At 34.1% G+C, this 72,089-nt stretch overlaps 2 protein-coding genes and 1 non-coding gene across 7 annotated transcripts; all 3 read right to left on the bottom strand.

Moving 5' to 3' along the window:
* Positions 1 to 27,640: 27,640 nt before the first annotated feature.
* LOC120075145 (increased DNA methylation 3) lies at positions 27,641 to 31,239 on the bottom strand. 5 transcript variants are annotated; one of them, XM_039028322.1, is made up of 5 exons: positions 31,136 to 31,239; positions 30,788 to 30,887; positions 29,391 to 29,438; positions 28,297 to 28,582; positions 27,641 to 28,147 (listed from the first exon to the last, which is right to left on the bottom strand). In XM_039028322.1, the coding sequence occupies exons 4-5, from the start codon at positions 28,457 to 28,459 to the stop codon at positions 27,876 to 27,878; spliced, it is 435 nt and encodes a 144-aa protein (XP_038884250.1). In that variant the 5' UTR covers positions 28,460 to 28,582; positions 29,391 to 29,438; positions 30,788 to 30,887; positions 31,136 to 31,239; the 3' UTR covers positions 27,641 to 27,875. The 5 variants fall into 5 exon arrangements, with proteins under 5 accessions (XP_038884250.1, XP_038884247.1, XP_038884248.1 ...); XM_039028319.1 differs by having other exon boundaries at positions 28,297 to 28,508; XM_039028320.1 differs by having other exon boundaries at positions 28,297 to 28,508; positions 31,006 to 31,147.
* A 12,743-nt stretch (positions 31,240 to 43,982) lies between these two features.
* TRNAM-CAU lies at positions 43,983 to 44,067 on the bottom strand. The gene is given in 2 exon segments: positions 43,983 to 44,018; positions 44,030 to 44,067. It is a non-coding gene; the product is annotated as a tRNA-Met (tRNA).
* Positions 44,068 to 55,821: 11,754 nt separating this feature from the next.
* On the bottom strand, positions 55,822 to 60,092 carry LOC120075059 (AT-hook motif nuclear-localized protein 10-like). Its single transcript, XM_039028212.1, has 6 exons — positions 59,876 to 60,092; positions 58,701 to 59,243; positions 57,841 to 57,893; positions 57,061 to 57,192; positions 56,478 to 56,639; positions 55,822 to 56,273 (listed from the first exon to the last, which is right to left on the bottom strand). Exons 2-6 carry the CDS (start codon positions 59,188 to 59,190, stop codon positions 56,022 to 56,024), a joined length of 1,089 nt encoding a protein of 362 aa, XP_038884140.1. The 5' UTR covers positions 59,191 to 59,243; positions 59,876 to 60,092; the 3' UTR covers positions 55,822 to 56,021.
* Between the last annotated feature and the right edge of the window lie 11,997 nt (positions 60,093 to 72,089).

The following is a 72,089-nucleotide window of genomic DNA, read 5'->3' as shown; positions in this document are numbered from 1 at the left end:
GTGGCCAGATTGTCAACTCAAACCTACCACTTTGAGGATTCGTCTGATTTGGGAGCTGGGAACTAAGCTACCAAGATGGAATTCACTCCTTCCTTGAAGCAGAGGTAAATAGATAGATTGCTCCCTTAAGGGTTGATTTCGGAGCTTGAACGATGTGCCACCACACACCTTCTCATGGCTCGAGAGGTTTCCACACATAGTAGAACTATGTTGTATTGTTCATTAGAGGGATCAGTGGTACTTAAGGAGTTAGACGTAACTACAGAGGCAAAACGGTAAATTGGCCCAACTGTATTTATGAGCATCTGTGAAGAGTTATCGTATTGTTGATTGGTTATATCTGATGGACACAGAAATATATCTGTGGTGAAAGAGTGCAACTCTCGGTCTTTAGTAGAATGTCTGGTAGTTAACGGATGGTGGATCTCGTGGCTAAAGATTTTAGTCAGCTATTCACATACCGTTTGAGCTTCAAGCCACATGTTCATAAGTCCCCTTGGTAGCTCAATGGATTCAAGTTGAGAAACAGTTTTTGGGTTAGTTTGAAGTGTTCAAATTGATAAAAGGGAGTTTGATTATATATGATATGATTAAACTGGTCAATTATATATGATATAGTTGACATGATGTATGAGATACATTAATTGGAGGAAAAGGATATAAATATAATATGATTATATGTACTTTAATTAAAATTGTTGGTGGTTTTTCTCCATAACCGAATGAGATAGTGGGAGGTTACATTCAGTTTTCGTAACTTAAGGATAAAATGAAAATGGTTTTCATTTTGCAAAGAGATCGGACAATCGCTTCACGATTAGTACACTACCCATCATCTAGTAAACGAGAGCATACACAATAGCTCAAGTTGTCCTAAACGATCGTGTATACGCGCAACTTTCCTAAACGATCGCATAGTCTTTTCTAAATGATCGTGCATGCGAGCGATTTACCTATATGATCGTCTAAACGATCAGCCCCATTTTACTAAACGATCAAGCACCCGTCTGCACGATAGACACCAAATCCTCCCACTTGCTTGGTCGTTGTAAACAATCGAAGTTTCCTCCTTCCCTCTACCAAATCCAACAGAGCCCACATCTCCTGGATTCTCACTCCGAGAATACCAAGGTTACTAAGTGGTGGTGTCTTTGAAGGAATGATATATCAAGCAACGGAAGACTACAAAATTAATAAGCACTTAAACTACATTTAATTTGAGTTTTAAGCATGTTGTACATATAATATTCAAAAGAGGATTTGAAACACATATTACCTTTGAAGATATCCTTCAAAAAATTGACTGAGATCCACCAAGAAAGAGCTTGAAACAGCGAGAGGACTACCATCGAGATCTTCTCTACTATGCTCAAGCTAGAATGTGAGATGGAAACACTTGAACTAGTTGAATTGATGAAGAACGAGAGCAAGGTCTTTGGGTTATCAAATCAGAAAGTATATTTTTCCATTCCTCTTGATCTTCATACATGGAGCTTCAATATATAGGTAAAAAACATGCAAATGTATAGGGTTGCATGTTGGGTAGCTTCAGCTTGAAGATCATCAACAAGAACAATTGAAATTTGATGATATTCCATCAAACATGTTGGTGGATTTTTCCTAAAATTGGAAAAAAAAACCCATTAACCTAAAATGATTTCAAAAAATCATTTTATTTAAATTAATTTTATAAAATTTCAAAATAATTAACTTAAATAAAATAATTTTAATTGATTTTTTTAATAATATTAATTTAATATCTAAATATTAAATTAATTAATAAAATATTAATATCACCAATGAATCAATGTTATATTTAAACCATAATTTAAATATTAATTGATTTTCTAATTTCCTTTAATTTCAATTAAATTAAACAGTTATGATTGTATCATATACAATCAATCGAAAACCCTAAAACTTGAATTTGAACATTTCAAATTCATAACCCTAATTTTATACATCAATACTCAATTTGTTATTCCAATTTAAAGAGCTAGTAGAAGGATCTAATGACCTACAGATCATGAGCTCCAATGATCTGTAATTAATTCGTTAAAACTCTTTAATCGAATTAATTACTATTCGTTAACTATCAAGACACACCACTATAGCTCGATAGTTGTACTCTTCTCACTGTAGATATATTTTTGTCCATATAAACCATAATCAGTAAGTTGATCCTTCATAGATCGTTCGTAATTACAACTGGGTCAAAATTATCATTTTACCCCTGTAAATACATCTTGTTCCTAAAGTTTTCACTGACCCTCTAATGAACAATTCAATTCATAATACTACTTATGAATCATGTCCTTCTCTATCATGAGAAGGCAGGGTCCCGATTGTTCAAGACCTGGAATCAGTACTTAAGAGAACAACCTATCTGCTAACCCTAAAATGGGTAGGAGTGAATCCCATCTTGCAGGGCTATGTCCCCAACTATTCATCCGGTCTTATCCCCAAAATAGAAGGCTTATTGAGCAGTGCTGTTGAACTACTCTCACCCATGCAGATCAAAGGATAATCCCAAATAAACAGGAGTTCATAACTGGCTCAGGATTAAGATCGAGTTATCCTAGGTTATTTCGTTATAAAGAAAAGTGACTATTTTGTGGTCTAGTCTATATGCAAACTCATTACATAGGATACCTCCAGTCATATGTCTCTACATGAATGATCTGTGGATCACATCATTTGTATTACCTATACAAAATGGGCCGCATCCAATAGTGTTACCAAGATAAGATATCCAATTTCATCCATATACTTATAGACCATTTAGACTATATACTATTAACTTGATCATGTTTATATCACCACATAAAGTTAAAGTATTCATACTATAGCCATGGATATGTTTATTGGATTTTCATAATAGAATGCAAAATCAACGATTTTATTGAATAAAATACTCAATAATATGTTATTGATAAAAAGAATGTTTAACACAAAATTTACGAACTGTGAGTTCTAGAATATTCCCAACAGTCCTCCTTGCTGCCTTGTTCGTGTAGAAGACAATTCGGTGGTAAGCGACAACGAGATTTGGTGGGCGATAGACTTGGCAATCACAGCAACTGCGTGAGTTGCTATTCCTGATGAGAGCGAGAGTTCAAGGGAAGAAAAGTTCTTCAAGAGGTATGTCTCTCGTTCATTTGTTTTTTAAGTTTGAAAAGCATGTCGTAATTGTTTGTAGATGCATAATTTGTTGTTTGATTGTGAATGCGGTATTTCTGTCACAATGAATTTGGAACAATCTTGCTTTCGCTCATAAGTACTCTTTGATAAGAGTTCCTTCAAAATCTATAAGTTAAATTAATATGAATAAGATTCATATTCAAACTATAAGATATCAAAGAGATGTGCATTTTAATATGATTCAAATATAGTTTTAAATTAAATATATGATATTGAAAAGCATCTGAAATGTGCTTTTCTTGCTTTTAAATTTGGGGTTATTGTTGTTAGTTAATGTAATTTGATGTGGTTTATTTAGTTAATTTCAGGAAACCAAGTTACAGGAGCAGTTCGTATTGAAATAAGCAAAATTTGGTGTAAAAATCCAAATTTAAAGATTATAGGGCCAACCAAGCAAAGAGCATGAGAAAATAAGGTAAAAAATGAAGAGAAAAAGAAGCTAGAGAGTGCAACGGCATTGCGCAATACGCTACAAACCTGAAAGCTACAATTTGGAGTGGATTAAGAATGATAGGAAAACGTTAGAGGCTAAGAATGAAGAGGCTTAATGCTATGTCTTTAATTTCAAAAGCATGAAAATAAAATTGACTTTTAAACATTAGAAAGGGGTTGAGTATGTAAGAGAAAACCCGAACCATAGATCTTCTAGGCCTAAATTGATACATTGATTTAATTGAAAGAAAATATTTTGAGTCCATAACAATATTGGATGAGATCAATACCCTAGGACATCTTAGTCAAGTGATTCCCTAGTTTCAACATTTATTTGTTTTCTTTGGTTTTATGTTTACACAACCATCTTGTTTCAATTCCCTAAACAAAGTTAAGATGATTGCTTGATAGCTAGTCAAATCTAATATCTAATTCCCTAAGGACGATACCCAATTTATTGACATTTTAATACTTTGACGTGTACACTTGTGAGTGTTAGATATTTAATTAAAATTAATTCGTTATTGATATATTGATATATTGATATATTGATATATTGATATATTGATATATTTATATTTATATATATTTAACTATTTATTTTAATTTAATTTAACTAAATTAAATTTAACTCCCCTACGGTTATAGGGATGCAGAGGAGTGAAGAATGATACGTAGTGAGGAGTTACTCTCCCCTCTCCTTTAAGTTGTAGAAGTTCTGCAGTTTGAAGGGGTTCTTTTTTTACGTGAAGAAATCTTTCCCAAAAGAAAAAACACATAAAAGAAGTTCTCTACCAAAACCATATAATTTTCTTCTTTAAAAAAGATTCCCACAAAATGATTCTTGCCAGAGATATAGTAGAAAAGTCTTATTAGTGGTGTCTTGAACGAAAACAACGGTTTGTGCTGTTTTTTTAAGAATTAGAGAAGATTTGAAGAGGTATCTTTCAAATGTAATCTTCTTCTTCCTTGCATTTCTACATGCTTAATCTTCTGTATTTTATTTCTGTATTTTTAATTCATGAAATTAAATTGAAGCAAAGTGACCACATGCTTCCACTCGGGACTCTATCACTTCATATCTATGGTTAGCTGGATCTTAAATTCATTCACATGTAGTTTCTTTATTCTATAGTCCCTTATTTCTAAGGTTATGTAGCAGTCCTATATCTCTCTATGACATCAGCTTATATCCTAATATTCTCAATATTAAAACTCCACTAGATTGCTAAATTAAATGGACAGTTTAACTTAACAATTTTTATCTTTAAGATCAATAAATGAAATGCATAAGACAAAGCGATATGAAGCATAAGCATTACTCATGCCATAAAACTCTAAGGTATCCACATTGTTGAACCCGTTAGAGAATTTAGCTATGATTAAGAACAAATGAATGGATATCATTGGATCAATAATCATGATTACAAGATGAATGTTCACCAAATGAAAAGAAATGTAAGATAAAACCGTGCAAAAAATAATTAAAGTAATGTTGGAAATACAATACAATCTGATAATGCCTTGAGGCGATCTCTCACTCTCCAATTCTTTCCCTAGGGTGATTCTCCTCTTTCAAGGATGAATCCTATCACTCCACACGTTTTCACGGGGTAGGGATAACCTAATACTCTCAAGCTTCAAAGGATCTTTCATTCTCTAAGTTTCCTAGCTGGGAAGATGAGATTTCATTCATAGCTAAATTTCATAGATGGATCATTGAAGCTTGAAAAAGTAGGCTTACATCCTTTTATAGCCCAAATTGGTTGCAGGAGAACCAGAATAGGTGTTTTGGAGGTTTACCAGGCGATTCTAGCATTTATACATAGTTATGGACCATGAGAATAGCACCTATGAATGATTGGTCAAAATTTTGAAAAATAGGGTTTTAAAGTGACCGCGGTGATTTCATGTGATGCAAGCACATTGACATAATTGCTTCAAATCAGTCAAAATTTCATGCAAAAATATTTATAAAGTCTACCAAAATCAATATAAATTAACTTTTGAGACCAAAATGACTTTCATAAGACCATTTTATCCATTTAAGATCATTTGTGGGTGTAAAACACATGTAAGTGCCTATTTTTACTAAGTAAAAATATATAAATATTATCCTAAAACATGCATTTCATAACATGTGCATAAGATATATTATGACATATGTCTCATCTTCAATAGGACAATTGGAAGAACTGGTTGGATGTATGATAGCCCACAAAATGAGTTATTCCTAGGCTTAAGTTATTGTTAGCTTTGGGATTAAATTTGGTGCTTTAACGAGTTTATTTGATTACATTATAAGATTTGAGTAATTAAGGAGAACCATAATGATTTAGACATGAAATAGTAGCAAATGGAGCTTCGAAGAAGAGTGTTTTTTATCACTAAAATTGTAATTAGAGTATTGTAGCCAGACCTTTCGATAGAACAATGTCTCTATGGCCATTCAGAGTATTTTTGAAAAGAAGATGAGCTAAACTTTAGCTCTGAATAACTCAAAATCCAGCTAAAAATTTCCTCTTCCAGCTCACCTCTCACAAGAAACAGAAACAACTGTTAGAAAAGTAAACTGAAACAAACTAACAACGATAGAAAACTAACTCTCTGCTTATAAAATCAGTGAACTATTGAATCAATAATGTATGCTGAAAATACGACAGAGAATCGGTGAGAAAGAGATCTGTAATATACACATTGAAAGCTTAAATAAAGAGATCTTAATACCTTTGTAGAGTGGACATAGGTCTTTAAGACCAAACCACTATATTATTTGTGTTCCTCTTCCTCTTCTCTTTACATTTCTTGTATTGCATGTTAAAGATCTTCAATCCCTTCTTCGATTTCTTCAGAAAACCTCAAGAATGTATAGAGAGAAAGAAGAACAAGAGAGTTAGATCCTAGAAAGAGAGAGAAAAAAAAGGATAAAATGATAAGTTCAACTGAAGTAAGTGTGATTTTACTAAAGTAAGTGTGATTTTACCCTTCAAATTGCATCAGTTACGTGGCTTATTTTCTTTCACACAAATCACCTACCACTGGATTGTTTTTGTTTGGGCTACATTGGTTGTTGTATATTAAAGTGGGCCTAAGCTTTGAAGTTTAGTTTAATATATATATATATATATATATATAAGTCCATCTTCTTTAACAACTGGTAGCAGAGCTAAAATTCCAAGAAAGCTCCAAGAATCTATCAAAGAACACCAAGAAATTCAGAGATGGTAGTAGTTCGATATGAGGTGGAGAAATTCATAAGAAATGGTGATTTTCAACTGTGGATGAAAATAATTCAAATAGTGTTGGCCTCTCATAAAGCTTTGAGAGCAATTGAGGACTCTAAAAGCCTTCCTTCGATTGTCACTGATGAAGAAAAATAGACCATGAAAGAAATAGCTTATGGGGCACTAATCTTGAACATTTCAACTAGTATTCTCAAGCAAGTTATTCATGAAAATACAACTTATAATGTTTGGGAGAAGCTAAAGAAACTCTACTTGAGGAAGGATGTGCCTAACAAGCTTTATATAAGAAAGGGACTGTTTCATTCAAGATGAATGCTTCAAGAACTATGGATGCGAATCTTGATGAGTTCAAGAAACTCACTATTGAATTTGCTCAGACAGGGGACAAGTTAGGGGAGGACAATAAGGCTGTTATCTTTTCTCTCCATGAGAGCTATAAAGATATGAAGGCAACTTTAAAGTATGGTAGGGATTCTATTTCAGTTGACAATATGATCAATGCACTAAAGAGTAAAGAATTTAAGCTGAAGAGTTATTCTAAGGGCAATGAGGATTTTGAGTCCTTATTTACAAAAGGAAAACCATTTTCAAAGAAAATAAAATCAGGTTTTTAGAAAAACTTAATGCGTTATTTTATGATGTGAAATTATAAAATGAAATGCGGTGATGGAAATGCGTTGAGCAACAAGTTTTCTCAGTGAAATTCAACCCACTAAGTTTCCTGGTAACTCCAGTGTCGAACTCAAGGACTAGGGAAAACGGTATGCGGTGATAATTTTCCAAAAGACTTTGCGGTAACCGGTAAATCAAATAGTTGTTTGGTGTTGTTGTTTACAGTGTAAAATGAATAAATGCAGTGGAGTTTCGAAAAGAGTTGATAATACGAAAAATGCGATGAGTATGCAGTGAATGGGTTGAGAAGAGGTTCGGCTAATACTTCCTAGGATACGTTCATGTTATGCGATCATGTAACACACGTAAAATAGCAAACCATCTCTCGACGCAAATGCTATGGCTTCTAATACTAGAACATATGCGATATATGCAATAAGTCTATAGAACCTACACATAAGTCTCTATTCTTATTTATGCGATGACAAAAGGGCACACACACAAATAAGGCGACCACATAATATCATTCATATCTCTAGGGTGCATGCGATGCAGGTTGGCAAACAGAGCTTATCTCTAAGTCCCTATCTCTTGCTTATGCAGATATAATCTTGCTCTCTCGAGTCTAGATTCTAACCTAGCTCTCTCGAGTCTTTAGGTTCTTTCTTTAGACTCTCTCTCGAGTAGCTCTAAAGGGGTGTTGGGCACAACATAAAACAAGATAATCGCATACAATGAAGGTCCTAGGTCATGTTAGCTTAGTTCTTCTCAACCCATTCGATAAGTTTAGCTACTCATGCATGCTTTCAAGAGAGTGAACAGATGTAGATAAAGAGATTCCATTGTATAGATATAGAGTTGAAATAAAAAATAACAATGCAAGATGAGAATAAAGAGTCTAGTAGCAATCTCTTGCTTCCCAAGGCTTTTACATTGTCTTTTCTACTCTGTTCAAAAGATAGTCCCGCTCCCGCGAGAGTCGGCCCGCTCTCTGCTTTCCACGCCTCCGGGTTCTCTCTTGAGTTACCCTGAATGATCATCCGACATCTCTTCCCTTCTCTCGCTCCGCCTTAAAATAAAAGAAAAACAAAGAACAAGTCTATTCTATCTAAAGGAAAAATTCTCTAAGTGTTCGAACTCGCTGAACTAGCTGAACTCCTTTGCTGAAGGCTGCCGTTGGTATTTATAGAGCTTCAGGGTGAAAGGCGGCTTTTCTCTTATGATTATACAGATGGGGTGGTTTTAATTCTCTTACTGATGCGCCGAATATTTTTCACTGAAAAGCTTAGTGTACTTGCTACAGTAGACCGTTAGCGGCTTGTAAACTTAATTTGAACTCGATAGTCATCAACTTTCTGTCCCATCGTGATTAATTATGCTTTTCACCCAAATGCGCCCACCAAGTTGCGGCGGCTCTATGCGGAAATTCTTCTTGAGCAGATGTTTGCAAGCACAAATCACCGCAAAGCCTTGCGGTAATGCTGTGGTCGACCGTTGATTTCTTGTGATCGCGCTTTTCGTCTTGCGTCAATGCATATTCTGCATAAAAATACCAAAGTTAACTGTTTTTATGCGATGAACGTATGCAACTGCAATGTCATGAACTTAATACTTTTTGGACGCAATCTTATATATTTTATCAATGTAAAACTTCATTGTTTAATAATTTAGCATTGTAATAATGTGCATTTCTGCCTGTTATCACACCCCCAAATTTAAACAATGCTTGTCCTCAAGCATAAGCTAAAGATTTTCTTTAGAAAGTCGACCGCAATCTCTTTTCCTAGAGTTCTCAAGGATACTTCATTTAAATCCTATACACCAAAATTTCCTTAATTCTTATTCAAGTCTCTTCTTAAAATATTTCTAAGACGTAGGTATCGCAAGTTTAACCTTCAAGAAGGACTTTACTAGATTCCAGGACATCGCATGATTTATTTCAAAAAAAAAAAACTTTTTCACTGGGGTGTTAATTGATTTTTATCCTTGCATAATTTTGACATTATTATTTTTCTCTGACCCTGCACTAATCCAAGTGTCTCGCTTTCATTTTGGCTTGCCCTCACATGTGTCATGCGGACATCCAACTACAAGCAAGACACTCTTTCTCAGTCTAAACTCATACCTTCTTCGCAGCGGAGTTGCAGTCATTTATTTATGCGTTAATCCTGGCGACTTACTTTCGTTTTGGCTTGCCCCCACGTGTGTCATGCGAACATCCAACTACGGGTAAGTGCCCTTCACAACTTAACTCTTATCACCATAGGTTTCCCCATTGCGTTGACAGTTGAATTGTTATTCTCAAATTTTTTTTATTATCTTTTTTTTAGAGAACTAAAAATAGCAAGGTCGAAAATAAATACCTCACCCCCAAATTTAAAATGTGACAATGTCCTCATTGCCAATATATTGAAAGAAGTCATGCAATGTTCTTAGGAAGCTACATAAAGAGTCAGTTTGAAAGAAAACTAGCAGACCACTAACTTCTAGAAATATTTCATGAGGTGACTGTCCTAAAATTAAGTTGACTCTAGTATATACGAAAAAAAAAATAGAAGCATGTATTTCATCATTGAAATCATAATTGGCAAAGAGGCAGCATGCAGCGACTTACTAAATTTCAATGTTAAATGATTGCGGTAATCAAAGAGGATGCAGTGATAAAACTTTCAAAATTAAAACGCGGTGCAATAATGCAAAATTTGGAATAAAGTCAAGGAAGATTACAACCTCCAAATTTGCGCTATCACCCGCATTGTTTGTTGATGCATCCTGCTTTGCGGCGATCTTCTTCTTTTGGATTGCGGTGACAGAATAAAGTCGTCGTGTCTTCGTGTAATGCCTCCACAATCGTTCGCCTCGATCGTTGCAAGAAAAACATCGAGAGGGTCAAATAATTAAAAAAAAAAAGTTAACAAAATCGCTTCACCACAATCGTTTAGTACGATTGTTTTTGTTTTTTTTAAGATAAAGAATAAACAGGATAGTGAAATGCAAATATTAAGGAGTAGAGATAAGTTGAAGAGTTCAATATTTCAATGGAAGCTTCACAAAACTTGCGTCCCTGATGAATTTAGATCACTTGATAGTGCAGGGACCACCCACTTCTCTCTCAATCAGGATTTTTCAAGTCCATGGAGTCAACTTGGCGATGCCAGTCTTCTCCGTGATACACCTTTACTCGTTGCCCATTAACTTTGAATATGTTGGTTCTATCATCATTAGATAACTCGACCGCACCATGCGGGAATACCTCTCTGACAATGAATGGTCCAGACCAACGTGAATTTAATTTCCCAGGAAAGAGCCATAGTCGTGAGTTGAATAGTAATACCCTTTGCCCGACTTAGAGGTTCTTGCCGCATATGTGTTTGTCGTGCCAGCGCTTTACGCACTCCTTGTAGATCTTTGCATTCTCATATGCATTGATTCTTCATTCCTCCAGCTCGACCAATTGAAGTTTTCTCGCTTCTCCTGCTATCTTCAAGTCAAAGTTTAGCTTCTTCACTACCTACAGCGCTTTATATTCCAGCTCCAATGGAAAATGACATGCTTTACTAAATACCAACGCATACGGGGACATACCTATGGGTTTCTTATAGGCAGTTCGGTATGCCCACAATGCATCGTCAAACTTTGTTGCCCAATCCTTTCACGAAGGCTTTACCACCTTCTCTAGTATCAGTTTGATCTCTCGATTGGACACCTCGACTTAACCATTCGTCTGCGGATGGTATCCAGTGGCCACTTTATGGAGGATGTTATATTTGCGCAGCAATTCTTTGACAGTATGATTGACAAAGTGGGTCCCTTCATCACTTATTATGGCACGTGGAATGCCAAAACGAGTGAAAATATTTTTCTTCAGGAATTTAGAGACTATCGCCACATCACTTGCGGCGCATGCCACTGCTTTTACCCACTTGGACACGTAGTCGACTACTAACAAAATCTAATTTTTACCATTCGATGGTGGGAATGGTCCCGTGAAATCAATGCCTCAGACGTCGAACAATTCAAGTTCCAAAATGGTGTTCATAGGCATCGAATGTTTCCATGAAATGTTACCTGTGCGTTGGCATCGATCACACTTCATCACATAGTCAGCTGCATCCTTAAACAGTGTCGGCCAATAGAATCCACTTTGCAATACCTTAGTTGCAGTGCGTTGTCCTCCAAAGTGCCCACAGTAAGGTGAATCATGAAATTGCGATAATATGCGTTGTTGAGCAGCATTCGGTACACATAATCGCATAATTTGGTCTGCCCCCTTCTTATACAGATTTGGCTCATCCCAAAAATATGATCTGCAATCGTGTTTGAGCCTTCTCCTTTGGTGATCGGCATACTCTTTAAGGAATTTCTCGCAAACCAGGTAGTTGACTATATCGGCGTACCATGGCAATTCTTCAATATGAAATAGCTGCTCATCTGGGAACATCGCACTCACCTTTGACTCATTGCAGTCAACCTCAAGATTTTCCAGTCTGGATAAGTGCTCCGCAACTTGGTTCTCCATCCCCTTGCGATCAATTATTTCTATGTCAAATTCATGGAGGAGGAGAACCCATCTGATCAACCTCGTCTTTGCATCCTTCTTTGTCATTAAATACTTTATCGCCGAGTGATCAGTGTGGCTGAGTACTTTTGTTCCCAGCAAATACGCTCTAAATTTTTCCAACGCAAAAATTACCGCAAATAGCTCTTTTTCGGTGATGGTGTAGTTAGTCTGAGCAGGATTCAAAGTCTTACTCGCATATGCGATGGGATGTAATATTGTTTTTCTCTTTTGTGCCAGAGCTGCTCCCATCACATGCCCACTTGAATCGCTCATTACTTCAAAGGGAAGTGTCCAATCTTGTGCGATAACACGGGCACGATCATCAATGCATACTTCAAAATTCTGAATGCGTTGAGGCAATTGTCGTCAAAGTCAAATTTTCTGTCAGCCTCTATCAACACACTCAGCGGTCGTGCTATTTTCGAAAAGTCCTTGACAAAACGTCTGTAAAATCCAACATGCCCCAAGAAACTTCTTATAGCCTTTACGCTTGTTAGAGGTGGAAGTTTTTCAATTGCGTCTATTTTTGCTTTGTCCACCTCCAACCCATCCGGAGATACCCTGTGCCTCAACTGTAAACCTCGAACTTAGGTTCCTTAGATAAGCATGTTTAGCTAAAGGAATGTTATATTATATATTTATTAAATAGAAGTTCATGTTGTTTATAGGGATTATGAAGGAAGGAAAGGAAAATATATCAAATGAAGAAACTCAATCATTAGTCTGGCTGGAGGCACTAAGTGTGGGGTGACATGGCAATTTATTCTTTGAACTCAGGAAGCGATAGAAAGATTAAAAAGGGGAGTGAAACTTCAAAAGCAAGGTTTTGGCAATTGAAAGAGCAAATTTAGCGAATTCGGTGCCATTTGAAAGCTGGAAGAATCTAGTTTTCAAGGTTGTTCTGCTGGAGAAAGATTGCAAAAGAAGAAGAACAAAAGTAGAGAATTTGCAGAAAAGGAAGAACCATGGATTAATCAGGGCCTGAGGTGAAGTTTGGAAGTTCTAAGCCAAACTATAAGGAAATCTGGGCTAAAAGTTTAAGATAAGGAAGTAAACTTAAATCTAAACAAGTTTGTAGAAGGAAATTTCTTGAAAAGAGCTCTGAAGTTATGAATTTTTGAAGTTATAATAGAGAATTGGTGCATAAGCAGACAGCTGCTTGTGAGGAACAAGCATGCAGTTCATCATGGAGAATTATAGCATGATTTGGGCATAAGGATCCCATTTATAAAGGAAATCTCACTTATTTTGTAAGGAGGATCTCTATCTAGGGGAAATCTCACTTATTGAGGTGAGTATCGCTAAGAATTTCACAGGAAAAGCTTGATCTCGCTCTAAAGGATCTCGCTGGTATCGCTCTAAAGGATCTCGCTGACATCGCTCTAGAGGATCTCGCTAGCATCGCTCTAGAGGATCTCACTGACCTCGCTCAGGGGGATCTTGCCAGTAAATCTGTCTGTATTGATGGAAGTTCCTTTAATAAATGAATTATTTGAGATATTTTACTAGGAATTCTAAGTAGTTTAATCGGGAATTATATCTTTTCAGGCCAAGAAAAGATAGGGAAGCGTATAAACCAATAAGAGCCTGACGAATGGTGAGTGACTCAGTAAACTTAAGGTTTCCAATACTCATGCATATATGATCAAGTTAAACACAGTGACATTAATGATGTATTTATACTTCCTCAAGTAACATATGGTTGGAGAATAACTTAATGCATGTTTCCCAACTTGTATGTGTGTAACACAGGCCAAGGTATGTTGTGTAACCTTTACAAAAGCTATGTTTCTGATTTTGATATATGCTTCCTAGAGGAAAGCTATGAGAGAATGAGTTCCTGTATAAATGAGTGGCAATGGAACAGCCCTTGTGTAAATACTAGGAAATGGAACTTAATTTGATGTTACAAAATACACATTTGATACTGAAGGACATTGAGAAGGTATCTAACCAATTAGGTACCGAAGGACATTTGAGAAGGTACCTAGCCAATTTGATACCGAAGGACATTTGAGAAGGTATCTGGCCAATTTGATACTGAAGGACATATGATAAGCTATCATAGTAGCTCGATACTGAAGGACAAATTTAAGAAGGTATCTAAGCGGAAATACCTAAAATATGATGGTACTTAGTGTGGCCACGTGCACGTAGGCAGTTATGAATAAGAGTCCGAAGTATGGGTCTCTTGGTCGGTAATAAACGTTTGGGAGCTAGAACGTTTAGGCTCGTTCTCAACTAAGGAATATTAATGTTTAATGATGTCTGAGAGTGGTTTACAGTTACATATAGAGACAATTGCTTGAGTTTACTCGTTGGTATATTTACGTGTTTATAGTGATGCTACGTTTGTTGCTTTACGATTCTATAGTCACTCACTGAGCTTTTAGCTCACATAATTTCTGTGTTTTCCCTTTTCAGGTAGCGGTCAGTTTCCTCAAGGTTGATCCTGCTGCTGCTTGCCACCGAAAGACTCGGCTTATTAAAAGGCTTAGGTTGATAATCTGTTTATGTACACATGTTTTGTGAGGGACTAGGGTTTCTGTAGGAATGTTTGGGCCACCTGTGAATATTTTTCTATAAAAGTAATGCCTTGGTTGTATGCTTGTAATTATGTAATCTTCATAAGAACTTAAGGGAGGTTAGCTATTTGCATATATTACTAATAAAGATGAACAGGTTGGTATCTAGATTAGAAGGCTTGAGTGGTGAGTGTTGGCAGTAGAGCTAGTAGCTATCACGGTCATATCCTCTTCTAGAATAAAAGGGTAATCTAGGAGGGGGTGTGACACCAACACAATGCCCTCCTTCACCATAAAATGGCATTTTTCCTAGTTAAGTACGAGATTTGTCTCCTCGCATCTTTTCAATATCTTCTCCAGGTTGGCAAGACAGACTTCGTATGTGTGCCCATAGACAGAGAAATCGTCCATGAATATTTCAACAGAGTCCTCAAGATATTCTGAAAAGATGTCCATCATGCACCTTTGGAACGTGCTCGGCGCATTGCAGAGGCCGAACGACATGTGACGAAAAGAAAAAGTTCCATATGGATAGGTGAATGTGGTCTTGTCCTGATCCTCTGGAGCAATCATAATCTGGTTATACCCGGCATACCCATCCAAAAAGCAGTAGAAGTCATTTCCGGCCAGACGGTCTAGCATTTGGTCAAAGAAAGGTCAAGGGAAATGATCTTTCTTCGTTGCCACATTCAGCTTGCGGTAGTCCATGCAAATACGCCACCTGATGATGGTCCGTTGCGGTATCAGCTCATTATTTGCGTTGGGGACTACCGTCATCCTACCCTTTCTCGACATGCACTACACGAGGCTGTCCCACGTGCTGTCTGCTATCGGATAAATAATGCCAGCATCTAACCACCTGATGATCTTCTTTTTAACGACCTCTTTCATCGCAGGGTTGAGTCTGTGCTGATGTTCGATCGATTCCTTGTGGTTTTCTTCGAGACGAATTTGGTGCAAACAGTATGCGGGGCTAATTCTTCGAATGTCTGCAAGTGTCCAGCCAATCGCTCGCACATGTTTTCTCAGAATGCGCATCAACACATTCTCCTGGTCTTCATTAAGTTCCGAGGAAATAATTACTGGCAACTTTTCGTTCTACCCCAAAAATGCATACTTTAGGTGATTCGGCAGGGTCTTCAGCTCTATTATTGGTGGTTCTTTCAAGGACCGTTGCGTTGTTTTTCTTTCTTCATTTTCTGTTGGCTCTTCTTCTTGGGTTGCGATCATCTCAACTTCCTTGTTTGTTTTTTCTATGATCGTATTACATGCAACAATGGATGCACTTGCATCCTCTTCTTCATTTTCTTCGTCAGGCTTTTCTTCTTCAGTCAAATTCTGGTCGTCATCAGATTCATGCAGGTCTTCCTCATCAAGAAACTTCATGGCACGGATGATGTTGAACTTGAGCTTCTATCCATTCACACTCAAGGTGATCTCTCCTTTGTGCACATCAATCTGGACACGACCTGTTGATAAAAATGGTCGCCCCAGTATGATGGGCACATCTTTGTCGGCTTCGTAATCTAAGACGATGAAGTCGGCTGGTAATATAAATTTGTCGATGGTAACTAGCATGTCCTTCACCTTCCCCTCTGGATGCACCAGAGATTTATCTACTAGTTGGAGAGTCACGGTCGTGGGCGCAAGTTGCCCCACTTTCAGCTGCTTAAAAGTTGACAGAGGCATCAAGTTGATGCTGGCTCCCATGTCATACAATGCTTGCCCGATGTACAATCCTCCAACAGAGCAAGGTATAGTAAAACTCTCAGGATCGCTCATCTTCGGTGGGATTATTGATTTCGAGCTCTGCGTCAAAGCCACCATGGCAAACTTACCAGTGCCTCTCTTCTTGGTTACCATATCCTTCATTTCGAATCGGGATCCATCAAAGGTAGGCCTCATGATTTCTGGAGAGAAATCGTAGAGGTTTAGCGATGCATAGTCCTGAATGGGCCTATTGCGATCATTTTCCAGTAGGATTGGATTCGCCATGACGTTGTTTTCGTTTGGTGCTTCGTTTCCAGGCTACTCCGCCATATCGTCTTTATCTGGTTGTTGTTATTAGCGGCTGTCTCTTAATCTCCTTCTGAATGTCCTCTCAATCTCTGGGTCATACTTCGCCAGAGATTGAGAGCTGCAAAGAAATCAGAAAAATTACCGTTAGCACACTGATTTGCTAAAATCCCCGGCAACGGTGCCAAAAACTTGATGCGTTATTTTATGATTGAAATTATGGAATGAAATGCGTTGATGGAAATGCGTTGAGCAACAGGTTTTCTCAGTGGAATCCAAGTATAAACCTCACTGAGTTTCCTGGTAAGTCCAGACTCGAATTCAGGGATTAGGGAAAACGGTATGCAATGATAATTTTCCAAAAGACTTTGTGGTAACCGGTAAATCAAATAGTTGTTTGGTGTTATTGTTTGCGGTGTAAAATAAATAAATGCAGTGGAGTTTTGAAAAGAGTCCATAATACAAAAAATGTGATGAGTATACGGTGAACGGGTTGAGAAGGGGTTTGGTTAACACTTCCTAGGATGCATTCATGTTATGCGATCATGCAACACACATACAATAACAAATCATCTCTCGACGCAAATGCCACGGCTTCTAATACTAGAACGCATGCGATATATGCAATAAGTCTATAGGACCTACACATAAGCCTCTATTCTTATTTATGCAATGACAAAAGGACACACATACAAATAAGGCGACCACATAATATCATACCTATCTCTAGGGTGCATGCGATGCGGTTGGCAAACATAGCTTATCTCTAAGTCCCTATCTCTTGCTTATGCAGATCTAATCTTGCTCTCTCGAGTCTAGATTCTAACTTAGCTCTCTCGAGTCTTTAGGCTCTTTTTTTAGACTCTCTCTCGAGTAGCTCTAAAGGGGTGTTGGACACAGCATAAAACAAGATAATCGTATGCAATGAAGGTCCTAGGTCATGTTAGCTTAGTTCTTTTCAACCCATTCGATAAGTTTAGCTACTCATGCATGCTTTCAAGAGAGTAAACAGATGTAGATAAAGAAATTTCATTGTATAGATATAGAGTTGAAATACAAAATAACAATGCAAGATGAGAATAAAAAGCCTGGTAGCAATCTCTTGCTTCCCAAGGCTTTGACATTGTCTTTTCTACTCTGTTCAAAAGATAGTCTCGCTCTCGCGAGAGTCGACCCGCTTTCTGCTTTCCACGCCTCCGGGTTCTCTCTCGTGTTACCCTGAGCGATCATCCAACGTCTCTTCTCTTCTCTCGCTCCGCCTTAAAATAAAAGAAAAACTAAGAACAAGGCTATTTTATCTAAGGGAAAAATTCTCTAAGTGCTCGAACTCACTGAACTAGCTGAACTCCTTTGCTGAAGGCAACCGTTGGTATTTATAGAGCTTCAGGGTTAAAGGCGGCTTCTCTCTTATGATTGCAAAGATGGGATGGCTTTAATTCTCTGACTGATGTGCCGAATATTTGTCACCGAAAATCTGAGTGTACTTGCTACAATAGACTGTTAGCGGCTTGTCAACTTAATTCGGACTCGACCGTCATCAGCTTTCTGTCTCATCGTGATTGATTATGCTTTTCACCCAGATGCCCCCACCAAGTTGCGGCAATCCTTCTTGAACAGGTGTTTGCGAGCACAAATCACCGCAAAGCCTTACAGTAATGCTGCACTCGACTGTTGATTTCTTGTTAGCACGCTTTCCGCCTTTCGTCAACGCATATTTTGCATAAAAATACTAAAGTTAACTGTTTTTATGCGATAAACGCATGCAACCGCAATGTCATGGACTTAATGCTTTTTGGACACAATCTTATATATTTTATCAACGCAAACTTTCATTGTTTAATAACTTAGCACTGTAATAACGTGCATTTTTGCCCATTATCAAAGGGACATAGGTCTCAAAAGGATAAATTTATTCTAAAATTATTCTTTTGCCATAAAGAATGACAGTTTAAGAGAAACTGCCCTGAGAGAGAAAAATCCCTATAGAAAAGACTTCAGAAAGCTTAAGGAACATGGAAGGGGAGATGTCTCTGATGGGGAGGATGGATTTAGCTTTACAGAAATCCTAGTTACCACTGAGAAAAAAGCAAAAGATCATGAAGGAAAGAAGGATTGGGTGTTGGAAGGCTGCATCTATCATATGACATCATCAAAAGCATAGTTTATTTCCTACAAACCATGGGATGGTGGTTTTGTATTCATGGGAGACAATCATGGTTGTAAAGTGATTGGAATAGACTCGGTGATACTCAAACTCCAAAACAACAGAGGTATACTTCTTCAGGAAGTAAGGCATGTTCCACAACTGAGAAGGAACCTAATCTCAATAGGAATACTTGATGACCTAGGTTGTTCTTTTGTTGGGAAGAATGGAAGCCTAGAGATCATGAAGGAAGGAAGGGTTTTCTTTACTGGAATGAAGTCTAATGGACTTTATTTTGTGAAAAATGTTAATTTATCAGCTCAATCTTGTGTTGATCAGAAGGATAAAGTGGATGAGAATGATTTGTGGCATAGAAGAGTTTCACACATAAGTGAAAAAGGAATTTTAGAACTATAGAGACAGGGGCTGATCAATACTAGAGGCACTAAAAGATTGAATTTTTGTGAACATTATGTCTTTGAGAAGTCAAAAAGGCAGAAATTTATGAAAGGAACTCATTCTACCTCAGAAGCTCTTAGCTACATTCATGTTGACCTATGGGGACCCACAGGAACTCCTTCATGGAGTGGCTCAAGGTATTTTCTTTCTTTAATAGATGATTACTCAAGGAATGTTTTGGTATTTTTGCTAAAATCCAAAGACCAAACATTTGACAAATTTAAGATTTAGAAATCTATTGTTGAGAATCAATCTAATAAGAAAATAAAATACCTGAGAATAGACAATGGACTAGAGTTCTTAGGCAATAATTTTAATGATTTTTGTGCTGAGAAAGGAATAAATAAACACAAATTAGTAGCATATACTCCACAGTAGAATAGAGTGGTTGAGAGGATGAACAGAACTGTCTTAGAAAGGGTCAGATGCATGATTTCAGAAGCTAAAGTGGAAGAGTCCTTTTAGTAGTAGCTACAACTTATTTTATTATCAATAAGAGACCTTGCACAGCTACTGATCTTAAAACAACTGAGGAAATTTGATCAAGGCGTCCTTCCAACCTCTCTTTCTTAAAGTCTTTTGGTTGTGTGGGATATATTCATGTCAAACAAGGGAAGGTTCAACCTAGGGCTATGAAATGTATGCTCATTGGCTATCCAGAAGGAACTAAAGGGTTTAAGTTGTGGGATTTCAAATCTAATTGAAGTGTAATTAGCAAGAATGTGGTATTCAGAGAAGAAGTGCTCTATATGGATTCTACAGATCCTAAATCAGCTAAATCTGGTGGTGGAACGGTGACTTACCAATTTGAGATAGAATTCTCTAATTTTCATCAAACCCCTTCAAATCTTATTCAAACTGATCACACTGATCAGCTTGAAAAGGAAGAGACAGGAACAGAGGCAGAAACTAAAGAACCTCAACCACAGGACCTAACAGACTACACTCTAATAAGAGACTGAAGTAAAAGAGAAAGGAGATCATCTCAGAGATACAGAGAAGAAGACTATGTGGCTTTTGCAAATCTATGTGATGATCTAGATGATGATGAACCAAGGGACTATGAACAAGCCATCAATAGTAAAAAGAAGAAACGGTGGGTGAAGGTCATGAACAGTAAAATGTATTGTGTTTTATGCCCTAAAACTCATAGATAGTAAATGTTATTAATTTATCGTCATCAATAAAGAGTTATAGATGTTAATTCAATAAATGTTATTGTTCGTATTGTTGTCTATTTTGTCTTAATAACCCTAAATTCAATAAACTAACATCCAAGGCTACCTTATGAGTCTTGAACTATGCATGGAGACATATAGGGATCAATGTTCAAGATACAACCTAAAGGATCTATAGTATAGGGATAAGGTTGGGTACCTTATCAACCTTATCCTGGTAATACTATAGATACGACCCACTTTGTATTTGAAATAAACATTATGATCCACGCATTCGTGTAGGTGACACGCGATGGGGGTATCCTATATAATGAGTTTACATAAGACTGAACCCCGAAATAGTAACCACTAGATGTAACACCGTTGCCTAATTAGGTTTCTATTTCAATAGGATGACCTAGGCGACTTAGTCTTAATCCTGAGTATATTATGAACACATGTACACGAGGGATTTTCCTTTGATTTATATGTTTAAGGGTGGTCAGTTCGCCGACCCAATATGCCTACAATTTTTGGGACGAGACCAAGTGGGGAGCTGGGAACATAATAATATAAGATAGAATTCACTTCTTCCCTCCTTGAGGGTAAGTAGATGAGTGTTCCTTAAGTGGTGTCTCCAGGACTTGAACAAAAGGCTCTACCCTCTCATTAGCCCGAGAGGGGTTTCTCTTTATTTGTTGGACCATAAATAGGTTGTTCATTAAAGGAACACTGGTACTTAAAGAGCCAGAGGTAACCCAAGGGTAAAACAATAATTTGACCTAGTTGGAGTTATGAACACTCGTGAAGCACTAACTTGCTGGTATTAGTCTATATCCATGGACACAGAAACATATCTGTATTGAGAAGAATGCAGTTGTGGGTCTTTAGTGGAGTGTACCCACAGTTAACGAATATTGATTAACTTGGTTAATGAGTTTAACCAATTAATCTCATATCATTTGAGCTTCTGATCTACAGGTCCACCATGTCCCCTCATTAGGTCACTAGAGGATACTTAAGAGGGATAATTTGAATTATTCAAATTAATTTGAGAAAACTATATACTAATGTGATTAATATATAATTAATTATGGATATGATCTAAATCGAATTGGAAAGTATAATAAGATTCAAATTAATTAACTCAAGTGAATTAGATTCACAAAGAATTAATTAATAGAGAAGTTTTGCACATATACATGGGATGTATATGATATAAATGTATACATTAAATTGGGTTTAATGTATAAGTAGTTATTTAATTATTGTGCAAATCAAAAATTAAATAAATGTATTTAATTGTACAAATTAAATAAATGTTATTTAATTGGGCTAATTGATTAAATAAGTGTTATTTAATTAAATGGGTTAATTAATTAAATAAATGTATCTAATTAATTATAGAAAAGGAAAATATATTGGAAAAGATGTTTGACTCTTCTCTATATAAAGACCTTTCCATGGCCCTTTGGCAAGAGACACTTTGATTGCGGAGAAACTCTGATAATATACAGCTCCATAGTGTTACTGTGCAAAATTTTCTCTAAGCCTCTCTAATCTTCAAAACCTTATTCTCCTCTCCCTCTCCCAATAGTTGGATACCACCTATCCCTCTATTGGAATCCTAGAGAAAAACGAGGTAACTCTCGTGGTAGTGTTCTAGATCGCTCAAGGCATTGTTCATGATCAAGGCTGTTTGGAGATCCATTCATTGAATCTTGGAGAGGATTGTTCCTGACACTTGGAGAATCTACAAAGGTAAGAATCGTTCTAACCATTTCCCCCAATATCATGCTAGTTTACATGTTTATCTATTCCATCTAGTACAACGATTTTTTTATTGTAAAAATCGAATCACGGGATGCAAGGCAATCTCACAGAGAACGCTTTCGCTATGGGATCAGATCCCTTCACTCCCCATATAAAAACGAAACCTGGATCCTAACTTCTTTACCTCTTAAACAAAAAAGTTGTGACCTGTAAGTGGATTTTCAAAAAGAAACTAACGAATTCAAGTGAAGATGGAGTTAGGTTTAAAGCTAGATTGGTGGATAAAGGGTACACTCAAAGAGAAAGGTTGGATTTACATATTCTTCCTCGTGGTGAAGCACACTTCCATCAGAGTACTTCTAGTAATTGTGACTTGTAAGAATCTAGAGCTATAACAACTTGATGTGACCACAGCTTTCTTACATGGAAAGCTAGAATAGACTATCTATATATCTCAGCCTAGAGGGTATAAAAAGAAAGAGGCAGAAGACCATGTGTGCCTATTGAAAAAAGGCCCTTTACAGACTCAAGCAGTCTCCTAGGTGTTGGTATAAACATTTTGATGAGTTTATCTTAACCCTACACTTTCATAAGAAGTAGCTATGACTCTTGCATTTGCATAATAGAAGGGTCAAACAAGAAAGAAGTATATCTTCTTCTTTATCTGGATGATATGTTGTTGGCTGGCAGTGATATGAATGAACTAGATGAAATTAAAGCTCAAATGAGCAAGGACTTTGACATGAAAGACCTAGGGGCTATAAGGAAAATCCTAGGCATGGAAATTTATAGAAACATAAGCAAAAGAAAGTTGTTTCTTTGCCAATCAGAATACACCTCCAAAATTCTAAAAAGATTTAACATGGTTGAAGCTAAAGCTGTGAGCACCCCTCTTGCTCGACATTTTAAACTTTCATCCCAAGATTCTCTCTCTACTAAAGATGAGAAGAAATCATGGAGACAATCCCCTATTCTAATGCTACAGATAGCCTCATGTACCTAATGATGTGCACTAGACCTGATCTAGCTCATTGTTCTAGCTTAGTGAGCAGGTATATGAGCAATCCAGGGAAAGCACATTGGAAAGCTACTAAATGGATATTTTGATACTTAGTTTTAATCAGAAAGTAATAAACATAAAATGTGACAATCAAAGTGCAATATTCTTAACAAAGAATCCTCAATTTCATGACAGAACTAAGCATGTGAACATTCAAATGCATTTTATCATAAATGAAATAGAGAAAGGTGAAATCATGATAGAAAAAGTCAAGACAGAAGAGAAATTATCTAATTATTTGACCAAAGCAATAGTTCGATCCAAACTTGAGTACTTTTTAGATCTACTGAAGGTAGTAGATCACTCAACCAAAAAAATAAAACAATCAGAGATAATACAAAGGTATAAGCAATCTTTAGCTCAAGGTGGAAAATAGCTAAAAATTTCCTCTTCCAACTCACCTCTACAAGAAATAGAAACAACTGTTAGAAAAGTAAACTGAAACAAACTAACAACGGTATAAAACTAACTCTCTGCTTATAAAATCAGTGAACTATTGAATCAATAATGTATGCTGAAAATACGACAGAGAATCGATGAGAAAGAGATTTGTAATATACACATTGAAAGCTTGAATAAAGAGATCTTAATACCTTTGTAGAGTGGACGTAGGTCTTCAAGACCGAACCACTATAATCTTTGTGTTCTTTTTCCTCTTCTCTTTACATTTGTTGCATTGCATGTTAAAGATCTTCAATCCTTTCTTCGATTTCTTCAGAAAACCTCAAGAATGTATAAAGAAAAAGAAGAACGGGAGAGTTAGATCTTAGAGAGAGAACAAAAGCTGAAATGATAAGTTCAGCTGAGGTAAGTGTGATTTTACCCTTCAGATTGCATCAGCTACATGGCTTATTTTCTTTCACACAAATCACCTGCCACAGAATTGTATTTGTTTGGGTTGAATTGGTTGTTGAACATTAAAGTGGGCCTAAGCTTTGAAGTTTAGTTTAATATAACAAAAGCCCATTTTCTTTAACAGTTTCATTCAATCTATAAGAGAGCAAGTAGACAATGCACACAAAACATAAAATTCTTAGCACCTAGACACCTTTAAAAATAACATGTATTCATTAAGCAGAGAAATAGCTAAACGCCAAACATATCGACTCCCTTCAAAGAGGGGAAGAATGGAAGTTGGAAAGACATTTTTTTTAAAATCTTACAAAACCCAAAAGAGAGAAAAATAAGCTAAATTGTGTACAACTTCATTCTCTTCTCTAAGGTTTCACAAGAATGAAATATATTTATTGAACCAGCGAAGTGGAGATTAGAGAGCCTCCTTAACAAAATGATCAACCTAACATCAATTCCATAATCATGAATCCCTATTCATGCAATTTGATATTTAAATCATATTTATATATTATCTGATTCTCCAATTTCATTTAAGTCGATAATTAAACGTGTAATTATATCACATATAGTTACTAATCTCCTTAATTCAAATTTGGACGTTTCAAATTAACTCATCATGCTATTTTACGTTTTATTCCGTTTGTGAGCTAGTAAGGGGATCTAATGGACCTATAGATCATGGGCTCCAACGATCCGAGATTAACCGGCTAAACTCTTTATCCTAATTAATCACCATTCGTTAACTACCATGTCACTTCACTAAAACCTAGTAGTTGCACTCTCCTCACTGTAGATATATTGTATCCACTCGATATAACTATGATTAATAAGTTAACCATTCACAGGTTGTTCATAATAATGATTGGGTCAATAGTTGTTTTACCCCCGAGATTTTAAGTCTCACTGATCCTATAATGAACAATTTTTTTGTGATCCAATCAACAAACTGAGTCCCTCTCGGGCCAATGAGAGGGTGGAACTTCTTGTTCAAGACCCGAAGTCAGCACTTAAGAGAACAACCTCTCTACTATCCCTAAAAGCGGGTAGGAGTGAATTCCATCTTGCACCTATGTCCCCAGCTATCTACCCGGTCTTACTCCTGAAATGAGAGGCTTATTGAGCTGGCGCTGTTGAGCCAACCCTCACCCATGCAAATCTAAGGATAATCCCGAATAAACAGGAGTTCATAGTTAGCTTGGGATTAAGGTTAAGTTACCTAGGTCATCGCTTTGAAATAGTTAGTCGTTAAATAGTAAACAGCGTTATAAAGTAAGAGTGACTTATTTCTTGGTCCAGTCTTATACAAACTCATTGCATAGGATGCCCCCACTCCCCATGTCTCCACATGAACGAATTAGGATTACTTCATTTTTACAACGATTGTAATAATTACAAAGTGGGTCGCATTCAATAGTGTTACCATAATAAGGTACCCAACCTTATTCATATACTATAGATCACTTTGGCTATTTACTCGAACCCGATCCACTCTTATGTATCCATATAAAGTTCAAGTACCCATGTAATAGTCATGGATCTTAAGTTTATTGGATTTATTTCTAAAACAAAATGAGTAATTCATTTATTCAATAACTACGTTATTGAATCAAACTTCAATAACACCTTTATTGATGTACATAATAAGTTATTGTTTAAGAACCACGAGTTTTAGGACATAAAACCCAACATCCTAGTTGGAAATTGATCACCTCTTCATTGAGATCTGAAGTATATGTCGAATATACTGGTAATATATTGAAAATGTAAATATATATCGCATGTATCGTGATTTATTTTTTGGTATGTTTACAAATATACTGCAAATGTAAATATACATAACATATATTGTTCGGTATATAAGACGATATATTGTCAAATTTGTGCTATTCATAAATTTATCAAATATACCCTAGTTTATTTCTAGAAAATTCAAATATATAGTGATGTATATATCAAATATACTTTCTTGCAAATTTTTGCTTTCATTTATGAGGGCAACAAATTTCAGATTTTTTAAGAAACTTTCCTTACTTGTATAGGTTTTGAAAATAAATTCATTTTGAGAAGTTCATAACCACAAGAAACTTTTTTTACATGCTTTTTTTGGTATTAATATTATTGTATATATTTTTGGAAAAAAATGGATTATGTCGACTTTTGTGATAGTTTACTAGGCTATTCAAGTAAAAAATAAGAAATTTTAGATAATTGTGTAATTAAACTTATTTATTTAGACTATACGTGTAAAAAGTTACATATTTTATTTACAAGTATGTGAGTGAAACATACAAATATGTGTAAGAAAAGAGATATTAGTGAGAGAAACATGTATTAGGGGCACATACTATCATAGTCATACTTGTTCAAAGCGTGTTGTCTACGGTCGCATGCTCATTATTACTCATAACAACTCATCTTTACCGTAAAACTTTTTGCACTTAATGTGTGATTCTTTTCTACTCTACGTGTGCAGGGTAGCGCATCAATTATTCCTCAAAAAATCTACTATAGGGTAGGATTAGTTGCCAATACTTGTTACCTTGGTTGTATGCTAAGTAACCCAGGTTGTTTATCTCATATGTTTTCTCAAATGTTTTCTAGTAATTTTCAAAACCTTTTTCTCAATCCTGTTTTCTAAAGTGGCTCTCTCAAAGAGGCGCTGAAGTTGCAAAATAGGCTAGTTGTGTCACCAACATTCCATTGTTAACTCAGCTAACTTACTCTAGGACGGGAGCAAGTGTCGTACAAAAGATTCTATTCGTTTCATATGCCCAAATTTAAAGCGATCACCAAAATTTTATTCTATTTATAAATTTTAAGAATTTTATCTCTTTTCATTTTCATGTTTTTTAATTTAATGTTTAACTTTATAAAGTAATTAAATATTATACAATCAACACCCTTCTAATCCAATCAACACATTTGAAATATTATACACTCTTTAACCAAGTATTTATAATAATAATAATTTATTGTATAAACAACTTTTTTTTTAGTTCAAACGTGTGGATTACGAAAATTTAAACATTTAACTCTTGATCGAAAATATGTCTTGATGAAACAACTCTTGAAAAAACCAAACTTAAATACAAGTATCTTCTTGGAAGTAAACATACAAAATCCACATTGAATCGTAATACTAAAAAAATGCTCAATTACAAATTTAATCTGATGGTGTGTATTGATTAGTCCATGAACTTCTAAAATTTTCAAATAAGTATACAAACCTTCAAACTTGTGGATAGTAGATTTTTCCTATTAACTTCACCATTTTTTTAACAACAAATAGGAGATCAAATTTCTGACTTCTAGAAAAAAATATCATATCAATTACCACTGAACTAAGCTCAATTTGACCATTAACTTCATCAATTTAACACCTATACAAAATGCCAATTGTATTGATAGGAAATTATATAACATACAACGAAACCATAGTAGGTGGGAATATTTCAAGCGGCTAATAGAGACAGGTTTAGGACTAAGAGAACAGGTTTATCAATCTTCCAGGTGTATTTAATTTGCAATTGGTGCCAAAATTAGTCCAATCATTTTCAAATCTCATGTAACATCACATAATCTATGATTAATGCAATCAACATTTCATGTAAGCATGAGTGTTATAGAATTGGCAACAACTTGTTAAACACATAATTAAAAGTACAAGAACATGATGGAAACTCTGACCAGTTCGGGAGAGAGTTCATGTAATTTAACGCCCCAGGTTCATACAAAGACAAAATTAACATTGAAAAATACAACTACTCTAAAAAATTTGGGTAATGCCAGTGCCTGGTAATCAAATACAAAAGGAGACGGCAAATCCATGTACCTACTCACAGTGGTGGGTGAGAATCAGCGACTGTAGGATGTGCTCTGGACTTCATAACCACCACTTCCAGAATGCCATCAGGCCGGAAACTAGGCAAAGACAACCGCGGATCAACTGGCCCAGGCAGCTTAAAAGAAACCGTAAAAGGTCCTGGAGGACACAGTTGCTGGACTTTCATCTGGTACATAGCTGATGACTCTTTTAAAACGCCTGGACCTGTCATCACTCCTTCAATCTGAACCTTACCGTCACTTTTGATCTCAAATTTTACCTTACCTGGAGATTTGTCTAATTGGTTATCTCTCTAATAAGCAAACAGATGATATAATGGATCGGTCCCGGAATTAACTTTTCATAGGTATAAGCAGGATTAGATCAACGCAAAAGCAAGATTGACAGAAAAACAAGACAAAACGAAGACTTACTTCGATCTTTTCGCACACCAGGCAGTGCAACGCGAAAAAGGTAAGCACCTTCACTCACGCCAATATCAACAAGACCAATAGGAGGGCCAGAGCTACCTTCCTTGGCTGTTCCAGTTAAAATAACTGATGGCTTCCGCAACGTCTGATCACCATGGCCTTCCATGCCGACTTAAGGCACTTTGTAGAGTATTTCTCTGATGTTTTCAACTCACCTGTTAATGAGGTGGACAGATCTTAGCGTGGATACAAGAACTTGTAGCATTTGATCCATGATGATCAAAGGAACCTTCGTATAAATGTGAAAATTTTCAAAAATATCAAAGAATGTAGAATAAAAAATATATGAAAAAATTGCAATAATTGACAGAAAAATAACGTATATAACCCTATCCTAACTTGCAAACAAAATATGGCAATGATATTTCACTTTCATTATTTATAAAAATGTATCCTTCTTAAATTCAAAGGTACAAAGTAAATACTAATTACTAAATACAACTCAGTATCCTTAATCCACCTTCATGGGAGTACTAAATACTCTTTAGACTGGTTGCCCTCATATAAATGTTCCCTCTCGTTTGTCATTGAAAAAAAAAATCATAAAATTAGTGAACTGTTTCTTTAAGTTTGAGACAACTTGATTCGCCAGAAGGTTCCCACGCTTTACCTATCTTGTGTGATGTATTGTGTGTGTGTGTGTTTCTTGGCTGTGTGGGCCGTGGGGCACTTCCATCTGTATCCCTTTTACCTGTAACAATTTTGCCTCACAAAGAATACATTACCTAATAAACCAGATAACGGTATTTGACCATAAAGTAAGTTCCATTAGGTGACATTCCCTTTTAAATTTCGAGCAGACATTTAGAACTTCTTTTGCAAAGACAAATCTGGATTACAACAAGATATTTGAACTTCAATGAACTTATCTTAAATGGCTAACCTACAAAAATCATAATTGTTCCATAACGTTTTTATAAAGTTTTCCGTGCTTCTCTCAACAAACTTTGTGTAAGCAAGAACTCTCTTTTCATGGTAATGCATGTTATAAATCTGCTGATGTCAACATGGTAACACAGAAATAGGGACCTCAATACCTGCTGTGTATTCCCAATGGAAGAACGGCCATGACTATATCCCAATGCCTAAACAATAAAATAATAAATCAACAATTAGGAATTTGACTATGAATCAATCATACTACATTTTATGGGCCAAATGGTTGTTTGACAAACAAAGCCAGATAGATCTTGAACTTAATGCAAGGACATTTTCACTTATTCCTCACGTACATAATCAATATAATTAAGTTGATATTTCTGAATTTTTTTTAAAAGGTGAGTGCAATTCAAATCTTTCAGTAATAAATCAACTCAATGACAGATGAAAAGGTATCTAAACCCTGAATTTTGCTACTAAAATTTTAAGTTTGCCACCATGTGTATCAAAAAGATTGAAGATGGGATAAATAATAATATCTAGGTGTAAGATCATACATTTAATAAAAAGATAAGTAAAATAAACCCAAGGCTGATAGCAGAGGAGACAAGAAATTATTATCACACCTGAACTTGTAAAGTTAAAATAATCAAATGGATTCTGAATCGTTATACATTATATAGAAGTTGTCTTTGTCAGGCCCTCCTCATCTTATGAAGGAAGAAAGATCTCATAGACATATTTGAAAAAAAAGTTGGCTAGTTTAATGGAAGAAATTGAGTTCTTGAATAAGGAAACCGATTTAATTACTATGGACAAGTTTCGAATGTAGAGCATAAAAGTCTTCCTATGGTGGCTATCTCACCGGCCTTGTATCTCCCTAAAAACCAAAGAGTCAACGTATGTAATCATATTGATTCTTGAGAAAACTTCATTAAGTGCAGGTTTAACTTTCATCAAATTGAATCCTCTGGTCATGAAACTAATACCTTCATATGCTGACTTTTTCATTTTATATGTGACCAGCTGGGGCTATTTTTTTTGGTGGAAAATGCTATTATCTCAGAATTCATAGTTACAGTGATAGTATTGTATCCTTTTTAGAAAGGTTCAGGATTATGGTATAAGTTTGGGCACGTTTTTTACCTATTTGATTAGGTTGCTAGATTTTCTCCGGTGAGAATAGTTGAGATGTGAGCAAGTTGATCCAATATAACATATAAATATGTGTGTGTGTATGTAGAAACAGGTTAACACATTTCTGTGACATGATTTTGGAAACTTTGTGATCGAATTTAACGTGATTTATAAATTATTTTTAAGCAATTTTCAAATTAGCTAAGAAGTATTAATTTCAAAGCCTATTCGAGCTTAGGTTAAAAAAAATGGAAAGTTTCTAAACCAAATACAAGATAAAGATGAAGTTCGTAAATCCACATAGACACACTCCAAATCAAAGAAAATAGCAAAGGATTCTACAAATCAACCGACCACAAATAATGACAACAACCAGATGGAAAATTTTCCAAGAAGAGGATGACGATGAATCAGTTACCTAATCCTTTTTCCTTCTCCCTTTACAAACACCGAACCAGTGAAACAAAACGGGAAAATATGGATTTCTTGATTCCACCAAGTCCAGCAATATGAAAAATCTGAACACAACAAATGAACGTTGCAACCCGAGAAAATTGGAATAACAAGGAAACTAAAACAGAAAATCAAAAAAAGAACTCATCTAAGAAATTAAGATGAGGAAAAGTTAGAAATCACATTCTGAAGGCTTTGGTAATACATGGAGAAAAGCGACGATGAAAGCAACATTGACGCAGAATCGCACAAGGAAGTTGAAATGATGAGGAAAAGAGAATCAAAAGCGAAGGGCCATCAGTGGAAACAGTACCTGAAGCTGAAGCTGCTGGTGAAGAGATGAATAGAAATTTGAGAGAGAATTTTATGGAGAACTCCTCATTTTATGGGAAGTGGGAAGTTGAAGGGAAATTTGTACGAATGATCCAATTTCTTAGTTCAAAATGTCAAATGACCCATTTTTTAAAATTAATGTCAATTGACCCTCTGCTGACATCATCGCCATATCAAATTACATAAATTACCCTTACTTCTTCGTCTTCTTACCTTTTTACTGAGAACCCACCAAAACTAAAAACTCTTCATTCAAATTTTCCAAGGCTAACGGCTTCGTATCGCTCATAAACTAAAAAATTCTTTAGAATTCATCATTTCGGCTTGCAAACGATTCTACTGTCGCCGACAAATCGAATCTAATCGGTAAATCTTTCAATCTGTGCCTGAAAATGTCTTACACTGATTGGTAATGGGGCTTTGTGGGTCGTTCTGGGTTTAGAAATACACTGATATGGTTTTTTTTTTTTTTTTTTTTGTTTTCGATGTGTTCTGTGGTTGAAGACGAGTAGAAAGAGTTTGTGAGCGAGATAAGTGAGAGTGAAATCGGTTAGAGCGATACTAGAGAGAGCGATACCAGAAAGGGTGGGTCGTTCTGGGGTTTATAAATACTGTGAACCTATGGTTTTTTTGTTTTTTTTTTGGTTTTCGATGTGTTATGTGATTGAAGACGAGTAAAAGAGAGAATGTGAGCAAGATAAGTAAGAGTTACTAGAGAGAGCGACACCGGAGAGAGCGACACCAGAGAAAGGGATACTGGAGAAAGCGACACTAGAGAGAGCGATACTAGAGAGAGCGACACGGTGAGAGCGATATCGGAGAGAGCGATACCGGAGAGAGCGACACCGGAGAGACAACACCAGAGAGGGCGACATCAGAAAGAGCGAATCCAGCGAGATTTAAACAGAATGTTGTTTTACAATTTTTTTTTTATGAAGGAGTTTACTGATTGAATCTTTATTTCATGCATGAGTGATTTAAGATGGCAACACATTTCAGAATACCCGAAGCCAACCGATTTCCCGGTTAAGTAACAAGCTTGGTCCACATTGCTAATGCAAACATGATTGTGAAGGAGAAGCTTACGCCAAGGCAGTTGGACATGTTCAAGAGAACAGTTTTTGGGCGATTTGTAGATGTTGATATGGTGTTTAACAGCCCAATTATCCATCACATGTTGCTGAGAGAAGTTAAGAGGACGAGATCAGACTCAATGTCATTCTCTGTTTATGGAAAGATTGTCACTTTTTCGAAGGATGACTTTTTGTTGATGACTGGTTTGTGGCAATCCCCAACACGAGTTGATCAGAACCAGCAGTCCTCGTATGAACTTGCTATCAAGTATTTTGGTAATCGAGTGACGAAGGACACCTTACATCCCCATCAACTTGAAGAAAATACAAGGAGTTGGAGTTTGAAAATGATGATGATGCTGTGAAGATCACAGTAGTTTACTATGATGAGGTTGTAATGATGGGGAAAAACAAACAGAAAAATATAGTGGACCTCAAACGTTTTAAGGACGTTCAAAACTTAGAGTACTACAACAGTCTTGATTGGGATACTATTATTTGGGAGAGGATATTAGATGCCCTAAAGACTGCGTTGAATAATAAGAGCAGTCTAAACAAGACGAGGGTCAAAGGAAATAAAAATTACCTTGTGAAGTACTCTTTACATGTATCTCCACAAGCGTTCCAGATAAATTTGCTTAACATAATAATCGTGTTGTTTGATTTAACATTACTATTGTTCTTAATATATTTTAAATTTTATTTAGGTATGGACGTATGAGATCCTAACTTCATCGATAGCTGGGAACATTGCGGAGCGAAGGAGCAAGGTGGCTTTGCCCCGCATATTACGATGGTCATACTCCCACTCAATGTCCTTCAAAGTACTCGAGAGAGAGATATTTGAGTCTAACAATGTATGTTTACTCTATGCATAATATGTTTATCTGGTTGTTAAATTGACACTAACCAGTTTACTGGGTTGTTAATGCAGATAAAGGTTAAAGAGGGTATCATTTCAAATGCTGAAAGGAAGTTTGGGATATCCCAGTCGACAAACGACCTATATTTGATCTAGATGCGGATGATGATAGTTCTGAAAGTGACAATATGTCGACTAGTGATGGGGGTAGTGCTAAAAGTGAAAGTGACGGTGATGATCATCGTGGATATGACAATGATGAAGTTGTCAGAGTGGAGGGAGGGGATGAACCTGAGCATTCTAAGCACGAGGATGCTGAATATGGAAGGGTGGAAGGAGGGACATACACACCTAATGATGATATGTTCCATGATGTGATGGGGGACTTACGCGATGAGGACGAGTTGAACCAACTTGATGTCTATCTTGCGGATTCCCGTAGAGAGCGAACTGTGGATGAGAAGTGTCCTGAGTGTGCTCCCCACTGCAGGGAGGGAGCCAATCCTGACGAGTCTATTTATTCGTACCTACGGACCATTGAAAACTTATTATCGAGGTTGGATGGCCGTATATCGGGTTTAGATAGTCGTGTATTCGGTATGGAGGAAAACATGACAGACATGAAAGGGCAATTGTCGGTCATCCTGTCACTATTGCAGTATGTAAAGTTTGCATTTACTATCATTTTATGTCTTTATGTGTTTAGTTTTTACTTGTTTGTGAACTCATCATTTTACTTTACTAATTGAAGGTTCCACGGTGAATGAAGAGACGACCAGGTCATCCATCCCATCTCAGGATCCCGATACCAATAATGCGACTGCCTCTGACACTCTCATCCCTCCTCTACAGCCCGATACTACCACGACATCATCAATTGAGTCGAACCTATAGAGGCCGACGTCCCACAAACAGAGCCCAACATGTCTGCCTTACTCACCATGCCATATATAGAGGCTGACATGTCTGGTATCCCAAAGGCCGACACTTCTGGGATTGTTACGACCACAGAAGAAGTTACACTGGTGAGTAATTTATTGATCAGTAATCTTTGTTTATATTTTTATATTTCTGGATGAATAATATTTTGTTATCTGTTTATGTAGAAATCTCAAAGAATTAATCGTAAGAGGAAACCTGTTGATAAATATACACCTCCAACTTAAGTAAAGAAGAAAAGTGTGGTTAAGCATCCTCTCCCAGGTGTAACTATGTCACTATCCAGAACGATCGCCATATATAACGTAGCACATGATGTTCCACACAATATCTTTACAGAAATGATGGGCTGCATCTCATACGACAATATGGACAACGAGGTTCGAGAGAACTCTTTTAAACCACTCGCCAAGTAATTCTTCAAGGAATTGATTACCCCGAATTCGTTGGTCGAGTGCGATGTAGTCTTGACTTTTTTACATGTTGGCTATCTTGTACTTTTATTGACATAGTAATTTTTCGTGCAGTCCATAAATAATTTATTTTATTTTATGAAAGAAAAATTTTATACCCGGTCTGACATATGCATGCACAAGTTCACCATCTTGCCAATTGGTGTAATGGTAAATTTTGATATTTCGTTTCTTAACTTCTCATTATATTTCGTTACTTAACTTCTCATTTTATTTGACAGAGTCACCTTAATGCTCGGGACGGGGTATTTAAACGAATAAAGAATAAGACACTTCTGGAGGCTGCCCTAGCATGGAAAGATGAAGACACGTATAAGGACTACGTCAATGGTAAATTCGATGTCAAATGGGCAGATGTGGATTTCATTTATACGGCGATGAATATCAGTAACCACTGGATAGTCCTTGCAATGGACATTAACAGAGGCCACATATTTGTGTTCGATTCACTTCCATCACACCAATGACAAAGCTGGTGAATTGGCTAGAGTCATTTACGGTCACAGTACCATCCCTACTTCACTACTGTGACGTGGATCGTTTAAAGCTGGACCTATCCACAGCCTGTTGGAAAATCTCGTGACCATGAATGTCGACATACAACACGGGTTGCTTGATTGTGGCATCTTCGCAATCAAATTACTAGAACACCTGGTGACTAATGCTGATCCGTCCGTAATCACTCAGGAGAAGATGAGTGAATATAGGATTTTTTATGTGTATAGAACGTGTATTTTTTTATTGTATTTTTTATGTATGTAAAAACGTATATTTTTTATGTATGTAAAAACATTTATTTTTTATGTATAATGGAGGTACTGCTCTTTTCATTGTTTAATTGAACGTATTTTTTATGTAAGTTCAAAGTCCAAAGTTCAAAGTTCAATATCATAATTTTATCAGAACATGCATGATGGAGCTACTGCTCTTTTCATTGTATAATTGAATATGTATTTTTTATGTAAGTTCAAAGTTCAAAGTTCAATATCATAATTTTATCAAAACATGCATAATTGAGCTACTGCTCTTTTCATTGTATCAATGGTATGTAGAACATTATATGGTTCAAGGTTCAAAGTTCAACATTGAGAGAGCGAGACTGAGAGAGCGAGATTTTGAGAGAGAGTGAGATTTTGAGAGAGAGCGAGATTGAGAGAGTATGAAGTTATTGTTTTCTGTTACAAGTATGAAGATTGAGAGAGTATGAAGTTATTGTTTTTTGTTACAAGTATGGACATTGAGAGAGTATGAAGTTATTGTTTTTTGTTACAAGTATGAACATTGAGAGAGTATGAAGTTATTGTTTTTTGTTACAAGTATGAACATTGAGAGAGTATGAAGATTGAGAGAGTATGAAGATTGAGAGAGTATGAAGATGGAGAGAGTATGAAGACTGAGAGAGTATGAAGATTGCTATTATAGAAATACACCAGTTTATTATTGTTTTTTGTTTACAAGATGAAAGTATGAAGTATGAAGTGTTATAAGTATAAAGTATGAAAAAGTATGAAGTATGTTACAAGTATGAAAAAGTATGAAGTATGTTACAAATATGTTACAAGTATGACGTATGAAAAACTGATCAATGGTATTTATAACAAATGAAATGTTACAAGTTAGTTACAAACTAAACTAGATGAAAGGTGTTTGTGTCACGGTCTCTGGCATCAGCACATCACACGGTTGTAAGTGGTTCGGTACAATTTTGGTGATTATGCCCATAATTCCCACACCAACCACATTTCATTTGTCTGCGAAATTCTCCTCTGGATGGTATTCTTCTCACTCTCTGTCATCGGCTTGTGGCACAAACTTCGAAGGAAGGATAATCTTTTCTACATATCCAGGAGGTCTCTTCCATTCACATATGTGGCCAAGTGGATTTATAAGCTCTGCATATGCAGTCATTAAAGAGTCTACTGTATAAAATTGACTACAAAAACTTTTAATGGGTATATTTCGTTCCTTGGCAACAAAAATTGCATGTGAACACGGGATACCAAGTGAGTCGAATTCCTTACACTTGCATTCCTTCGTGTGAAGATTGAAAGTACCCTCCAATCGATTATCTCGCACGTGTACCCGATAACAATCAATAGGCTCCACCCAATATCGTCTGCGTGTATCGGCCTAACTTGCCAATCAGGTTTCACAGTAGTTAGAGTGCAATGTCATTCGAGATGCCCAGTAATTCCTCCGTTCGTAGAACCACGATTGGAGCATTCCTCTAACATGTTCAATCAAGCATACTATGGGAAATAGTCAATACTCCTTAGTTAACGAATTGAAACACTTTGCACTGTTAGATGTCATGTTATCATATCTTCGTTCTATTTGGTAAACTCGTGCCTACCTTTGAAGACTGATGTCTTCCAAATATTTCGTGACAACACCGTCTCGAAAACTACGGAGTTCGTCCCATTTTGTCTGGAACTCTGTCATGCGAAATGTCATTACTGCATCTCTAAATATCCCAACAACCGTACTATCCTTAAAGTTTGTAAACAGATTTTGTTCTACATGCCATGTGCACAATCCATGAAATGTCGTGGGAAAAAATGCACGAATAGCATTGCCGATAGATACCATCCGATCAGACACAAACACCAGATTATCGGGTTCTTCGATACTGAATTTCAAGTTTGACATAAACTATTTTCATGATCGATCATTTTCATTGTCCACTATTGCATATGTTAGTGGGTATAATTGATTGTTCCCGTCCATAGAAACCGCAACCAACATGGTGCCTTTGTATTTTCCTTTCAAGTGTGACCCATCAACAATAATACAAGGCCGACAGCTTGCAAAACCTCTAATATAAGGCCCTAATGCCATAAAAATATACTTGAAATGCACCTCATCTTCAAGTTCGATCTCCAAAACTGTACCTAGATTCTCTATTTTTAACGCTTCTCCATAAGCATGTAGTCTAGAGTATCAGTATTCTGAAGTACCTTTAGTGAGATCATACGTGGTTTCCCTTGCACGCCACGCTTTATCATAACTTATGTTCAAGCCATAATCTCTCCTTATATCCTCAACGATATGACAAGGCTTATAAATACATCCTATTCCCGTGAACTTATCTTTAATGAGCTGACCAACAACCATAGCAGTTGCTTGTCTATGGTCGTGATTCAAAATTCCAATGGAACATGTGTGCGAACTACAATACTTTGTGATCTTGAATATATCAAACCCTTCCATTTTGACTACACGAAGGCTCCACTTACATGTCTCCCCAATACATCTGACAATGAATAGAGATTTGGTTGATTTCCTGACCTTAAATTCAAAATTTTGTTGATGAACAGAATAGATAATCTCATTTTCAAGTCATTTTTGCTCAAAAATAGTTGACCAACTTTAACGTCCTCTGTTCTAGATGAAGAGGTGTCAGGCATAATCAACTTTGTCCAATGACTTAAAGACACAGATGGTTGAACCACTGAAGCTGTAGAATGACGCACATCTCCATGATCACGATCCATTTCATTCAATCCTACTGGTTGCTCATTCACATCCACTGAAAGACCATAATCCATATAATTGAATGTTGATGGTACAGTGTTGGTAGACAATGGAATATCACCCTCTTCCCGACGAAATTAATATGATTCCTCGTATTGTCTGTCCACAGTCATATCATCATAACTCACATTTTCAAACCTCATTCCAATATTTTCGTCCTGGTTAGATTTCAACGTTACAGCTATCTGAAGTCTACCAAACTCTTCTTGCAAAAGAATGAAGCAAACATCATCATCATTTCTTATGCATTGTGGAAGGACTTCAAATTGAAGTTTATATTTAACTTTCAGTATAAGATCAAACTCTAAAGTACTGAGTTTTGTAACCCTGTAAACGCAAGATTTAAGTTCTTCATACTTCAATGTATGAGGCACAATGATTCTTGTCAACTGTCCCCCAATATATGAACTTTCATTCTCATCCTAATCACCTCCATATCGAATAAGTAGACACTTTTCTGTCATCCTACAAAGCAAGAGAACATTTGTCATTAAGTTGTACAAGCAATTGAAGTGTACTCTCGCTCTCAATCTCACTCTCTCTCAAAATCCCGCTCTCTCAATCTCGCTCTCTTTCATAATCTCGCTCTCTCTCATAATCTCACTCTCTCTTAGTCTCGCTCTCTCTCTTACTCTTGCTCTCTCTCTTACTCTTTCTCTTTCTTACTCTTTCCCAATACAAAATTTCGTAATGCTACTTTTCCAAAAATAATTAAACAGACTCAAAATAATGAAACACCTTACTGAAAAAGTTGTTCCATTCTGAAAAAGCCTCGTCTTGGAAATCCCCATTCGAAAAATCTCCACTCAACAAAACACCGTCGAAAACCAGAGAAGTAATCAACTTTGAAATGGAGTTTAGAGTTTAAAGAAATCACCATTGTATTGTGTTTAGGTATTATTGATTTGATTTTAGGCTTCCTCGTGAAAATTGTCAAGTCATTCGTACACTGACGAGTAATCACATCAAACTAGAGAATTTCAAGCAAGAGCGAGAGTGTTTAATCAGATGAGAGCAAGATTTACCTCGTGAGGCTGGTGTAAGGGCAATTTATGTAATTTTGCATGGCGATGATGTCGGCAGAGGGTCAATTGACATTATTTTTTAAAAATGGGTCATTTGACATTTTGGACCCAAAAATTGGGTCATCCGTACAAATTTTTCGAAGTTCAAAAAGGAATGAACGCGAGGAAAAATGATAACGAAGAAATGCTCGAACAAAAGTTGCTAGAATGGAATTCTTTTTTTCTTTTTTCTTTTTTTTGGTTAAATTATAAAAAAAATGATCCTGAACTTTACACTTTGGGTAAAAAATGTCAATAAAATTCCAAAAGTTTCAAAAATCCTTATAGTTAGTTTTGGATGGAAATCGTTAAAGTTTTATTTCAAAAATATTCCTAAACTTTTAAAACGTTTCAAAAATATCCTTAACTTAATAAAAGTTCAAAAATACCTCTACGGTTAGTATTTGAACAAAAAGTATTAATTCCTCGTGATAAAAATGACTTCAAAAAATTAAAAAATGCTCCTAGTGATCAATTTGTTTGAAATTTTCTTAANAAAAATGCTCCTACTGATCAATTTGTTTGAAGTTTTTCTAAGTTTGAAAAGAACCAATTTTAAAATAAACTATATAAATATCCTCATTTTTTTTATATAACTACTCTCATATTTCTCTTAATTTTCTAATTCTTAGCTTATACCAATTTTCTCAACAACCAGAATTTTAAGTTAAAACAAAAAATACCACAAAATACCACAAAATTTCACAAATTTCCAAAATCAAAATCTCCTCTTGAAACATACTAAAACGATAAATAATCAAATAAAAAAAAGTATTAGCCTAAATCATGTTGCCTTCTTAGGAACTTAATGTTTATTTTAGTTCTTAGATAAACTATCGAGCAAAAGAAGTCGTCAAAACGTTTTGGATGCAATTCTGGCTTAAATGGAGCAATTAGTAAGCAACGGGAGGCAAAACGGTGAAATCGAGCAAGGGGAAGCACAACGTTGCGCAAGTGCTACGACGATTGTGCCCCACACCATTCATAGAAACAATCTACTAGGCAAACGTTGCAATGTTGCCCTATGGCGACGAATCGCTCTCCATTTGATATGCGTGCATGAAGAGGCAAATCTTCCAATTTGCTCTTTAAGGCGCTTTGTGAGGGACCTTCAGCGTCACAGTGTTTTGGTATACTTTGGTTGTTGAGGAAATTAGTGTAAGCTAAGAATTGGAAAATTAAGAGAAATATGAGACTATATATATGTACGATAAATAGTCGAATACTTTTTTTATTTGATTATTTATTGTTTTGGTATGTTTCAAGGGGAAATTGTGATTTTGGAATTTTGTGAAATTTTGTGGTATTTTATGTTTTAACTTAAATTTTTTGTTTTTATTTTGGTTGTTGAGAACATTGGCTTAAGCTAAGAATTGGAAATTTTGAGAGCAATATGAGAATACCTATATGAAAAAAGTGAAAATATCAATATAATTTATTTTTAAATTGGTTTTTCGAATTTAAGAAAACTTCAAACAAATTAATCAATAGGAGCATTTTTTAATTTATTTTATTTCTAAAGTCGTTTTTGTCACGAAGAATTAACAATTTTTGTTCAAATACTAACGATGAATGTATTTTTGAACTTTTATAAAATTAAGGGTATTTTTTAAATATTTTGAAAGTTTAAGGGTATTTTTTAGACAAAAATTTAATGGTTTCCATCCAAAACTAACGGCAAGGGTATTGTTTGAACTCTTTTTGAAAGTTTAAATGTATTTTTGAAACTTTTGAAACTTCAAGGATATTTTTGACACAAAATGTAAAGTTCAGTGGCATTTTTTATAATTTAACCTTTCTTTTTTAAGTAATAAAAATTTGAAAAAGCAAACTAAAGGGGAATTTGTATGAATGACCCAAAAATTGGGCCAAAAATGTTAAATGACTCAGTTTTTTTTAAAAAAAAAAAAAAAGTTGAATGACCCTTTGCTGATGTCAAATTCGGATGAAATTATCAAAATATACTCAAGAGCATGCAGAAAAACATCTTGCACTCGCTCTCCCTCTTGTTAATGATNGGATGAAATTATCAAAATATACTCAAGAGCATGCAGAAAAACATCTTGCACTCGCTCTCCCTCTTGTTAATGATCCATTTGCGAACATCCATGGAACAATGGGTTATCTTCTTCCCCCTCTCGCCCGTCTCGCTCAGATCGATTTCGCTTTTCTTTTCCTCACTCACAAAATCACTATTCTCTTTCTCATTCTCACTCTTGTTCATGGAATTGGTCGCGTTGAAGTTGCTTATGTGAACTTATCGTGTCGGAAAAGAAGAAGAAGATGCATAGAGGAGAAGAAGTTGGAGAAGAAGAAGACGCAGCAGAATAATAAAAGAGAGGGAGAAAGGAAGAGGAAAAAGAAAAACAAATCAAGAAAGTAAGGGCAATATTATAATTTCATGTGATCATGACATCAGCAAATGGTCATTTGACAGTTTTTTTAAAACTTGGGTCATTTGCCATTTTGAACCTTTAAAATAGGTTTTCTTGTGCAAATTTTCCCAAACTAAAAGATAGATCAAATCAATAGACAACAACATCAATTTATGGGTGGTCTTCAAGTTTGGTTCGTCGTATATTAGATGTCAGAATGTGAACAAATGAATTATAATTTTCGTGGATAAAATGAGAAGCTTCAAACAACAATCTCATCGATGAAAAACTTGAATGTCATTAATAAAGGCATGTACTTTTCTGTTAAAACAATCCAAATTTTCAAGTAAGTTCTAGAAAGTCATCCTTTCTTTTTCAACTCATAAAGGATGAACCCCTACTTCTCAGCGATAAATTTATTTATGAGAGTAGCAATCTCGACAAGCTCGACAATATCAATGAACTTTAGAGTTTTTTGCATCAAAATCATAGGTTCATCATTAGAATTACGAGCAATGACTCCAAAGTCCACCACTCCCACGATGAATGATACATCAGAGTTAAAGCTTATATAAACTTTTAATTTTGTATATGTTTTTTTTTTACCAATTTTAATTCTTGAACAATTAATTGATCTATTACAAATATATTTCAATTTTATATTTAATGGAATATTAAACTTTCAATCTTGTATCTCGTAAATTTATGAATTCCAAAAAATCAACAACTAAAAGCTGGTTTGGTAACCATTTGATTTTTTGTTTTTTTTAAAAAAATTAAGCCTATAGATATCACTTTCACCTCCAAATTTCTTCTTTTGTTATCTACTTTTTACAGATCATTTAAAAAATCAAGCCAGAATTTGGAAACTAAAAAAATATATATATAGTTTTTAAAAACTTGTTTTTGTTTTTGGAATTTGGTTAAAAATTCAACCATTGTACTAAATATGCAAATCATGGTAAGAAATGAGGAAGAAATAGGCTTAATTTCAAAAACCAAAAACCAAAAATAAAATAGTTACTCAACAAGATCTAAGGAATTAGATTTGTTAATTTTAAAAGTTCATGGATCAAATTCATACAAATCTCAAATATACTATTTTTTCTTATTATTATTAATTGAAAATTCAATACGCAAATATGAAATTGAAATATATAAAATATTGAATATCAATATGAAATTTAACAAAAAGAGAAAAAAAAAAAATCTATGATCCTCCCATTTATTGTAGCAAAGAAAACATAAAGGACAACTCTAACATGAGAATATTTAAATCTATATATGATAGAGTTAAATAATCGGCAACATTATAAGATTATGATCATCTTCATCTTATAAATTATAAAAAGATATCATAGAATAAGGAAAATGTTTCAATTACTATAGATGTACAAATTATGAATCTCGAGCATAAGAATCATCCTGTAGTTGGCAATTATTAGGTTTGAAGCTCTAAAGAACCAAAAAAAAAAAAAAAAAAAAAAAAAAAAAAATACATGTAATCTTGTTGATTCTTGAGTAAAGAGGTGTACAAACATTGAACGTAATATGTAGGTAAATAATCCAAATTTTGACATTTATTAGAGTAGAACCCCTAATTTCTCGTAACTAAAAGTTAGATGTACTTTTTTTTTAGTGAAGTTTAATCATAAAATTTATACTTCATCAAATTGATTCATTGAGAGATCCATCATTAAACTTAATACCTTCAAGTGCTAAGCTTTTATTACTAAAAAAATGTATGGCTAGTTGTTGGTATGTTTTGGGTAAACATTATTATTATGTCAGTAATAAAATGTTGTATGGTATTTTAAAAAAAGCTAAGGTTTATAGTATTCATGAGTATAATCATGATTATGAAAGTTTTATTAGTTGAATTTAACATAGTTATAAAATAGTTGGAAGAGGTACTCCTCTTTTGATTGACTGTGTAGCCAAAGATATGCATGATACTCGTGGTTTGCGACTCCGCGATAAATTGATTTAAAGTTACGTGTCTTAATTTGTACTTCTTGTTGTTGCTAGATACTGTCACTACAAGTGTTGGTAAGTTAGAACGAAGTGAGCATGATATCAAAGATATTTTCTCTAAATAAAAGTTTGAAAAATGAATGGAGGTATTGTGGACGAAATGTGTTAGCTTAATATTTAAACAAATATCGGTTTGTTTTTATTTTTATTTTCTTTGTTCGTGGTTGTATATATTTTGGTGATTTGCTTTGATTTTCGGAGGTGGGAACATCCTATCTTGTTGTTTTTAGTTTCTCGTTAATCTAAACCTAATTCAACTGGTTTAAACATATATACTAAAATGAGTTTAGCTGAATAATAATTATTATACGAAAGGAAAAAAAAAAAAGAAAGAGTTTAAACATATATTATTATATTATGATCTCTTAACCTCCATATTAGTATGCTAAAATAATATAATTTTGTCAAATCTTTCAGCAACTTCTTTCCAGTCAATGAAAGAAAAACAAAAGGAGAAAGTAGGAAAAAAATAATGGGGTGAGAGAGGCTCGAACTCTCGACCTCAGGATAACTCTTAAGCTATGAGACCTACGCGCTAGCCAACTGCGCCACCACCCCGTTTGCTTTTCATGCCGTACTGAAACAGTTTTAATTAATATTGTTTTTAATTATTATTTTAATAATACGACTTTTGATATGGGAGAGACCGCAGGTCTTCACCAACGAGTCCGCTCCTTAAGAGCATCTAGCAGCTAATTAAATACTTGAAAATAGGGGTATTCAAATAACCGAACAATCCAGACTATTCAATTCAAAATATAAAGGTTCGGTTGGGTTAGATTGAATTAAATTTTTTCTATTTTTATTAGGTTGGGTTGGGTCATGGGTTGGTTAAAAAAAATTTGGGTTGATTCAACCCAACCCGAATTTCATATATATAATTAAAATATGCTATATATATTTCTTTTTGTTTAAAATTTGATTACTTTGTATTGATTAATTTGTGAATTTTAAATATTATTATTTTAAAATTGTTCTGATATTTGTCTTTATTTGAAGTTTACAATAAATATCTTAGATATAATTGGTATTTAGCATTTGAATTTTATGAGATTTTACTTATTAGTCATGTATTGTATATAAATTTACATATTTTTAATTAAAAAGGAAAAAAACAAATTATAACCTAACAACTCTACCCAACCCAACCTGAATTTTAAGGGTTAGGTTGGTTTGGGTTAGAGACTTTATTTGGGTTGTCAATTCAACCAACCCGAATTTTTGGATTGGTCCAAAAAACACCCTTAATCCAACCCAACCCAACCCATGTACACCCCACGTGAAAATAACAAATTTTTAAATTAAATCAAAACTTATTGGATATGGATTAGATTAGCATAGTAATTGGTTTTAATTTAAGAGCCACGGGACAAATGTCTAATTTTAAAGTTAAAATTTTAAAAATATCTAAACATAGTTTCTATTTCAAAGATGTCTAAACATAAAATATTAAATTCAAATATACGGTAATTATTTGAAATTATGGATAGATATGTCCTTTCTATACACAATATTTAAATACAAAATTTTATAAAAAAAAAAAAATAAATATAGGGTAAATAAAGTAATCAGAATGTAATCTAATAATTCAGAATAGCCAAAAATAAAAGAAGACTTAATAGGGGAAAAAAAATATATCGTATGAAATGTGAAAATAGTCCCTCTCAAAATATGCTTTACAATGTCTACCAACAAATATAAGCAAAATTACTATGAAAACAGAAAAAATAAACTTCATTGAAAAAACATCAATACAAATAATAATTATATCAAAATATAAAGTTTGCATTATGAAAACAAAAAATTGAACTTCACTGAAAAAATATATCAAAACAATTAATAATTACATGCCCTAATATAACTTGAAATACAAAGTTTGCACATTGTCAGATCAAGTAAATGATAATCCATGGCCTCTAGGAAATAAAGGACTCATTCGACCCTATCACCTCTAGCACCATTTAATGAACTAAATAGTGAATATATAGTTTCATAGCCGCAAACCCACGGATTAAACAACAAATACACGAGTTAAAATATACGTGTTCTTTTATCTTATTAATGTGTGCTGGTGCGTTTCTACCATAGATAGATAGTGTCTATGAGATATTGTCAAATTTAATGACTATACAAAAATCATTTGACATAAGCCCATGTTTTGTGAGTTATTTTCTCCTTAAAGTTGTCACAACTACTTAGATCCACCTGCCCGCCACGTTTCTCACTCAAAATCTGACCGTCGTCGTGCTTCGATGTCAAATTTCCACCACTTAGTTGGATCATGTTTTAGAACCAAATCAGTTAGGTTCAAGTGAAGGTCTAAATAGATGCTATTTTACTTTCAAACTTGCTTACCTAATACAACGAAGTCTTCTTTTTTAGGAGTTGGGAATAGATATGGCAAAGGGTGTTCGTGGGTTGGGTGAAGGACTTCTTAAACTCAACTCAATTGTTCGAATTGTAAATTTCTTCCACTCAAATAACCCTTATTAAAAAAGGGACCCAATCCAACCCAACCATGAAATATTTGAGCTTGGTTGGTTCGAGTCATTAATGTAAACATTTATTCTAAAAAGAAGTAAAACATAAATACATAAAAATCTGATTTAATTATCTTCATATATTAAATTAAGATTAGCAACTCAATTTTAATCTATATACTAAAATTTTTCATTTCAAAGTGTTAAGAAACTATTTTTAAGAATTTTTTAACAACAAACTATTAAAAAATAATGAAATTAAATAAAACTAAAATTAATACATATATAAATAATCGAATTATAAGTAACAAAAATAATATATTTTAAAGTTAATAATAACTTCTAATAGTATTGGTTGAGATTGGTTTTTGTTATATTAGGTGAACTCATGAACCGACCTAACTCATAAAGTTTTTATTTATTTGAATTCAATCCAACCCAAATGAGTTTTAGATATGGTAGGTAGGATTCGGAGAAAATGAGGATGATGAATAGCCTAGCGGACGGTGTTGATTATTCTTATCATTGTGAATGAGCATTGTCGTGGTGTTGGTGTCGCAACCGCTCGAGTTTAGGGCAAGAATTTTGTTTGAAGAGAGGAGTGGGGCAATGGAGGAGAATCCTAAAGGTTAGGGTAGGGAGAAGACAACAAACTTCCAAGAAAATTGGCCTGCAAATCTACGATAGTTAGAGGCCAATTTGGCATATTTTTTAAACATGTAGTCCTAAAACCTTATATTTAAGAATTTTCTGCGAGCATAGAATTTGTGTTATAATTTCACAAATAGAGGCCAACATGGTAAGAACTAAAATTAAAAATTTGAAGACAATCACATAAATGGACAAATTTTTAAATGGAACCACTAAATTTTCGGTCGGTATGAATCAAACCATCATTGGTATAGGTATGTTTAGAATTAAAACAATAAGCCTAAGAGACTGATTGGAATACTAAAGAAAAAGTTATTTTCAGAAAAAATCATAATTATTTAATCTTTTTTTTTATATAAAGATTATTTAAAAATGAGTATTTTAAAAACTATTTTGAGTTATTATCAAGTACCAGATTAGATAATTGAATCATGATATGAAGTATTATCTACTAATCTACATTTAGATGGGCAACTCAATGCAAACCTATCACATGGTGTGTTTAATTCATTTTATATTCGTTTAGTTAGTATCTTAATTTATCAATTTTTTCCGAGAGGGAACACAAGAGGAGAAAAAAATAGAAAAAGAATGATCAAAAGAGTGAACAAAAATATGTATCATGGGATCATAAAATTTGTTACCCATTCATTAAGTGGGAAGTAAAAGCTACCTAAGTTAAAATGTTTGAACGATCAAATAACAAATTAAAAAGAGACAATAATTTTAGAAATTAAATTGTATATTAAAGTTAAGTAATCATATACGAGGGTATGATGGAAATGATAGGGAAAATTGGGCAAAATGACCTATTAGAAGTTACCTTTTGTTTTTTTGACCTATTTTTTTAAAACACGTTTTTTTTTACCCCTTGATGATGAAAATGATGTAAGTATGGTTGTATAATTACTCTTATGCCCCTTATCACCAACCTACCAAATTAATTCACATTCTCCCCCTAAAATTAATTTATCCAAAAACCATTAACAAAAAAATATTCACACAAAAAATTCTCCACAAAATTTGTTAGTTGTATAATTACTCTTATGCCCCTTATTAAATTTTCACTTTCAGTTTCAACCACCAACCTACCAAATTAATTCACATTCTCCACTTAAAATTAATTTATCCAAAAACCATTAACAAAAAATTGTTCACACCAAATTTGATTTGTTTACAACCCCACAAAAAGTTCTCTTCATCAAATTGTTTCTAGAACGAAATTCATCAAGTTCAAAACTTGTATTTCACGAAGTTGTAATTTTGTACACCCCGTCGTAAGAAGGTATGTATTTCATTTTTTTTATGTATTCTCAATAGTTCACTAATTTTTGGAAAAATTGACAAAACTAAATGATATTTTTGGAGTTTGATTTATGTTTGCTTTGTTGATTGTTTTTTTTTTTTAATAATGCCCTGCATTTGATATTTATTTATAAATTTTAAAAAAAAATTAAAAAAATAGCAATTTCTTTTTAAAGATACCCGATCGGGCTTCATCGGGTATTCACCGGGTAGGAAGCAAATGAGTTAAAATTACCCAGTCGGGCTTCACCGGGAACAAAATAAATATTGAAATAAATTTGATACCCGACCGAGCTTCACCGGGTAGAAAGAAAATGAGTTCAAATTACTCGGTCAGGCTTCACCAAGAGCAAAATAAATGTTGGAATAAGTTTGATTAGATTCATCGGGTATGGAATAAAATTATTGACCCCTCACCAGGTGACTCGACTGAGCTTCACCAGGTCTTTCTTGGGTCCGAGCCTGGTAGAGTCAACCCTAACCCGACCAGGTGCACAAAAAACATGATTCTGTTTTTTGGCCCGATGGTCTACCGGCCAAAAAACAGAATCAATCTCTTTTTTTTTGTTTTAATTTTTTTATTTTGCTTTTTCTTTTTTTTTTATTTTGATTTTTCTTTAACTACATTATATTAATACATTTTTTATATAAATTTTAGGAAAATGCCTTGTGTTTGGATTTGTTTCAATGGCGTTTGGAATGAAAGGGAAAAGGATTACGATGGAGGAGAGTTACGGGGGTTTGACATTGAGTTGAGCATGACCTATAATGAATTTCTGACCGAAGTTAATAGGATAAATGATATAATGTCAGATGAGTATAATCTTGTTATAAGATGTATACTTCAATTGAGATCCAAAGCCTCTGCATTTGTAATCTAGAATGATGAAGATTTACACACATTCCTTACATGGGAAGAGGTCTTAGTTTAGCTTCCAAAGTGTTCAACAAATCAAGGATTTCATCCAAAAAATTCATATGTCCGACAAACTGAAGAAATCTCTTCAACATCTAGGCTAGTACATTGGAAGATGGAGTCGGATAGTCCATTTTCCTCTACATATTTTAACCCATCACTTACTTCGTCGCCTAGTAATTTGGCGACTCATAACTTAGGGGATGATGTAGACCAAGGTCAATATTTTAATGATTGGTCTTGAGGGAGAAGCATGATGGAGACCAAGGTCAATATTTCAATGATTGTTCTTGGAAGGAGAAGAATGATGGAGAGGAACCCAAGATTAATACCCACCATACATCTCATGCAGAAGAACGAACAATCGAAGACTACGAAGGCTCGTTAAAAGCAACGGATCTGACTTGTCACATCCTTCTAGTAGCACAATCACCATGTCAGGTTAGCCTTATTCTTCTGAAGATGTGCAAATTGGTGACATATTTATATCTAAGAAGGATTTAAAAATGTGGTTATTTATGTTAGCAATTAGAGTTAACTTTTAGTTTAGAGTGAAAAAGTCGACCACAACATTATACAAAGTTATATGCTTAGTTGAAAAATATAAATGGAGACTTCGAGACGTTAAATTGAAAAATTGTGAAATATTTAAGATCTCTAAGTATGACAATGTCCACACATGTAGAAATAAAATATTGACTAACAATCATAGACAAGCTTCTAGTTGGGTTCTTGGACATTTAATTTTGTCAAAGTTTGAAGATGTTAGTCGTTCATATAGACCGAAGGACATTATGAAGGATATAAAACAAGAGTATGGTATGAGTTTAAGTTACAACAAGGCGTGGAAGGCAAGAGAAGAAGCGTTAGTGCTTGTTTAGGGGTCACCAGAAGAATCGTACAAGAAGTTACCTAAATTTGGTGAAGCCTTACAAATTGAAAATCCTAGTTCAACATTTAAATATGATCTGCAGAAAGATAAATATTTCAAGCACGTCTTTATGGCTCTTGGTGCATCTATTAGGGGGTTTCTAAACTGCATTTTCCCTGTTTTAATTGTAGATGGAACACATTTAACGGGTAAATACAATGGTAAACTCCTGCTTGTGATTAGGGTCGATGGAAATAATCAAATATATCCCGTCGTGTTCGGTATATCTGGTGGAGAAACTGACGAATCTTGGGTGTGATTTCTTCAGCAATTAAGATGTGCAATTGGACAAGTTCATGATTTGGTTATCGTATCAGATAGACACCCTAGCATAAAAAAGAAAATTATCACGGTCTTCCCAGAAGCATTTCATAGTATCTGTATCTATCACTTAAAAGTTAATTTTAAGAATAAAGATATTTTCGATATTTTCGACAAAGCAGCCAAAACAAGTCGTGAGTCTATGTTCAACTACCATTGGAGTCAATTTACAGGGTATCCAAGTGCACGCAAATACGTAGAAGATATTGGTCTTGAGCGGTGGGCTAGGGTGTATCAATGTAATAGAGGGTACAAGCAAATGACAACAAATCTCGCCGAGTGCATAAACGGAGTGTTAAAAGATGCACGACAGTTACCAATCACGTCATTTCTAGACCATATTAGAGGTTGGTTACAGGACTTATATTGCGGACGTCGAACAGATGCATCAAATAATACGTCAAGACTGTCGAACTATGCGATAGCAATAATTTGTGACGCGGCAGACAAAGCGAGCAAACATGAAGTTAGGCCAATTGACCAACATGAGTTCGAGGTGATAATAGGAGGTTTGGGAGGCCATGTAAATATTCACGCAAGAACATATACTTGTCACAAGTTTGATTATTATGAAATCCCTTGTTCACACGCCATTGTTGCATGCAGGGTTCATAATATTGATCCTACCTCTCTTTGTTCACGAGTATACTCTATTGATGTAATGTTGGCTGCATATGCTAAACCTATACGACCACTTGGACACTTTTCGGAATGGAAACAATCATCGGCCTTCGCCGATGTTGAAACATTGCCTCTAAAAAGAGTTCCAAGAGTAGGTCACCCATGAACAACAAGATTTCCTTATGCAGGTGAATTTTGTCAAGTCCACAGGTGTTCTAGATGTGGGCAACGGGGTCACAACAAAACGACATGCAATCAACCTTTTAATACTGTTGAGTGATGTATGGATTTTTTTTTATTTTGCATGATATTTTTGTGAATTTGGATGATATTTTGCAATCATTGAATATATATATATATATATTTTATTTATTTATTATTTTTTTTTTTTTGCATGCGCCCAGCCCGGAATTGGTATATATTTGTTGTTTTTTGCATGCGTCCGGCTGAAAATTGGTTGTTTTTTACATGCGCCCGGTCAGGAATTGGTATATTTGTTGTTTTTTGCATTCGTCCGACCGGGAATTGGTGCCAATTTGCATGCGCACTGTCAGGAATTGGTATATATGTGTTGTTTTTTGCATTCATTCGATCGAGAATTGGCGCCAATTTGTATGCGTTCGGCCGGGAATTAGTATCTAGTTTCATGTTTCTAAGACCTACCCAGCTGGGAATTGGCTCTTATTTGCATATGTTCGACCAAGAATTGGTATATATTTGTTGTTTTTTTGCATGCGTCCGACCAAGAATTGGCTCTTATTTACATGTGCCCGTCCGAGAATTGGTATACTTTGATGATTTTTCAAATCACTCCCAACAATAAATTTTTATTCATCACTTCAACCATTAATTACAAAAAGTTTACAAAGTTCTAAAACAATGCTCTATATGCCCAAATCTGAATGGCATATTGTCTACGAAAATATTGCATTCTATCTTATGTTAAGGTGTCCATTTTAGACCCTGTTACATCATATTCAAAAAATTTACATGTGAACATACCACAGTCACCACTCTCATGTTGTTGAGGCATAAAAGCATCTCGGTGTAGAGTCCAAGGATCAATTAGAATATTATGAAGACTCTATTATCGCACCAACAATAAGTAGATCGGGAAAGTTTTCACACACTGATCTCATTTCACATTCCAAGTTTGCATTCGAATGTAATGCGATCTATGAATTGAACACGATTAATTCTATGACCTGGAAGTCTGCACAAACAAGCACCCAGTGCATCCCAGAGAGGTTGAAAGGCATGTAAACAACATCGACGTTACTCCAAGGTACATCGTAGTTAATGTGTTTACCATGAACGTATTTTAATGCGTTCGTCGCCTTACTCCAATCGATCGTATGACGATCGCGTCTTAGGAAGTTCTAAAGGAATGAGAAAATCAGATAATATTGAGTGCATGCATCTATGGACTAATATATAGCATAACTACAATGTCAGATAATGTATCGTAACTACAATGTCAGCTATAGCAAATTTTCGATGACACAAGTTCGGTTGGGCTTGCATTTTCGTTTTTATGAACATAAACAATATGTTTATTACCTGCACAATAAGAGTGTTTAATTAAATAAAGACACATATACACACACGAGAATCTTTATTAAAAGTTATATACCTCATCATTCATCCATTCGGACGATGTTAACATACTATTAAACCATTTTTTATCCATTTAAGCATATGTATTCCTCCCAATCATCGCAGCAAGGTCTACATTGTCCATCCACTTTTAAAATTTAATGTTAAGATCTTCAGGTATGTCAACGAGGGGATCATACTTCTGTTGAATTTTTTTGCCTCTTCCCATACTTGTGTCCTTCCACAGTGTAGTTAATTTCTAAGAAATTTTCCTCATTCGGCCACCGCGACCTTCTATTACATTTATATTTTCCGTATCTTGTGAACTTATATCGACAACCTACACAATAAAATTTGTATTGAACTTATAAGAATAGTGTTGTTCGATCAATCTACACAATGATGGCTACACTTCTATGTCAATTATAGAGTTATTTAATCAAATAAATAATAAAATTTCAATTATTATTCATAATTACAACAATAGGAGGATAAAGACGATAAGAACGGATTAAATAGGGAAAACAATTATTATTCAAAATTTCATAGTAAATAGGAAGACATAAATGATAAGAACGGACAACAAGGATCATTAGGATATATCCTAACTTCTGAACGACAATATCACATCAACAGTTTTGGTCGTTAACTTCTCAACAAGGTCATACCTCGTCCTTCCGTCCATCAATGTCGGACCCTTCATCTATAACGTCGTCACCTAGAACCGCCACAGGTACAATATCACCACCTACAACACCTACAGCTCCAGGAGAATGACCATCCCTATCACCATCGTTTATCACAGCATAATCAATCGTACCTCCATCGTACCCACCTCTAGTGCAATCAACATCTTTTCCCTGCATGCATAGTTATTAGACACCTTTTCCCCGCATGCTTAGTTATGAAGAGAACAGGCAAGAAGGATCATAATGGTATATCCTTACTTTTTGATAATCGTCACAAGTACTTCGTAATGCTTTTTAGGTCATGTTCCAAACTTTCCACGCGACGATTAAGACGTTTGACTAGCTTAATCAATTGCAATACTTCTTCCATTTCTTCTGGGACTTCCCGTCATGTCTTTGTTGATTATCACTGTCATCAACCTCCTTAGTATTCGAAGGTCCAGCAACATCGCCATCATTTGTGGGTAGAGATAGTTCTAGTTGTGCAGGTGGTGCAAGTAGTGCAAGTGGTGCAAGTGGAGTGGTGGGTGGCTCTATAACACGATTCATAAACTGAATCTCTTCCTCGGAAGGTACGAGTTGCAATGTAATCCTTACCTACAAAAAATTGTAATCGTGAATAAATAAACTAAGAAGCTATAATCATCAAAATAATTCTAACCCAAAAAACTTAAAAAGGAACATACTGCATCTGACCCGAAGACTTCGTCTCTAATTACTCCATATGGAGGAGAATGTGAGCATGATCATCTCAAAATACGTGGTATCGTATTGTCATTCAATTTGTTTGCAATGCGTCCAGATAATGATGAAATCATTTCATATGCCCATACCTATATGAAATGTAAGTGTATGAATATTCATTAAATCAAATTAATTAAGTTACCTAAAAAGCATGAGGAAACCCGTAAAGACTGTATGTCTGTTGTTTTCCATCTACATTGCTCTTATATGTCTGTGCTTTATCTTTCAATCATTGTTTGAATCATTTAATTGTATTCGCAAAAAATTTCTTGCTGCAGTCCTCATTACAAAATCTATTCCAATATGATCGCTAAATTTTCAAAATCCATTTGTTTTTTCCTCTTTCTACCCATCATAGCAAACTCAATAAAATAAAATAATGCAATTTTCACTACATCAAAATCGTTTTCAAACTCAAGTCTTGGAAAATATAGAGTCCAACTCCTATGCCTTCATGCCCTCATTATCATTTAGATACTTAGCTCTAAGTCTAACAAAAGAACTTTCTACCTTCACAGTTCTAGTATACTTAGCTCTAAGTCTAATAAAAGAATTTTCTACCCTCACAGTTCTAGTTTGATGTTTTAGTCCTGTAATAAGGTTAAACTCTACTTTCCTGAAGGATACCTTATTCCCCATAAGATTAAAGCTAAATAACATCTCTCCTAGGTTCTTCTACCTCTCGAAGAAAAGTATAATGAATTAGTAGTCCATTGAAGATGATGTTTGTGTCTATGTCTAGGAGAGGACAAAACATGTTTTTCTAAATATGGCTAGTTGTGTCAGAGTTAGTTTTTTCTTTAGGAAAATGGTCATTAGGATGAACTTCATATCTAATTCCATTATAACCTACATTTTTCAGGAAACAAATAAATTAGAAGACAACACATCAACATATCAATGAGTACTTAAAAAGAACAAAATTAGAAGACAACACATTAGCACATCAAATGAGTACTTAAAAAGAACAAAAATTATATATAAATATAAATTTAAAAAGAATTGGCCCGACCCATACTCGGTCGGGTACAGGATCGGGCCAAAAACCAGAATCCTGGTCTACCCCTACCCGGTCCCGCCCGCCCCCTTCGCTTTTAGACTTTGGCCTGGTCCCATACACGATCATTTTCGTATGAAGTCCAGCTGGGTGCCACCTACCCCTACCCGGTTTTGCCCCTTTCTCCCTCGTCCTTTCCTCTCTTTCCCACCCATACCCGGTCGAAATATACATGGGCCCGGCCAGTCTAGCACCGGACGCAATCTTCCCCAAATCTTCCCCAATCTTCTCCACCCAATCACATACTCGGTCACCATCGTATGAAGCCCAACCGGGTAAGACCGATTTCCAAAAACTCATTTTTAGGCCCAAAATTATTCAAAAAACGCCGAACATGATTTTTTTTTAGGAAAAAAGTTTAACATTCAACATAGATCTAACATAGATTTCAAACAATCATTTTATAGCATCTAAGATAAACTAACATTGAGTGAAAAAAATGAAAAACCATACTTGATTAGTTGAAAAATCTCAAATAATCTTCAATGAAGAGAAAAATGGCAAGAGAAATTGAGATAAATGGAGTGAGATTGAGGAAAGGATAAGGGATGACCGAAAATAGATAGGGAAAATAGGAAGATTGAGGGTTTAGAGTGTTTGAGTAACTTTTGAAATGTGAAGGGCATTAGGGTAATTTTACTTAGTTTTCAAAATTATGAGGTCAAAAAACAATCTTTTTAAAAAGGGTCCAAAATTCAAAATGAAAACTTTAAAATGACTATGTTTGTCAATTGCCCTTTTTTTTTTTTTTTTCATACTTTGAACCCCCACAATCACCTAAATATATCAATATAATTCTAACATTAATTGAAGTTAAGGTGACGGTGGATAGAAAACAATAAAAAGAAAAGATGCATATAAAACATGAAAGCAATTGATTAAGGTTAATAATGTCGTTATAACACTAACCTAACTAAAACCAACTCTTCTACTAACCTCATAACTCAATGTAACAATCAGCCAAACCCTTTAACGAACAAAACATTAGAAAGTGAACCTCTCCCTACTTGGCTTTGCTAGTAGTATCACGCTAAAACTGAATTTTTCTTTAAAAAAAAATTACAAATTACAAAAGCTCCCCCAGAGTCCCAGACGGCCCAAAAGACATTAGAAATACAGCTCTACGCACCCATCCCTGTCATGGAAATTAGATTATCGGCTCGATTTGTGGGATCACAGCGGGATTCAATGGCTATGATACTTATTTCCATGGCATGCCGGACATGCTCTGTGGATGGTTGCTATTGTTGCAGGCTCCAGAGCTGTTGTTGAGGGGGCTGCCGGGGCCGCCACCGGAAGACTCGCTTAGCGTCCCATGAGATGGACTACTGGCTCCTCCTGTCAAGTGACCAAAGCCAACTGGGTTTAGCATTGGCGAGACGTTGATGGGTTCATTTTGGCGCGCTAACTTCGGTTCCTTGTTGCTGTCGGCTATGAAACTTCCCACAACCACCTGCATATTTGATCACAAAATGGAGAACACACCAATGTCAACTGAAAAGTTGTAAAACCGGTCATAGCAATCAGAAACTGGCGAAAGTTTCTGTGGAGAAGCCCAATCAGAGATAGAAGTAGATTTTTAAAGAAGTCACCGAGTTAAAAGAGATTTTTTCAGCGGAAGTAAATCCAATGGAGATTCGGAAAGAATCAAATTCACCTGAACAGGAGATAAAGCTGTGAGGAGACCCGCCACACTACCACCTAAAACTCGGCCATCTGGACCAGACAAAGACACACTCAACCCACCAGTTCTGCTTCTCTGACCACCATTTTCAGACGGGAGAAATGAACCCGAAAGTGACAAAATTTCAAATCGCCCCTGTATGAAGACAAAAAAAAGCAAGTCATAAACTTGTTGTACTAGAAGTTAAACAATTGTCCTTAAAACCAACGTAAAGAATACCACACACACATTATATCTCTATTAGAACTCTTGATGCTGCGATAATAGATATTTAGGTCAAATCCATGGCCAAACAAGGAAAATCCATCCTAAGGTTGAGAACTTTCTCAAAAGAACACAGGTTCTATATTTTCAAAGGATAATCAAGCTTTCTATTACAACCTTAAAAGTGGCTATATATATTATAACCTTACAAGGAAATAAGACAAATTCATTAATTAATTATAATTAAACATTAATTCATCTAAATTAACAACGAAACTAAATATTAATTAAAATATACTAATTATCCTATAGTTATCCTCATCAACTCTCTATGAAGCAGAAGCTCACAAACCTCATAAGTAACAGTTCCACCAGATGTAGCAGGTTGACGTAAAGTCACATTTGATATTGCTCCGTTTGCAGACAGGATACATATAGCTCTGGGGCCATTCTGAGAAAAGGACATTATTTTTGACGATACATCCTGTAAAACCATGTGCAAATCAAATTATTGTTGCTTGGTAGCAAATGAGAAGTGAGAATGAAATGAAAGCACAGTGGAATTCCATAATACTTATGAAAATTTACACTCGCTCTCTCTACTATTATTTATATTTATTCTTAGCTTTTCTCTTTTCTTCTTCTTTTCTTTCCTTTTTTTTTTTTTTTCTTCTTTTTGTTGGAGGGAGGAGGTGATCTCATAATTGCACATCTTGCCAAAGCTCGCAGTGAGCTTATACCACAAAGTCAATGTAGAAGTCTTATAAAGAGTGTTAATATATCCATTCTGCAAAAGATAGGTGATCTTGGTATGCCATGCACCAATAAACTTCAAGTTGAAAATAGACAAAAATTAGGCATAAACAACAGTCGACGAGCTTCTACTCTCATCCTGTCGCAAGTCCAAAAAGTGGCATTTAACATCTAACACTCTACTGGCAAACAATTCAGTGTCGCGATGTAAGAAACAGTAAGTGCATCCAAAAAGCATTTAAGGTAAGAATAAATTTACATTTATGATTTGATAATCGAATGTGCAAGAAAATGTATTGTTTAGTCCTTCCAGATGCTGATCTAACTAGTAAAGATAAGTGACAGCCAGAAAATTGGTGCTAGTATTTTAAATTAGAACCTCTCCCGCTTTCACGTCAATAACATGTGGGGTGAACCCAATACCAGCCGATCCTGCAATTAAAATTTCTCTGTAAGAGACTCAGTTTTAATAAAGTCATAAGATATAATAATTATCCCACAACAGTTTAGAATATAAAAATAGCATTGCTTGGACATTAAAAGTCAACCAAAGTGTGATTCCCTTTCTTTTCTCCGGTTGCTGTATCGTTATTACAGTTAACACTATAATTTCAATCTTGTACACACACAAAAAAGAAAAAAAAGAAAAAAAAAAGAAAAAAAAAAAAGACAAAAAAGGCAAGGAAAAAAACTGTAGTAGACGAGTAGGTGATCTCTATTCCACCAGAAAAGGTATGTTTGATTGGTTAAACGATGCGACAAAAGGTGCAGTTTCTTAACAATAATTAGCTTTCCATAACAACAATCAAGTGATATTGTCGTAAATGCAACTAAATAAATAGTGGTCAAAAGCCAGGAGGATGAAATAACAACAAACATTCGTAGTAGCCAATGCAAGACAAAAGAAGGGCAAATATGTAATTCACAACTACAATCGTATCTAGGACATAACAGAATCCAACATCTAGTTTATGATATCACTATTTTTTCCATATTTTAAAGTCAGATCAAACTATATAAATAGCCAATTAGATATATGTGTAAGAAACGTCCCAATTAAATCAACACAGTAAGCTGGTCAACTCAAAACTGCTAGTCAATCAATGATATTCCTATATTGCCGTCGCCACGTGATAACTGATAGATACATAACGTTAAAGCTAAGCGCATAATGAATAGCAGTCAAGTCAAGCACCAAATCAAAGAGACCCAAATGGACAAGGCGCTTATAATAGTTACCTAAAGCTTCCAATTGTTGCTTTTTCTTAGAACCAAGTGGCCTGCCTTTAATTTTCTTCAATGAATTTGGTGAGCCCAGTCCTTCAGAAGCAGAATTAGCCATATTTGAAGGAGGAAAACCTCCAGTTCCTGATGACGGCCCAGAAGCCAAAGCTAAAGCCATGGAGCCATCTGGTCCATACTTCCTCGGCCTGCCCCTCTTCCTCTTTATTTGCTCACTACCCACCGAATTTATATTGAAACCATGAGGCAACATAGACCCTCCTCCACCAGCCGATCCCTCAATTCCGGCATTACCAGAAACTCCGGCCATGGAGGATTGGTAAGACGGTGAGGTTGAAGGAGTCACAGGCTTGTAGACGGCTGGGCCATCAGCGCAGAAGGCTAATCGCATATTTTGGGCCGCCGACTGCGACTGTAAGGAGCTATTTTGAACGCCGACGGTGAAGGGTTCTCTACTGGTGATCACACCAGTTTCAGATCCCGACATTTTTCTTCTCTCTTTTCCCCCACAACAGCTTGAATCAAAACTCTATCTAAAGCCTGGAAATCAAAAGTACAAATACGCGAAGAAGATCTACGTGATTTTGAATCCTCAGCTCGATCATCAGCCATAATGTCTAGTCCGATAAAATTCATGAGCGCAGTAGGTAAAGATCTAACAAACTAATGCAGGTTTCGAAATGTATTCAGTCCGTAAACACTAATTTAACCAAACCAGAGCTAGAAATTCTAACTAAGATTAAACAAAAATCGAAAACCTAGAAGATGATTAATGATTTCCCAAATGCGATATCAAACCAAAGCAAGCTAAGGTTTACAAGAATTAAGAGAAACCCTAACCCCAAAACTCTAACATTTCCTCAAATTCTCCAAACAAGATTCAACGAAATTCTCGGAGAAGAAATTAAAAAAAACAAAAACAAAAACAAAAAACAAAAAACAAAACCTAATAACTTGAACGCTAACAGAGCATTTGGGTGAAGTAGAGAACAGATCATGCAAAACATGAGAAAATTAAATTAAAACTCAATAATAGGAAGAAAAATATATATATAAATATATTCAAAGAAAAAAGCTGAAATATATTGATTTTATTTAAGAAAAAATTGAAGGAAAGATGGAAAAAAATGGGAAAATTGAGAGAAAAAATGGGAAAATTACCACAAACTTACCAGTAAAATAGGAAAAATAGCGAAGAGTGATAATCAGAAGAGAAAGGAAAAATTAGGGCTTTGGAAGAGAAAACGAAGGGTTGGATTGAAAAGGCTTTTTGGAAAAAGAAATGCGGAAATCAGAAATATTTAAATATATTATTAATTAAGGGATGATTTGTGGCTTTAATTATAAAATATTTATTTTGATAATTACGGATTACTTTCCTTTTACGGCTGTTGTTGGGGGAGGGAAAATAAAGGGAAAATAAAGAAAAAAAGAAAAAGGAAAAAGGAAAAAGAGCAGGTAAAAAGTGTAATACAGGCGTTGGGTATTTCAAGGTGTAGTTGGGGAGATTGGGACCCTTTGATGACTTTTCAAATTCATATATTTTTTTAAATATATGTCACATTTACACTTGCGGAATGGTAATTTATCAATGATAATATAAAATATCGACTCTAATTGATTATTTTTGTTATTGTTTACCTATTTTTCATAATTATAATAAGATGTGGGACCCATCTTAAAATTTATAATCAAATTGTGTAATCTAATTGAAGAATGAAGAATGTTGATGATTGTGTTGAAAATTACATGAAACCCACTATTGTTACCATTATCATCATTGTTATTATTGCAGATATTGTTACTGTTATATTTATCATTATTGTTAGAGTCAAGTAGTAATGGTAACGACAATAATAACAGCAGAATCTGATATATTTATAATTATGGATAAACATGATTAAAAAAAAACAATTCAATTATGTTTGTAATTGAGACTTATTACGATGCATCTATCAATGAAATCTTATTACCATTACACCAATTTTTATTACGATCTGGTAAACGTGACCATAGTGTTTTTGTTAAGAAACCGTTTACCATAGTGTTTTTGTTAAGAAACTAAATATATGTTCTAGTTTAAATGTTGGGTGTCTTTTTTAACTGATTTTTTATTTTTTAAAAGTTTTAATTAAATCTCCTAAATCTTAATTTTTTTAATTTAGCCTGAATATTAAAATTTAAAATTTATTGATAAGAAACTTGCATGGCATAAAATTTTGTAAATTGACAGAAATTAAAGAAAAATGTTATATATCTAAGAGATAATTCATAAATTTTTTTCGCTAATTTTTTATGAAATTAGTAAAACAATTTAGTTTGTTTTCCCTCTCTTAGATAAAGTTTTTTTTTTCCCTTCTAATCTACTAGACATTATGTCCGGCCAATTATAACTATGCTGAAAGACTAAATTAGAAAATGTTCGTGCATATAAATTAAATTGAAACGTTTTAAATAATATGGCTAAATTTTAAAAAATAATGATAATATTTGTTTTTAATTTGAAGAGTAGGATTGAACCATTAATTTTAAGAATGACAATTTTTGCATTATCCTATTCTGTAGTTCGTGAAACAAAATTAATAACAAAAAAAAAAAAATACACGTTTAGACATTCATTTTTTTACATTTATAATAATATTCATTTTTCTTGGCATAAGTGTTATATATATATATATATATATATATATATATTATAACGATCTGGTGTTCTCATTTCTAATTTCTCATCTATAAGAAATATTGTTTTTTATTATTTAAAAGAATTATTTACAAGCCACCCAAGAAAAAGAGTATATGTCACAATTCATTTTTTTATAAAGTTAGTTGTTTTAAATTTAAAATGAAAGAGAATAAAAAGTATATATTAGTTTTTAAATTAGAATGAAAAGAGAAAAAGATAAGAAAGAATTATTAAACACATTTGTATTTTTGTTATAAACAAACAATAAACAAAAAAGAAAAGTTTGACAATACTCTTTTCTCTTTTTTTTTTTTTTTTTTTTTTTACTTTTTTTTCTTGCCTTTTGTAAAATGTACTAAAAAATTCCTATCCCTGTCGCTCAACTAAAATTTTCTTTCATATTTCAAAACAAAATCTTCTTAAATTATTTTGAAGAAGGCAAAAAAAAATTAATGCAAATAAAATTAATAAGGTCTCGTTGGGTAACTATTTTGTTTTTTATTTTATTTTTGAAAATTAAGTCTATGGACACTACTTCCACATTCAAATTTTTTCCTTTGTTATCTACTTTTTACCAATAATTTAAAAGACCAAACCAAATTTTTAGAAACTAAACAAGTAGCTTTAAAAAAATTATTTTTGTTTTATAATTTAACTAAAAATTTAACAATTGTACTTCATAAAAATGAAAATCATCGTAAGAAAATATAAGTGAAACATGCTTAATTTTTAAAAAAACAAAAATAAAAAACTAAATTGTTACTAAATGGGCATAAACTGTTTAAACCAAAACTGAAATTTTTCTTTGATGCATTAAAAACTTTTACTTTTATTTGTCAAAATGAATATAGCTAGATGTTCAATCTTCACCCCGCATATTATCAATATATATATATATATATATAGTTAAACGAATTTCAATATAATTTAATCTTATAAAACAAAAATATTGATTTCCCAAGATTTTTTTCCTTAATTTCAAATTTTCTGTTTAATTCTTGTAATAAGAAGAAAAATCTTGAAATCAATGCTGTTTTGTTTGAAAATTTCAAGATTTTATTCTTATTTATTTGATTTTTAAAAAAATATCAACTTTAAATGGCACAAAAACATTCATTGAAACTTAGGGACTGTTTGGGGCGCTGAGTTGAGATAGGATACCTGAAGTTCATATGTCTGTAGAGTTCATATATTTATTGACTTCATATGTCTGTGTTTGGGTGCAGAGTTATTTAGTCTGTGTTCATATATCTGTGTTTAGGGTGCAGAATTGAGTTCATATGTCTGGGGTATTTGATACAATTTTTTGAACTCTAAATAATATGCTTTTATGATTACTATTTTTGTTTTGAAACATTTTTATTCAATAATTCTACCCATCTTTGTTTGATGTTGGGATAATTTAGGGACGCGTTTTGTTTTGTTTTATTTTTTTTATCATTTAAGGACGGATGGATTTGAACATGAAATCATGCGTTAGACATAACTGATGCGTTTGCTCCCGTGCGTCTAAGGTCATGCGTCGGAATGATGATGCGTTAATCTTAGCATGCAATGATCACGCGTTCCTATTACAACTTTTCTTACACTTGCGCCAAGTATAACATAAATGCAAGTTTCTCAGGTAATTCGAGGTCGAACACGGGGACTTGTCACTCAATAATATTTGTGAGGTGATACATTTGAGGCGATGAATAAGAATAAAAATAAAGCGAAGAAGGTTTAAATGTTTTACACACTACTCATACTCCTAACTAAATATATTGAGCAATAGAAGACTTGCAATGAGAATAAGTAGAGACACAACAACCAATAACGCATAGTAATGTTTACAATCTTAAATCGCCCTAGTAATCCTAGCTCGTTGCACTAACACATCACACCTCTCGGTGGTCAGCCGCATGACTCTATCTCTATAGTGCATGGTTGCGTCGAGCATAAGATTGTGCCTATCTCTAGGAACAATACGAACCTTGCTTAGTGCATTCCATCCCTTACCTTCTCAGGCAGTTAGACGCGACTACTTAACTTATAGACAATCAATGCAGCATCCCATAGATAGACATTGTCACAGCCTTTCACCAAACAAAGAGGATTAACTCACTATACTCGCAAAACGCACACCTCTCGGTGGATTGCTACATGCATCCTATCTCTAGGCTACAGGATTAAGCATGCGATTTACTTTGATAAATAAATGCTGAAGATAAACTATGATAGAGATGAAGATGATGAAGAAGACGGTAATGAAGGAATTAAGATTTGCATTGATCACAAAATATCTTAATATCTCAAGCTAAAATATAATACAATACAAAGATTAGAATGGAGATGAAGGACTCTGTGTCAAGGTTGTCGGTGGTTCCATGGTTGAATGGTGGAGATGTCTCTCTCGAGCTCTATCTCTGGCGAATGCTCCGATCATCACTCGGTCTGGGTTGTGGAGATGAAGAATTCCCACTGGAAATCTCTTTCAAGCTCTCATCTGTGATCACAAACTTCTGCCTTAAGGCAGAAGCTCGGATGTCTCAAAATGAAGGCCTCAAGGGCTATGTATAGAATTTGGACGCCAACTGCTGTAATGATGAAGGTATGGCTCACTGCTGCTTTTGTCGCGGAATGGGCATTGTCACATCGCCTTATCTTGTTGATACTCCCAAGGTATGCGTCCGAGCTGAATTTAGCTGAAGTTATCAATGGTGTTCTACCCATCTTGCGATCTTCTATTATGGCTATCAATCCGTGGCCGCAATCTCTATTTGTTCACCGCATTCTTCATGCGTTGGACGCATGCAATTACTGCAACTTCCATGCGTTGGACGCATGGGGTTGCCGTCTACGTTCATCTTTTGCAGTCGCCTAGCTTCAGCGCATGCTTTTATCTGTGATTGCTTATTACAAACGCATGCGTTTGATTCCTGCAATAGCTACAAAAATAGACACTTTGGCACGAAATAAAGCATAATATTGGGTCAGTGAGGTTTTAGGTGCTTATTGATGCAAAACTCAAATTTTCACCAATTCTAAGTATTATCACTGCGTTTTCTACCTGTTAGCTCTCATAATTCTAAATAAAAGGCTTATAATAACTAGCATTTCTGCCAGTTATCATTTGAATAAAATATGGATTGCAATTTTTTTTTTAATTTTTAAAACTTTTCTTTCTTTATTTTTTTCTTTCTTTCTTCTCCCTTTTTTTCTCTCGTAATGAACAACAATTAGCCCATTACATTTCTTGTAGAAATGCGGTTATATAAAACGAGAAACCAAAGAGAAATCAAAACTTTTGATTCTTAAGTTTTCTCCATAAATTTCATTATCATCTTCTTCTTTTTTCTTCTTCTTCATGTTGTTGCTCTATATTTTTACTATGTCATGAATTTTTTAATTAAACATCCCTCATCATCTTAGCAACCATTAGAATGTCACCACATTTCTTGGAAAACTTCGCTTTCAATTTCTCTAAATTTGGAGGATCTTCAGAGAATAAATCACTATTTTTCACTAATTCTTGCTGGAAAATGTTCCAGAAAAAAAATTCATTTTCCAATTTTTTTGTTATATTTATATACTTTTCAACTACATACATACTTTTCGTCTAAATATTCTTAACACTTGTTTAATATGTGAATTCAATTAAATAAAAATATTTTTTTTACAAACTTTTACATATAAATATTACACTTAATATAAACAAAATAATATTTTTTTATATAATCAATAACCCTACAACATACTTTAACAGTCAGCAATCTTATAGTAGTCAAAACTGGTTGTTGAAATTGATTAACGAAAATGATTTTCGTTAAAGTTTGTAGCTGGAAGTGGTTATCGGAGTCTAAAGTTGATTGCATGAAGTTGGTATTGGAGTTGGTTGTCGAAGTTTGTCATCAAAGATGATTTTTGAGTCATGGAGTTGGTGGCGGCGAATATGGTCGTCGAAGTTGATCATCAAAGATGATTTTTGCTAGAGATTGTAGTCAGAGGTGGCTGTCGGAGCCTAAAGTTAGTCACATGAAGGTGGTATTAGAATTGATTATCGGAGTTTGTTGTCAGAGGTGGTTATCGAAGTCCCGAGTTGGTCGTTGGAGTTGCTCGCTGAAAGATGATCATCGAAGGTGATTTTCATCGGAGTTTGTAGTCAGAGGTGTTGTCGGAGCCTACAAAGGTGGTTGTTGGAGTTGATTATCGGAGTTTGTTGTCAGAGCTTGAAATTGGTTGTCGAAGTTAGTAGTGCGAAGGTGGTCGTCGGAGTTGGGTCACCAGAGGTGGTTTTCAAAGCCTGGAATTGGTTGTTGAAGTTGGTCACGCAAAGGTTGTCGGAGCCCGGAGTTGGTCATTGGAATTGTCATCGGAGGTATTTGTCAGAGCCCGAATTTCTTCGTCAGAGTTATCATCAAAGATGGTTGTTGGAGCCTGGAGTTGGTTGTCGAAGTTGTCATCTGAGGTGGTTATCAGGGCCCGGAGTTAGTTCCTAAAGTGTGGCAGTATTGATGGGTGGAGCCATTGAAAACCTTGGAAAACGGAAGACTTGAAGTGAGTTGGGGTGAGTTGGTAAAATATACCAACTCAACTTCACCAACATTTATAGTTGGTGGACCAAACAATGAGCTGGTATATTATACCAGCTCAAGTGCTCAACTCAACTCATGATGGTGAGCCAAACACTCCTTTAGGTTTGACATACAATATTATACAAATAAACTATACATTATAAATTTACCCAAACAAGATTTACACCCAAACTACTTTAACAATATATAACTTTTTTTCTATCTTATTTTACATTTTAACAAAGAAAAAATCATTTTTTTAAAACTCCCTTCAATGTGTAATTAATGTTAGACTAATAATTATGGTAGGAAACATAGTAGAAATTAGTTAAGGTAAACCTAGAAAAAAAATGTTGGATAAAAAAAGAATAGAAGTAGTTGAGAGGAAAAAAATTTAAAGCAAAACACCAACATTGGGCTGGAAGAAAAAACGCTTTAAACAAGCTTCTTCAATCTCTTTCAAAACTACCCAAATTAAGCTTGGTTCGGTGGGAGGTTTTCTCTATATATGGTTAAAGCGGATATAAGTAAAGTTTTTATTCCTTTCTAAAGATATCTATCTCGAAAAAATAATTACTCTATAAGAGAAATAAAGAACTCAAAGTAAAGATAATATTCAAATAACTCATATTAATGCAAGCCTATGGGTGTTTGATAAATGGGTGTGAGTTGTTGAATTAGGTGGGTATTTATTACCATGTTTGTTAATCCCATAAAGAAAAAATGTGGGTTATTAAAACCACATTCTTTACCCACTCAAAACTAACCCTAAAAACGCCAACAAGAGCGTAGCTCTGGCATAATGTTCATACTATCAACCAGTTTTACAAAAATTTGATATGATGATTTAGTTCATTGTTTTTTATTGGATTTCTTCCAATGACTGATCTTATCTTATGTTATGTTCTATTTGAAGCTCTCATTGTGTTATATTATAAGTAAAAAAAAGAACATATATTTTGTGATTTTTTTTTTTTTTTGGAAATGGCCACATGTTCGGTCGGTTCATATTATTTTTGTGATCTTATGAAAAATGTTATTGTACTACATTTACATTCTCACCATCATAATCAAATGAAAGGTAATTATCCTATGTACAATTTCAATTCCAAATATACTATCCATATTATATAAAAATAAACGGTATGATATGTGAAATAATAATGTTAAGTTAGCAAGATTCAATATATATATATATATATATACACAATATACCATTTAGTAATTGGGATAATTATCTTCAATATATATACATACAATATACAATATACCAATTAATTGAGCAGCAATATGAAATTTATTTTGTTGGTATGTTTTACAGATTGAAGAGAATTAGAATTATTACAGTTTTTGAAAAGAATATATGAAAAATAATCAATTATATTCTACAAATTGAGAAAAAAAAATTGTGATTGTCCAGTTTATGTCATAAATGATTTGAGAAAATACGTGTATATTTGAAAATTAATCAACAATAGCAAAGTATAGAACTAAAAAAAATAAAAGAATGAAATAAAAAACAAACAGAAAAAAATAGAACTAATCTCATTCATAAAAAAACTGCATCAGAGCCCCCAACTCAACTCTGTACAACAAACACAGACAATAATTACCAACTCAACTCAACTCAGCAAACAAACACAGACAATAATTTAACTCTCCAGATAATAATTATCAACTCAACTTAACTCTCTACTTTTATCACGTATCAAACATACCTTTAAAAAAAGTTCAAAGATGGTTCTTAAAAAATATATATATATATATCACCAATGTTTTTTAGCCATTGTCAATATAAATGATGTTTTCTTTAAATTTAAGTGTTCATAAATTATGATGATTATATTTTACAAAATTTAGAAATCCATTTATAAGAAACTATTTTGAATATTAGCTCCGAGTTCTTAATGAAACAAAGTACAAAGAAACATAAATAAGTTCATTATGCATTTTTTTCAGGACAATACTATAGAAGATGCAAGAGGAGATGGACATGATAAATTGTAAGCCTAAGTAATTACAGTTCAACACAAATGAGATGAATGAATTAGATACTTTAATGAATATTCCTAGAAAGTTTGAAACTAATGAGATTATAATAACTCGAGATTAAAAGTGTGTTTGGAATATATTTTTATGTGTCTAATTTAAAAAATAAATCATTTTACAAGAAATTAGAATGTTAAGTAACTATACTCAAAATAGTTTTTGAAGTATATTTTAATTAATTTTTTAAAAAATCTTTTAAATAAAAATAATTTTTTTTTGAAAAAACAAGTTAATTTAAAAATAGAGCTACTAAAAAAATTAACTAATCATATAGTACTTTTAAAATTATTGGTAAAAATAGGTTTATTCATTCCAATCATTTCAAAAGACTAAACCCTCATAATTATTATAATTATAATTAATTTTGACTTAGTCAAATTACTTTTTTCCTTTTTTTTTTTTACACTTGCTTTTTCAGTAAGTATGGAGTACTTTCAGTTTTTTTTTTCAATTTTGTTTTATTTTTTGAGATTTTTAAAATTTGACTTTTTTTTTTCTCTTTTTTTTTCTAATTGTTATATTTTTATTTGAGAGTGTGAATGTTTTTTTTATATAGTTTTTTTAAGATATTCTCACAATTTTTTCCCATAAAAATTAAGATAGAATAATGGATGTTATTTCGCATACAACTCAAATAATTATAGACTAAAACTCTTAAAATCATAAACTTTCTCTTAAAAATTCAAGTATAAACTTAATAAAAAATATTTCTTGATAAGGATCGAGGTCGAACACGGAGATTTATATTTGTTCCAACTAATTTAGTAATCTCTACTCAATTTCACATATCACAAATTAACAAAGTTCATGTGAGGTTCAAACTCAGAAACTAACAAAGAAGTTAAAGAACTCAATAGTAATGGAAGATGATTAACGTGCACAATGAAGAACCAGCGAAAAATGTGAAGAAAAAGTGTAAATAGGAGAAGGGGTTGAGATGAGTAACATCAATTCTTTGAACATAATATTAAGTTCCCGTTCATGTTCATAACTACAGAACCACTTCACCTCTCGACAAGTTTGTCACATATTTCATGTTTCTATGATGCATGCTTTAGGTTATTTGAACATAAGGTTGTATTTATCTTTAAATGCATTTCTTACTTTGCTTAATGAGCTCCACAACCACTTACTCTCTTGAGCACCTAACCGTTACCACTTGATCCGATTAGCTAAATAGAATTAAGAGACAAAAATATTAACACGTTAAGTAAACTGAACATCTACTCTTACTTATGTTCGTCGAAATGATGCAAGCTCACCCTAACTCACTAGTGGTTTAGCTACTCATGGTTTTGAAAAAGTAAAAATAGAGAAGAAGGTAGAGATGAAATTCACGATGCATTGAATGTTAGAAGAGTCGATATGATGAACAAGCTGCCGGTAACAATATTTTGCTTCCCGTAAGCTTGGAGATGCTTCTGCTTCTTGCACTATGCTCTGGACGTGATGAATGGTTGCAAGGAAAAAGAGACTCTCTCGAGCTCTGGTTCCCAGCAGAGATGGAGATCATTGATGGTGGTATTTTTCGAGGAAATTCTGTAAGGAGGTGGATGGAGTGTTCCCTAATTTTGGAATGGGAATAATGATATGTTTTACCCTTTTTCTATTTTAGGGTCACCTTTATATATAGGAGGATCATTCTGCTATACAGGACTACAACAGGTGCGTCAGACAATTGTTTTAGATTGCTTATTGCAGTTCTTGGTGATACCCTCCCTTGCATCTGATATGTCTTCATCACATGAATATCCTGTATCACATGCTTATCAATGCACGATTTGTTTCTTCTTTGTTTTCTTCTACTTTTCCTACATTTTCACTAGATTAGTGATGAAAATTTCATCTTAGTTTTGCATTTAGTAAATGCAAGCAAGGTAATTTTGCTCTATTTTCTCATGTTCTTAATGTTTTTTTCATCAAAGACCTCTACCTATTCTAATTGTGTGATACACTAATGGACTTCACAATTGTTTTTGGTGAAAAACTAACATAAAAGCTTGTATCTCAAGATCTCTCAAGATGTGATGTCTTATCTGTTATTTTTCCTTTCAATTTTGTTTCATTTTTAAAGTTTACAAACTCTCTAATTTTTTTTCGCATATTTTCTTTTTTGGTATTTGAATTATTTTATATTTGCAGGTTTTCTATATTTGTTTGTGTGGAGCAGATGTTCATGGGTTGGGTTGGGTTGAAAATTTTTTTAGACCCAAACAACCCTTATTAAAAAATGAACTCAATCCAACCCAATCATGAAATATTTGGACTGGATTTGTTCGGTTTAATCGGGTCATTTGTTCAAAAAAAAATCTAAAAAGAAGCATAACGTAAATAGGTAAAAATCTTATTTAATTATTTTCATATATTGAATTAAAATTACCAACTCAATTTCAATTTATATAGTGAACATTTCCTTTTTAAAGTGCAAAGAAACCACTTTTAAGAGTTGTTGAAGAATAAATTATTAAAAAATATTTAAATTAAATAAAATTAAAATCAATATATATATAAATAATGTATTATATGTAATAACAAAATATATATTTTAAAGTTAATAATAAACTCGGGTTGGTTCCGGTTGGTTTGAGTTATATTAGGTGAATCTATGAACCAACCCAATCCATAAAATTTTCATTTATTTGAATCCAACCCAACCCAACCCAAATGAGTTGATAATCCGGATTGGATCGATCGATTTTTTCGGGTCATCGGGATTTTTTAACACCCTAGAGCCGTGGATTTGACATAGGATTTTTTAAGGTTTTTAAATCTTGTAAAAAGATATTGTAGATAACTCTTAAATATTGAAAACTCTAAAACATTACTTCTATATATATATATATATATTTATTTATTTGGATTAAAAAAAAAAATTCTATCAACAAAGTTTCTGAAATTAAGATTCAAAATAAATTAATTTATCTTTCTTATAAAATGAGATTAAAAAACTAATTCAATTTCTTATTTTTCATTTAAATTTAAAAAAAAAAATACTATATCTATTATCTTAAATAAAATAAAACAATTTTAAATAAAAAAGAAAAAGATGAGCAAAAACATCAGAGAGTTTATAAACTTTAAAAGACAAAACAAAATTGAAAAAAAAAAAACTAATGGACAATAGGAGTGTACACCGTTTGATTCGATTCGATTTTACCATCGGATAGGTTCATATTTTCAAACCTAAATTTTTTTAATTATTCTTTTCACAAAAAAAGTAATATGTGAAGTCTACAAATTCTATCTTCATCTTCATGTTAAAAAAAAGTTGTAGATTAAGTTTGTGGAATTATGTAAAATAATAATAATAATAATAATAATAATAATAATAATAATATTCACCACTCAAATAAAAATAAAACAATTTAAAAATAGGAGAGGAAAAAAATAAGAGGTTTTTTTCGACAAAAGGGAAAAACGGAAAGAAATTTGAAAAAGGAAAGAAAAAACGGAAAGGAATTGAAATGCATAATTCTTTTTCTATATTTTTCGGAGGAAAAATAATATATATACTATCTTAAATAAAATAAAGCAATTAAAAAACCAAAGAGGAAAATATGAGGAAAAAAAATATGAAGTCCATTATTTCTATTCCAATTTTACGTAAGAAAATGGGTAGATTAAGTTTGTGAGATTATCTAAAAAATCTAAAAAAATCTAGAAAAATATTCATCCTCTCAAATAGAAATAAAACAATTAAAAAATAAAAGAGAGAAAAAAAGGAAAAAAAAAGTTAGAGTTTGCAAATTAAACAAAAAAATATTTTGTACATATGAAAAGCTGGGAAAATTAAAAAGATATTGTCCTTTTAAAAACTATTTAGAAAAATATTGTTGTTTTCAAACTATTTGTAAAAATGTTGTTTTTTTTTTAAAATAAGTCGAGGGTTGAAAATTCGACCTAGATAGGTCGACCTTCATTTCATTTGTACGTCGAACTTTGAACCCTCGACCTTACCCTTCCTAACATTATTATTGAATCTATTTAATTATCATTCCGATACCTTCCTATTGTATTTCTAAATTTTCATGAGGTCCCCCTGGAATTTCTTCCAAAGCTTGTTGAATAATTTTTACGGATTCTGTCATCTCAGCAAGTCTA

The sequence above is a fragment of the Benincasa hispida genome, chromosome 4 (assembly GCF_009727055.1).
Source record: "Benincasa hispida cultivar B227 chromosome 4, ASM972705v1, whole genome shotgun sequence".
Classification (NCBI taxonomy): domain Eukaryota; kingdom Viridiplantae; phylum Streptophyta; class Magnoliopsida; order Cucurbitales; family Cucurbitaceae; genus Benincasa; species Benincasa hispida.
The sequence above is the reverse complement of the archived record's forward strand: the minus strand, read 5'-3'. Positions and strand labels throughout refer to the sequence as shown.

Coding starts and splice junctions, on each gene's coding strand:
- LOC120075145 (XM_039028322.1), bottom strand. CDS start 28,459: ATGGAAGGCCATGGTGATCAGACGTTGCGGAAGCCATCAGTTATTTTA. Junction 28,148..28,296: donor TGGTGTGCGAAAAGATCGAA/GTAAGTCTTCGT, acceptor ACAAATCTCCAG/GTAAGGTAAAATTTGAGATC.
- LOC120075059 (XM_039028212.1), bottom strand. CDS start 59,190: ATGTCGGGATCTGAAACTGGTGTGATCACCAGTAGAGAACCCTTCACC. Junction 57,193..57,840: donor TTGACGTGAAAGCGGGAGAG/GTTCTAATTTAA, acceptor ATGGTTTTACAG/GATGTATCGTCAAAAATAAT. Junction 56,274..56,477: donor CAGCTTTATCTCCTGTTCAG/GTGAATTTGATT, acceptor TCAAATATGCAG/GTGGTTGTGGGAAGTTTCAT.